At 42.0% G+C, this 72089-nt stretch overlaps 2 protein-coding genes and 1 long non-coding RNA gene across 3 annotated transcripts; 2 read left to right on the top strand and 1 right to left on the bottom strand.

Annotated features, from left to right (window-relative positions):
* The first annotated feature begins 20806 nt into the window (after positions 1 to 20806).
* LOC108145021 (toll-like receptor 7) lies at positions 20807 to 26352 on the top strand. The gene has a single exon (XM_017270194.2). The coding sequence runs from the start codon at positions 21254 to 21256 to the stop codon at positions 25418 to 25420; it is 4167 nt and encodes a 1388-aa protein (XP_017125683.1). The 5' UTR covers positions 20807 to 21253; the 3' UTR covers positions 25421 to 26352.
* A 28629-nt stretch (positions 26353 to 54981) lies between these two features.
* Positions 54982 to 56869, bottom strand: LOC121466849. The gene is made up of 2 exons (XR_005977014.1): positions 55876 to 56869; positions 54982 to 55783 (listed from the first exon to the last, which is right to left on the bottom strand). It is a non-coding gene; the product is annotated as an uncharacterized LOC121466849 (long non-coding RNA).
* Positions 56870 to 60178: 3309 nt separating this feature from the next.
* LOC108144959 (dynein regulatory complex protein 8) lies at positions 60179 to 60939 on the top strand. The gene is made up of 4 exons (XM_017270105.2): positions 60179 to 60205; positions 60262 to 60493; positions 60557 to 60767; positions 60831 to 60939. The coding sequence occupies exons 1-4, from the start codon at positions 60193 to 60195 to the stop codon at positions 60840 to 60842; spliced, it is 468 nt and encodes a 155-aa protein (XP_017125594.1). The 5' UTR covers positions 60179 to 60192; the 3' UTR covers positions 60843 to 60939.
* Positions 60940 to 72089: the final 11150 nt, after the last annotated feature.

Here is a 72089-nt window from a genome sequence, read left to right as displayed (position 1 = left end):
GTCATAGTCGCAGTCCGATCTGAGTCGGAATATTGGACACGCGAAACTACGACCACTTCTTCATCAGCCGCGGCTTTTGGCACAGCGGGCGATCGTCCATAAAAGCAATTCATTATGGCTTATGAATCCAAACATATATTCATGCAGATTCGAGTATATACCCATGGAAGTGGCGCTCGAAGCGTCGTTGTTAACGCGAAGTTTATGGCACTTTTTCGGGGCTACGCTACGTACATGTGTATATCGCCGTATATGAGGGCTCTGTTGAGGTAGCCAGGGAAAGCGAAAAATGTGGCCAAAAGTGTGTCCCAGTCAGCTCAAATGCTAATTAATTGTTCTAATATCGCTCACAAGCTGGCGTCCATTAATCAGACTGACTTTCATTCATGTATGTCGAGCAAGACGTTGACCCAGCGTCTTTTCGGAGAATGAAGCGATCTACTTGGAAGAAAACTCCAAACTATTTAGTAAATATTTAATGTTTAGAAAATTTTAAGGCAAAAAAGTTTGCTTGTTTTCTGTAGGAAGTTTTCTGAAGATTAGCCAATTTTTTTCCGAATGGGCAGAATGGTTTGTTATTATTTTTGGTAATGAAAAATTCTTTATTGCAACAAGGTTTGCACATAAAACATTGACTTCTTTCTAAGCCACTCTCTATATGAATTTTTTTTTAAGTCTACAGGTCCCATTCATCTGAGCTTTCTACAATCGCCAGTTACCAAACTAATTAAGCCACCTAACCCACATTCCGCACGTGTAGGAAATCACAGAATTCGAAAGGCGTTCCCAAAAATACTCTCACAACTCAATTATACATTCACTAGACAGTGTTTTTTGCCAAATTACATGGAAATATAACATGCTCAATTCTGATTCATGTGTTTCCCAGCTCATTTTGTATACTTTTCCGCTCCGGTTTCCGACCGTTTTTTTTTGTGCTTTTTTTTTGGTGTTCTTTAAACATTTTTTCTGCTGCGTAATCTACACAAAAGCCGCATAAAAGTGCATGAAATTAGGCGGAAATTGAACTTGAGAGGAACTCTCATGGTTTAGAATTATGAATGGCGCGACGGGTGTGAGTGCTTTTAAAAACCAATTAATAAATTTTAAATGTATGCACTGCAGGTTGCGCGCTCCGTTGATGTTTTGTTTATTATGCAGCTCGCTGCATGAGGCGCGAAGTATTTCATATATTGTTAGTGGCGAAGGGGTTTTCACCCAGCACGAGTTGTCAGTGGCTCATTTTTCTTGGGCCTGCGACTGGACGCTTTGCATTGTCTTCGTGAAAAATGAAGTGTGAACAACTTATTGGGAAATTTGTACAGGTGGCAGCATCGCCATCAGCATCAGCATCCACAACCACATCACCATCGGCATCACCATCGGCATCGGCAGCAGAACCAGATCCACGGAGGGCTGCCGTCGATTGTTTAATGACTTCATTTGCAGGGTTACAGGCCCAGTCGCGCTGAGAACCCAGCCGCTCGGGTTAATGAGCAAAGCTCGCCGGAGTTTTTGGCCCCCAACTGATATGACCACCATAAACCAAAAACAATAACAGGAAACTGGAAATCTTCCGACACAAGGGGGACCAGATTATTGGTTCTGACTGAGACCAATTCATCGATTTAGACATTACATCAGGCAGTGTCGTAAGACTAATGACTTTGTGCATTTGAAATAACACTTATTTCTAAATATATCTCTTAAGCACCTTTTAAAAATGCGGATATAGCCATTTATTGTCATACAAATTCGATTAGATAAAAATTAATTTTTAAAAATATTACTTTAAACAGTTTATAAAACAAAACTATGACTAATAAGGTCTATTTATTTATATATATTGTCTTTTTTTTTAAACATAACTTTAAATCTATATATGATATATTTCAATTGTACCAATTACAGAATATTTAATGAATTTCATTTTAATCAGCTTTTTTTGTACTACACAGCATATAAAGATCACTTATAATATATTCAGAAATTTTTAAGAGTGCTTTTTGCAAATAGTATAGAATGTAAAATAAGTAAGTAATAAAACCGTTCAAAATTCATAATTGATATTAATTTGTTTGGCTGCTCCTTTGGTGATATCTAGCCATAACATTTATTGGACAGCTCCAAAGGCTCTTGCTTCTGTTGGGGGCCCCCATTCCTGCGGTCCGAAAACTGTCTAGATGGCAAACGCAAACCGATACCAAACTAGACTCAGATCGATGGCTCCAATAAGCCAACCTGCCACATGGCAACTATACTATACTATAACAGCTCAGAAATTCGCGGCCAGACGTGCACTGGCAAATGTGGAGCATATGCAGCTCGCTCGATGGCGATGGCGATGGCGATGGCTGGGCCCGCGATCATGTCACTAAAGTTGATAACGCCGATTACTTCACATACTTGGCATATTGTCGAACTTGCCGGGAATCGCGCATTGCATTGCACCTACCTCGTGAATGCCAGGTTATGTGGCACAATCGAGGGGGTGAGTGGCGGTGAATGTGGACGTGGACTGCAGCTTCCCTGCAGCCGCTCCACATGACACATGAGTAATGGCCACGCAGGCAAATTTATGACAAGTCACATTTCTGATGTGCTCGTTTATCAAAACCCATAGACAGGAACGGGCTGTGCCAGGAACTGGAAATGGTGTGGTATGGGGCCGGGTATTTTGCAATATGGGACCTGGAAGCCGGGAAAAAGGGGTCTTTGGAGGCGGAAAAGCGGGCCAGCGGGCTGACAGGCGCGCGTGACAAGCGAGGAGCAGAGTGGCCAGCGAGTTGCCAGCGAGTTCCCAAGACCTGGCCATGGCATTGAGTTAATTATAAACGACGAGAGTGAGCTTCAATTGATGCCGAGTGGCCAAAGCCAAAGCCACAGCCAATGGAAGAGCAGCTAATCCCGCCTGACTGATCAAAAGGCGGCCGAAGATGGATGGTCAAGGGCTTTTATTAGGTTGTTCCGATTCTCAGGTGGAATGGACTTGAGATCTACAACTCCTGCTGCGGGGTCACACACTGAGAAATAAGAAGGATCATTGTCAACATCAAGTTGAACGATCGGTGAACAGTCTTATAAAAATGAACCTTTTGGTCGAGAGTTTCTTATGAAATGTTGACCTCTTAATTGTTTCTTTATTTATTTTTTCTAGCTTATGTATTTATTTTTAAATAATACTTTGATTAAATTGATCATGATCCATATTCTTGATCAATGATCCTAGATTTTGATAGCTTTTAAATTGCCACAAACAGTTTAAATTAAGATAAATAAACAATTTATATACCAACATTTCAATTTGGTCAGTTCAAATTATTTTAATTGTCTGCTTTGCATCAGAGTTTTCTATGTATATATTTTTTTTAACTTCACTTGTTTAATAGCTACTAAGTAGTTATTCGCTAAAAGATTCGATTTAAGTGAAATGTATATATATTTTTTATTGAGGTGATATCAGGCGAATGAGACAATTAACATTTTATTGGTTTTGAAATGATATGAATCCATGCACTGCACTATAAATGAATACGAAATTGCTGCTTCGCGCACTGCACGACTTTGACTGGGCGATGTAAATCGCTCACATAAACGAATTTGTAGCCGCGAATCAGCAGAGCAATTAATTCTGCGAACCGATGGGAAGCTGCCAGCCGATCGTCGCGCATTATCGCTGCAGTTGGCCCGTTCAAACGACAATTCCAGGCAATAAGCCATCCAAATGGCAGCTCAAGTGAATGCTAAGGAACCAATAATAATAAAAATACACGAGCGCGTGGGCTTCCATCGACCAGCCACAGTCACAGTCACAGCCACAGTCACTCTAAACATCCTTCAGAGGCGAGAGACGAGCGATTAGATCACAATACGAACGCTCGTAAAAACGTAGAAATTCCCTGGGCCTTGTTACGTTTTGCATAAACTGTTTGGAGTCGGTGAAAAATAAGCAGCCAAACGCGAGCTGATATTATGGAGGACAGCTCGTGGTCCGGGACCCAAACTCCAAACTCTAAACTCCAAACTCCATTCGGTTTGATGGCATCGTTCTGGGTAAAGAAAGCTGCTGACTGTTGACTGCTGAGCTCAGTTCGCCCGGTTATATATGGTGGATTGCCGTTCGGCGGACACCTACGTGTGACAAAAAGCCAGTGCCACACTTTTGTTTGGCCGCATGTGGGTCTTACCAAACATTGCTGGCCATTAGCACGCACGGGGCCAAGAGCAAGCCAAGTTTCAGTACCATTCGCCATCCCAATCCGAGTTCAAAAGGAAGAGGACGAGGACGAGGACGAAGACGAAGACGAAGACGAAGACGAGGTCTTTGTGTGTGCCACACAATCATGATCAAGCCTTGACAAATTCTGTTGTCTTGCTTTAGTTTTGTGGCAGGGAATGGTTTATGTGGGGCATTAAGCTGGGCAGGAAACCCGGCGAGATCGCTTAGGAAGACAATGTAAGCTGCACAACTGCACAGACGGGAGGAGAGAGTGGGTCTGCTCTATGGGATTCTTCACCCAGATGAGAAACGCAGATATGCTTGGGTTAAGGCTGAGTTATCAGGAATTCTATATCCTTTGTGCTTCAGTTTCCCAAAAGCCACAAATGTATAAATATAAATCAAGTAAAATTTGATCTTTATACGGCACTGTGTACTTTACTTTTGAAAATCATTTTATATATATAAAATATTAAAAAATTATAACAACTTTAATTAAATTAATCAAACTTTAAATTGTTTACTTTAAGCAATATATTTAAAATTTCAAAGTATATTTTTCATATTAACAAGATCAATTAACTATTCTTAAATACATAGAATTGATTCAATATTTGGCGTTCAAATGCCCTTTAAAATTTAGTTTTTTTAAAATGTGAATAAAACTCATAAATATTTAATATTTATTTTTTCATACTTGTTCATTAATATGATCTCTAGTAATTGCTTGTTTAATGATGTTCCTGTAAATAATATTTTAGAATATAATTTCATGGATATTTCCTATTTGGACAAGATGTATCTATATTATAAATTTAAATATGAAATATATTAACTTAAAAAAATAGTCCATGCTTTAACTGCATAGTAGCAATAAATTTACATAAAACTCAAGTTCAATCGTGAGAAAAAGTCATGTCCTTGCCACCGTTGACGTCAGCTGTTAACCCATCAATATCGAAATCGGTGGGAATGTGACTTCAAGCCGAACAAACCGCACACAGGAGCAAAGGCGGGAGGAGCAGCAGGCTGACTGAGTCACCTGATGGAGGGAGTCCCACGAAAAGCGCCTCAAAGGCCGAATTATCCGTTAACCGCTCGGATCGCAGGATTACAATGAGTGGCAACAGCTGGGGTCGGTCGTTAACGCTTCAATGGAATGGAAGTAAAATTCATTCAAAAGTCACTGCGGACGCGGACTCCTTTGGCCGTGATTTTCATAATTCAAATTGACCGTGTCCCGGCGAAAAGGGATAAGGGCCAGAAGGGACTTCCCCGTGGCCGGGGTCATAATGAAATTCACTTTGTTTTCGCTGGGGCAATGTGGTTTTTTTTTCTGTTTTTTTTCCGTTTTTTTTTTCTTCCTCTGCGATGGTTTGGATTTTTTTCCCTTTTCTTGGCTGCGCTCTCTCCTGAAGTGAAAATGCCATTCAAGCAGAATAATGCAATATAAACTGTTGCAGCTTGAGCGAAGCTACTCAACCGATGAGGGCGCTGTGGGCTGGGAACCCGATGACAATCCACCAAGGAGGACATTCTCACTTGTGTGCCCCATCTCAGCTCGGAGGCGTCTGGTAAAACATGAAACCACAAAAGAGCTGGAGCTGGCCCAAGGAATCGTTCATGTCAATTATTCCAGTTAAGTGAGCAACAAACCAGAGCTTTGGCAATTTTTTAAGTGCACTTCGGCCGCCGTATGGATACAAGAAAAAATTACAATATGAAACCCAATACGCCGGGCGTAATTCAAGTTGTGAGAAACGGCTAGCAGGCAGACCTGCATGAATTGCGGAGATCTCGCAGCGACATAATAAAGCAATAAACTGCTTGCAGGATAACAAACATAGGCAGCAAGATACCCAAACATCGGCTCAGAGCCCCATACACATACTGTATGGACAGATGCTCCGACGATCTCGAATTTCACATGCAATCAATGACAAATTTATGACTCTGCGAGGACGGGCTCTTGAAATGCATTCAGACGCTATGCGCTGTAGTCCTTCCCCTCCTCAATCCCACCTCCATCTTGTTTTTCGCGTGCTCATATTTCTGTCAATTTGCTGCCCCGCCCCCGCCTGCATTCGAATTGAGTTATAGCCCGAATGAGAGCATTATCCTGACAGCTGTCCTGGGCCAACGTTTAAGTATCTATTTCACGCATTTGCCAAAGATCAAGTGCAAGTGCTCTCGGGATCCACTTCAATTGGTTGTACATACCTCTGAGCAGTTGCTTCCGCCGGATTGAGTTGGTCGGGCAGTTAAGTGGAACTCGCTTTAAAATTTGTCGCACAATTAGCTGCTCCATCGGGAGCGATTCGAAACGGAGTAATATTGTACAGTGTGACGACAAATTCTGGGGAGAAAACGGAAGTCCTGTAGAACATGGAAACCCTCGGGAGTCACACCGGAAAAGCCTTAGGATAACTATTTAATTTCTTCACAGAAATTGGTCATGAGTTAGATGCTTATCTGTTACATATCAACTTAAAATTTTGAAATTAAAAATATGATATGTCCACGTAAAAATATATTTTTCATTTTCCCGAGAAACGTTTTTATTAAAAGCTGAAAAATATTTTATCCGCTCCAAGTATGAAGAATATAAACTATTGTTACATGAATTTTAAGCTATTGGTTATCAAAAATTTCTGAAAAGGTTAAGTATTAAATTCACACCACAAAAGTGGCTTAAAAATGGGGCCTTACATTATAGATTTAGACTCTTCGGTAAGAAACAAAACTTTGAATATAGGGTCTATATTATTTAGTATTAAAGAAATACCTAGACTTTATTCCTGTCGTTGTTTTTTCAGTCACACTTGTTAAAACTAAACTTTCAGTTATTTTCAGTTTCCCAGTTTTCAGTTTTAATCGACTTTAAAGTCTGCTCTTTACACATTCAAAGAAATCTTTTAACAACTCCTTTTGCTAAGCTCTCAAGTGAACCTTTTGATGTGGCCACCTTTGCACGCTGAAATGGTTTTTCGAATCGCATAGCACAAGGTCTGTCAATTGCAGGGACTTCCCCCTTCGAAGGAACGCAATCAGCCAGGATCTAAGTGGAAATGCATTTTCACAATATCGTACATGCATATAATGAAAACAAGGCAGCAGGCAAGCAAAGCTGAATTAAAATATGCAACAGCAGCAAAAGCAACAGCAGCAGCAGCAACAGCAGCAGCAGCAAAAATAATAATGCCACCTGAAGGGTGCCGAGTGTAAGGAGTGTGCTAAGAGCTGAAAACAAGTAGCCAAATAGCTTGAGACGCTAACAAAGTTTTTGCAGAGCTTCGGCTACGCTGCTGCCACCGCTGATAAAGCTGCCCGATAAGCGACACGCGACCATAGGAGGGTCCAGCCCGAGGGCCAAGCCCGACCCCTTGGATCCCTGGAACCCCAGAACCCTGAACGCCCGGCCAAGACCAAGACCAGGAACAGGAACTGGTACAGGTACAGTTTGTTTTGGGCCCGCAAATTGGTTTGGCTTCTGCCTTCGAGTTTGGTGGGGTGTTCGGCTTGGGGCAGGTGCCCCACCCACCAAATGGCGCTGGGTTGTCATTGGGAATGCTGCAACAGGGGCCACCTAAACACGAAACATGTTGGTATACATATACAGGAAGAAAAGCTTAAGAAACTTACAATAAATACAATATGTGCTGTCTCTTTAAAATACATTCCAAGATCTACACTTCTTCTAGATGAACAAATCTAAAAGGCAATATTTTCAAAATGTTTTTATACTTCTCAAAATAATTAACCGATACAATAAATATTTGTATATTATTATGTTTATTATTTTAATTTTAGCAAATAAATTTATTTAAAGAAGCTGCTTCTGCCGCAAAACCCTTTTTTTAAGTGTGCCAATGAGACAACGGCGAACACAAAATTCTCTCGCCCCGATAATGTCTGCAGTTCCGTTTTGTGTACCTATGTCAGCGGTTGCTAACCCCACCGCCGACCCCAGCCCAGCGGGTCCTATATTAATTGTCACGCATATGTCTAACCCCTGACAACAACAACAACAACAACAACGACGACGGTGACCCGGACCCAAAACCACAGACGAGGTGGAAGCCACAGCCTGTAGACGCCGCCGCGCATATTTTTGGGTCTATTGAAAAGCCAAAACCACAAGAATGTTACCAAAAGTGTTGCCCGGCTACGTAGGCTGAGCCAAACATAACTGCTGTTGTTTTAAATGCTCTAACAGAAGAAGTATATTAGAGAATTTAAATTATTTGGAAATTTATTATAATGTTTGAACTTAAAATATAAGTATATCCAAACGAAGAGCTAAGAGCTTATTCAACTAAGCTACTGTTTCTAAGAACTAAATGCATACTTATTTTCTCTTAAGCAAATAATTTGTTGTTCTTTGTATTTGTATTCAGCTTCATGGTCTGTATTTTATAAGGCTGAAATATTTTTAATATTAATATATGGGTTATTAATTGACGTCCCAAATGGGTTATTAAATTTAAAAAAATGTAAAATAAAGTCTTCAAAATATTACGTGAAATTAAATGAATTTACATTTAAGAGGCGTTCAAAAAAAGGTCATCTGAAATTCGTGGTGACAGCGAGTAAACTGTACTTTGTCTTGTTTGTGTTACCATTTTCGTGTGTCATTTGTGGGTGGGGACGGCAGTAGGCGGTGGCGGAGGCGGAGGGGCTATGCCAGGCGGACCCGTCCGTTCCGCCGGCCATGTCTTTGGGCCAGGCCGTGCAACTTGGGCTTATTCGTGCCCCGCCATCGCTGACTGTCGTCTGCTGCTCTACTTGACAATTACATTCGGTACATGTGTTGCTCCATTGCCGTCGCTCGCTTCTTTCTTTACTTTCTAAATATTTTCCTTGGGCTTTCCAGCAATGAGGCAGGCAGGGGCTAAACTAAAACACACTCTTGTGCGGAGACAAGACCTTTTTGTTTTTCCTAATGTGTCGTTGTTTTCTTTTTTAATTGAATGACATCGGGCCAGACAGTACGTATTTCTTGGGGGGTGGTGTGTGGTGAGTGGTGTGCGGTGTGTGGGAGGAACAAACAGATAGAAGCGAATCCCCCCCACTCGTTTTGCTGCTCATTTATTAATGCAATTAGCATATGCATTTACGAGATGTTGTCGTTGCAGCCGGAGAAAGAGTTTGTGGTAGCCCAAAAGTGGCACACAAATACGACAAGATTAGATTAGATTAGGCTAACTTTTGTATCTCCAGCTGCATCTATCTGGGCATCTACCCAATTGTGTGGCAATAAGCCAACGTTAAGCAACGTGCAGCTTGGGTAGCTCAAATATTTACCAGCCAACCGACAGCCCAAAGTTTTCTCGATAAGCCAGATGCCGTGCCAAGCTCCACTTTACACTCACGTCGAACCCAAAGAATGTTTAGAGCAAGTTCTGCTGATTAGCCCTCAGCGTTCACCCAATTTCGCAATTGACATCCAAGTGTTTTCCGAGAAAATCCCCAGTTAAAGAAAAGTGCAAGCAAAGGGCTTAGCTAAGCTAAGCCATTTGCATGTCGGCCCGTACAAATCCAGTTAAATAGGCAAATTAGTGGGCCCAATTATCGTGCACTCCTTGGCCAGGCCTAGATACCTCACCACCTCGCCACCAATATGGAACTTACTCTATAGAGGCACACTGTACGGTGAACACGCAAGGAGACCGAGCGACCGCACGGGAAAATTCTCGGGGACATGCGAGCACCGAACTCGGAAACTTTTCCATGGGAAAGTTTTTTTGATAACTGGAAAATGATGATCAGAAAATATTTTTGTTCCCAAATGTGCAGTTACCGGAACAAATTAACAGGTTAAAGATTGTAAACTTTTTATTTTGGCGTCATTATATAATTATCTATATGTCATTAACCCATCATTATTTTTTAATAATTTGCCAAAGAAAACGTGTACTTTTAAAGAAATGGAATTTATATATTGTGGGTTTGAAAGGAGATTTATCAGAGTAAGTTCTTTATTATTAAAGATCAATGGTATACATTAAAGCGATGCTCTAAATAATTTATTAGGTATTATTAAATGATGAATATATGTTCGTAAATCAAAATATACAGGAACCTTGTAAGCCAAAATTTAATGGCTGATGTATAAGGACTATCAGGATGAATCCTCCACTTAAAAATTCGAAGCAAAATAAAGGGCAGCGCATGAACGTCTCCTTTGTGTGTACATAACTCCAGGCTGGACAAAGTGCCAATAACTTTTGGCTTAAATTGACGTCGCAGCCCTTTCTGACCGGCTATCCATAACCGAGTTGGCTGCCAGCCTAGTTCCCACCATAACGGCAAAGTGGCCTGCGAAAATTGGTGCGGGAAAGCGGAAAAGCGGGAAAATTTTGCATGCCCTGCTCGTAAGTTATGTCATGTTAGCAGTTGATTTTAAGCCTAACTTGCGAGGCGGACCCCACTGAAAAGTGGCCGACAGGCGATGTCGTCGCTCCGAGTTGCGTGTCAAATGCACTCCTCGGCCCAGCGAAAATTCTCTTCAAAAAAGATTAAAAAGTGCGCTGGTCAAACAGGCCAACGGCATTATTGATATAAACTGAAAGAACTTTCCCGGAGTCCATCGTAATTCTGTGGCGAACTGGAGCTAATTTCGTTTGCATCGTTTACCCAGAACCTTTCAAAGTCGCATTAATATTTATGGACCTGGGAGGCCCGGCGACTTTCTTTCATAACAGACCTCCTTTTCTCAACGAAAACAGCAGCGGCAGCTGAGATTTGCATTCGGTAGATTGGATTATCAAACACTTTATCCGGGGCCACTTCAAAGGAAGCCAGCCTTCTAGGGTTACCCGTCCGCTATCAACTTCCGATAGGCTCGGACATTTCATGGCTAGTTTGAGCTGGGACAGCAAACAGAAATCAAATGCCTCGCCTGCCTGCGATTTTCCGCATCAGGAATTTTCATGAGATGGAACGCGATGGCATGGGATGGAAATCATCTCAAGGGCCGGCGGCGCACAGGATGCAACTGGAAAAGTGGAAGGCGGCGCCTAGCAGACGACTGACGACAAACTACAAACTTCTCAGCTAACCGGATATGGGTTGGTGGAAATCTAAACAAGTGCAGCAGCAGCAGCTGCATTCTTCCCCCGTTCAAGTGGCCCAGATAGACGCGGCAAATTAAGATATCAGCGACGCTTTATGGGCCCGGGAAAACCCATTCATATCCAGAGAAGCAAAAAAAAATACAAAAAGAAAAACCCGACCGATCAGCTCCCGCACAGTGGCATCATCGGGGGCACCTTTGTCGGTGCACGACCGCAGAGCAGAGACAAGCACATAAAAGGCATCATCTAATCGCCACTTTCTGTCACATTGATGATAAAATTTGGGTCAACTTTTAGTGGTGGTGGCTGGCACCTTTTCTGCTGCAGCCACCAACCACCACCCTCAGCTCCTTCTATCTGCCATCCTTGAGATAGTCGCCTGCACTTACCCAACTTCGTTTTATGTCTAATGGCCTAGGCTACCAGTTTTCTCTGTTTTCTGTGTGTTCCTGCTGGAGTGTGTGTGTTTTTATGGGCCTGCCTTGGTCGTCCCTTGAGTTGCCGGCGATAATAAAAGCAAAGGCATGGCTTAGAAGTACAAAGTCTAAAAGCAAGTCGGGGCATATCCTTTTTTATGCTGCGGTTATTGTAATTTCTCCCAGCTACACTGAGCGCAGAGAAATGTGATGCGAGGCGATATGCAAATTGGACTTGCCAGCCGACAATAAAGAGTTTTCGTTTGGTCGTGCTGGAGGGAGGGGAAATGGAGGTTAATGGAAGGTGAATCATAGTGGAGGTACAAAACTTAATTCGTTTAGAGCCTGCCCTAGATGAAAATGGTTTAGTTTCTTATCATTTGTAGAAAGGTTGTATACTAACCATGCTCATAAAACAAAAGTATAGTGCATAAAATAGTCTTCATAGGGACCAACTGATAATATTGGAAATCAAACTTTGATACTTCAAAACTTTGAAGGAAACAAAGAAGTTAGTGAACAGGATTTCATGTGCAAAATTATTAAATTATAAATAAAATATAATCCGTGGCCTAAAATATAAGAAAGCTATACAAGGAAATAAAATACTTACAAACAAAAAAGTTTGTAAAATCTTATTCTTATTACCAACTAAAACAAGCTAACCAAAGTCCTTAAACGAGCTTCTGGATTTGCAGGTTCCTGGATTTATTTAGCTTTCAAAGGCATAGTCTTAAAAATAACACCTTTAATTTAGGTTATTTTGCATACACAATTCTTTTTCAGTGTGTTTCTCGAGAAGGCGGGCTCGAGTAACAGATAAATGCAACACTTTCTGCTCGACGATGCATAAAAAAGGTCCAACCACACAGACACACACACTCGCCGGCACAATCGAAGGGGTAAACTCTTTCACAAAGTGTTTTTTACGGCAATGGCAATGGCCAATTGCATTTGGCCGCCCTGCAACTGCAACTGCAACTGTGACTGCAGTGGTAACAGTAACAGAAAAAATAAAATACAAACTGCCATGGCGGTAGGCGTTGACGGTTGACGGTTGGCGTTCGTTAAACTCACACGCGAGTGAGTCGCGGCCAAAACAGCTGTAAAATAAAATTTCATATCAATTGACATTTGCCGGGGGGTCGTAAAAGGCTAGAAATTAACTCCAGCAGAATAGGCACTCAACTAACGCATGTGGCTCATTTTTATGGCTTTCCAATGGCTGCCCACAGAGATAGTGTTGTGTTTTAGAAGTACCGCGAAAGGCTATTTTTTTGCCGCCTTGATAATATGTTAATTGGCTCTAAAAATAGCCAAAGCCAAACAGAAATAGACCGACTTCATTTTGGCAATGATACTGCAGACACGAAGTTGATGTATTCAAACACTATTCAAAATATTGAGCCGCGACTGTGTGAAGTGCGCTTGAAGACAAAAGACGGGCGTCGTGATTGGCATAATTTTAAGTGGAGTTCTCTTTCATTTTTCATATATATTTTACTTTGGTTTTGCACTCCGCACTCCGTTGTTTTGAAAGGTGTGAAAATAATTGAAAACATGAGCCGCAGCCTCTCAAGGCTGAATTTAATGAAACACCTACAGGCCAAAAATTATGAGCCATCATCTGTCGCCGACCCCGCCGTAACCGTTGAAATTAATTGCAATTTACGATGACGTTTCAACAAAAACAAGCTGGGAAAAGCTGGCTATCCGGCCAAACAAAACAAAAGCAAAAGTCCGGCAATAAGGTTAATAAAAACCACAGAGACACTAAGACACAGAGACACACAGCCACAGAGCCACCAATTTCGAGTGAGCTGAAAACAAAACTACGCAGGTAAGCACAATAAACGTGCAGCTCTTAATTAAGTCATGGCCTGGGAGCTGCAAGTGGGCTTCATCAAGTGGTCCAAAAACAAAACGTAAAACTGGAAGAGATGAATAATATTTATTGTACAATATATGGATGTGGAGTGGCCAGGATGGGGGCCCGCCTCCAATCTCGGTTTCCCAGCGGTAGCGATGATCGCCCTCAAGTGTAACCAAAATATTGAAACGAAATTGTCAAGAGAGCTGGCCAAGACTGAGTATCGGTCTGGGGTCTAGAGTCTGGAGTCCGGATGCCGGAGATTGATAGTGAAAGCGTGTGGGCCGTGGCCAATGAATAAATCTGGTCAGCTACCGAAAAGAATGCAACTGGGAAAACAAATTCACGAAGTACCTATAACGAAATTATATATATATTACATATTACAGTTATATATTACAGTTTCCCCCACTTAGAAATATAGATATATTGTTATTTAAAAAAATAATTTAAAAAAAAAATCAAATTCCTAAATACAGTTTACCAACACTTAGTAATAAAAAAAAGGATCAAATTTTTAAATGTGAAGGTGAAACTCTAAAATTAAGCAATTAGGCGTTTAAAAAGAAGACATGCTTTTGCACCTAAAACTGTTGAACTTTAATAAAATTTTACTCTTCAAATGGAAGGGAAAAATTTATTGATCGCCCTTTTGTCTTATTACTTATATAACGAAATATTTTTTTGGATACATTGTGAGTTTAAGTTTTTACACTTATTGTTGTTTAACAAAAGCTATTTCATAATAAATGGTAATTACTGAAACGATCCTTAATAAATGTAAAACTTTAACGAATCGCGATGAATGGCAGCGAAATGAGGAAAGCGGGTGATTGCCGAATGCCATTCAATTCGTTGCGGATCCAGTTTACACAAGATCCTGCTGTCACCTCTTTGGGTGCGGTCTTTGAGCCCTTTGAACAACCCGATCACAATGACGTCCCAGCCCCCCATGCTCGATATTAAAAAATCAATCAGCCTCGAAGCCTGAAAAGTCGTTTTTGTTTCGTTTTTGTGGCGTCTACGCCTCGCCAGGCGATACTTCCCACTCGTATACACCAAGTGTGAAATTTGCTGTAAACCACAAGAAACATATTACAAAAAAATAAAAAAAAATGAACAAAAACGGGAAAAAAGCGAAACGAAAATACCACAGAGATTGGTGGAGCCTGTGGGAGGGGGAAAGTGGAGGAGCTCTGTGCTGGAGACTCTTTGAACACAACTTGATTACGGGCTCATTTAGTTTCATTTAAGCCAAAAGACTCAACTTTGTAAAGGCAAAAAATACAACAAAACAAAAAATGGCAGTGTTTTGTGGCTGTGGCCAAATGAGAGCATTTTGTGTGTTGGCCGTGTGGTAAAACAAGTTAAGCAGAACGACGGGCAATAAACGGCGACACAAGCAACTAAATTTGCGGCCAGGCGATCGAATTTCACACGAATCGATTTTTTACGATATTGTCTCAATCAGGGGACTTGAATCCTGACACATAAAAAATGGAAGAACAAATAATGGGGGGCATATCTGACTCATAGGAAATAAGGAAACTTAACCAAATTTCTGAAATGCTAGCAAATCGCTGGCGATAGTGTAAAATGTCAGGCATTTGAGGCTGTTCAACCAACAGATACACAACAAGCGAGTTACAGATACAAGATACATAATTGCTGAAACGGAAAACAGAAAAAAAAACCTGCTGAGAGTGTCAATGACAGCAGAGCGGGAGAGAGAGAGAGTGAGCGAGAGAGTGGGAGAGCCAGATCGGTTGAGAGTGTGTGGGTGAGCAGAGTACCCACACAAGCAAAACCCTGACTCCAGAGGAAAATGAGCGAGCGGGAGCAAAGATACGTACTTAGAGTAGAGCAAAAGGGATGAAAGATTGCGAGAGCGGCAGAGCGATCATTTGCCAGAGTATTAGTGAGAGCAGAGAGTCGTTTTCATCTGTGTTGGTATGTATTTCCCCTCCAGAATCGCTCTCTTGCTCTCTCGCATCTTACTTTCTCTCGCTCTCTTGTATCTCAGCGCGACTTCCTCTCCCAAATCTCGTATCTCTGCGCTACCTGCCAAAGTATCTTGCAGATACAGATAGACCCATTACTTAGCTTGGGATTAGGAGGCCCATTCTAAACTGTTTGCTCAAACAACAAGCGCGCATGTTATTTTTAGACTGCCTGGAAGGCTAACAAAAATATTTTTACTTTTACCATTTTCCTACGGATTTTTGGCAATTAGTCGGGCCTGAAAAAACAGTTTTTCGCCAAGGAAAAAATATGAAATTTCGACGAAAACTGCAGAAGCAACCGTAAGCTGGACAAATAATTCGAAATTATAGACCAATTTATAAACATGAGTTGTCGAAGATCGTCGCTGGCCCCTTCGTGTGCCTAATGAAGGGTTCTGCTCGAAAATCGCTGAGCCCCTATGGAATAAGCTCTCCATCGATCGCCTCTTTTTTATTTCTTTTTTATTTTACGTCCCTCTTAAAGTGGGTATTAGCAAAATGCTGAAAAATTGCGACCCGAAAACGAAACGGAATGAAATGAAATCTTTAGCACAAAACGCCGAAAGAGGCTGACAATTAGAATTGTCTGGCTGGTTTTTTATGTTTAGCCATGATTATGGGTTGTGCGCTGCTCTGTGTCATTTTGGCTGAGCAACATGAATTGGTATTTTTCACTTTTTGAGGCTTTTTCCGCCAACTCAGCGGTTTTTGTGGCCATTCCTTTATGAAATTATAAAAATATTTAAATTACGCATAAGTAGTTAGGAAGTGGGCGATTACACAAAAATATGGTTGGGCATGCAAATCGCTGTGGTCCGTATTTCAATGGGCAATGCTTTTCAGGTAGCCAAACAACACGGCCATAAGTTTTGGGCCAGCATCTTAGAGGCAGAGACACATGGCCGGGCACATAAATCAAATCGACCAATAAATACTTGCGGCCGAGATTCTCCATAGCCACGGAGCCACGGAGCCGGAGCCGTAAACGCGTAATTAACCCCATTCTCCGCGAAGGAGCCGAGAAATATGGCACAAGAGTTAATGCACATTAAAGCTCATATATCAACCCCTACACAAATTGAGGGGAGAAAGGGGTGGACTGCGGCTGCGGATGTGGCTGTGGCTGTGGCCACAATAGGCAGCCGCCTTTGGTAGAGCATCAAATGCTCGCAATCCAATCCACTCGAGTTGAAGCCAGCAGCACAATGCTGCAAAAGTATCTTTAAGATGCACTTGAGCGGTCGTTACTCACAAAATATTCCTCCACCGACGCGTCGCGTATATGTACATACTACATATAAATATGTACGTATTTTATAAAATATCGCATGGCACATAAAAATGCCTGGCATTGTTTCAGCATCGACGTGTGGGCGCATTACTGAGCCCGCATATCAAATGAGTCCTGAGTTCGAGACACAAAAACAACGGCAGCAATAGCAAATCACACTATCGAACAAGAATTTCTAAAGATACAGGAATGCCAAGCAGACAGAATATAACTGATGGGCGATGGGAGATAAAATCTATGTTTGATTAAAATAAATTAGTCACGAGTCCCCCACACCAGATTGCTTCAAAGTAAATAAATGACAGAATAAAATGCAGCTTGGAATTTATAACAATTTCAATAAACAAATAGGCAGAGAAAAATAAATGTTTGGAAATAAATGTTTTGCAAATAGAAAATGCAACTTGTTGTTCAGTTTAGCCATTGTGGAGGCGGCAATAATGTAATGCAAGTGCGCCTGACAGCTGCCTGCAGGATGACTCCTCGTCGAGGAGGAGCTGCATCCATGGCTGTCAGACGCACTTTCCACTCAGCCATATCCATAGTTTACCACACACACACACACACACACACACACACATCCATTGATGGCCTTCTTAGCCAGGGTTCATTCATTAAAGCGCTCGCAATGATATTCATAACTGCAGTGGAAGTTTGCAGTTTGCAGTTGCTACTGCCATGGCAATTTTCTATTGCACCAAAAGATTATGAAAATTTTGGCCTCAAAAAAATCGGGCAAAACGTTTGCGGCATTCGGATTCGGATTTGGATTTGGATTTGGATTCGGTTTCGGATTCGAGGGGATTCGCAACAGCAGCAACAGCGCAGCAAAATGGAAAATAACTGAAATCACAAAACAAACTCAGTGCGCAAACATAAATTATGCATTACAAACGTGCTTCTGACCCATTGCCATTTTCTAATTCAATTAAAATGCTTTTTGTTGCTCTCCCCAGTTGTTGTTGTTTGTTTGGCCGGCATTTGAATACGATTTCCCAAGGAGCGGAGCGGGAAAGTTTCTGAATAGGCCGCTGGGAAAGTTGGAGCAGCGCATCCAGGCAGCCAGACACTAATTTGACATAGTTATGCGAGTCGAAACGAAAGCTGCAATGAGGATTTTGGCCGTGGCCAACGCGGCGTATGAATAATATTTAAGCACTGCTGTTCGCTTTGCGGTTACAGAACTGCAACAAAACAAACATTAGGCCACCTTTATGGAAGCCTTCTGCAAGACACTTTTGGTTAGGCAGGAACACGAACTAGTAAAAGTTACATTATTAAATTTTTAAAAATGTCACTTAATTATATTTTGACCATTTGTAATCGGTTTTCCAAACTTTACTTATGAATTTCCCCTGCACTCATATAGTTACGGCGGGTAGCGTTTGCCTAAAGTCACGAAAAGGGTCGACGACACACATATGACACAGGCTGCCACAAAGTTGCCGGCACACGTCGAGTTAATGAAATTTAAAAATTCATAAAATATTCGCACCACTAGGCAAACAGCAGTAAGAACCTCGTTGGCAGCATCTACAAGCCCGGCAGCAACAACAACTGCAGAGGGGAGTTGGAGAGCTCGGCAAGTGTAACTCAATTAATTAATAACAATATACCAACAGCAACAGCAGCAGCAGCAGCAGCAGCAGGAACAGAAACATTAACAAGAACAACAAACAAAATAATTAAGTAACAAAAGTTTCATATTTGCAGTGGCGCAAAAACAAAACGGGACAAAAACGCAGCAGCAACAGGAGCAACCGGAGCAACAGCAACTAGAACAGCAGCAACATCGGTAGTGCACAAGCCGGGTAAAGTTTCCAGTTCACCATTTCGAGTTTTTTGTGGGGCGGGGCGAAGTTGTTGCTCTTGGCGGAAACTTTTTTAATGTAATTTTAAGTGGCATAAGTCGACAGCCGAAAAAGTCAGCCAGCCAGTCAGCCAGTCAGCCAGCCAGCCAGGTGATAGAGACCTGCGAAATTAGAACGGCGAGCCCAAGTGACACTAAACAATCCCGCATTGGACATTTCCTGCGCGGGTTTACGGCCGAGTTCCGCAAAAACCCATTTGCCATAGTTGCAACTGAAGTTGCCAGTTGGCATAGTAATAGTGGCATTCAAACTGTAATATTGCTACTGCTACTGGTGATGGTGTTGCTGTCGTTGCATGCAACACTCATATGCGATGTTTATGGTCCAGCAGCAGTCATCGCGAATGGGTTGCAGTAGCTGCGAGTAAATAAACCTAAAAATTATGATGAAGCCGGCAATGGCAATAAAGAGCACCAACAAGTTTCCTTGAACTGTTCAAAGTGCCAAATATGTGTGTGGCTTTTTATTGAGTAAGAAACAATTTTTTAGCACTTAAATGTGAGCCAAAGTGAGGGGTTTCCATATTAAAAAGCTGACTTACACGGCGTTTTTACTCCTTTACCCGACCATCCCAAAAAACCAAGTGTGCGAATGCAAAAACTCAGCAAATCGAACTCCCACCAAGAAGCAGCTGAAACGGCAGCAGCACACACAACAAATATTGCTAAAATATATTTAGCATAAGACCATATATTAGCCGTTTTACGACAACAAAACACTCCCGAGGACCGCACTTAGTCGGTCGCTCTGGCGTGCCCAACGAAATAGAAACAGAAATAGTGGCGAAAAGCACTAACAGCAATCGCAGCAGCAGCAAGAGCAGCAACAGCAGCAACATCTATTGCAACTGCAACAACAGCAGCAACATCGGCAGCTGTTAAGAGCCAAGCAGCATGCAACATGCTGAATCTGAGGCAACATACTTGGAGCACACTATGTACATGCAACACACATCGCGAGTGCAACACGAGGCGTAGAAACGAACTGAGTCACCGCATTTCCATCCCAAAGGGGGCTAAATGTTGCCAGCCAGCAGCAGCCTGTTGCCGGTTCTATTTAACCCTCTGTGTGTTCTAGGTGCTCAATATGGCACTGTTTTAAAAGTCAATAGGTTCATTCTAATATTCATTTTATTTTCCTTAAATAAATTAAGCTTGAACATCTTACGAAGCTGGTTTCTTAAATAGTCTCTAATTGAACCTCTTAAAGTAATTTTGATCATGCACAAGTTCACAACATCGTCTGATAATATTTTATATAATAGTACACCAGAGGTACATTTTAAAATTTTATAAGTTTAAATTTGTTTTTAAATTGTTAGAAAAATCAAAATATGAATGTAACAATCAACGGATTAATGGGTTTAAATATTAATTACATTTGTTTAAAAGATATAATTTTGTGTTGTTAAGTGCCTTAATTATTTCCTGTAAATAGTTATCGTTATCTTGAAAACAGAGCATTTAAAGGCGCTGTGTTCGAGGGCTCAGCTAATTTTGAAATAATTCCCACTTATGGCAAATCAAATAGTCGTGGGGTCATAGCAGATAAGTCCCCATTTTCCATTGATAGCTGATAACCCATCTGAACCCGGAATTATTCCATTTCCATTTCCCTAGTGTTAAGCTAATTGTGTGGACGGACGGGAATTGGAGAGAGAGAGCGCAGCGAAGGGTTAATGTTTTCTAGCCCTCATGTGTGTGTGTGTGTGTGTGTGTGTGCAACATTTCCCCTACTTTCGGTGAGAGCGGGAGAGCGAGAGCCGCTCTCGCGTGTGTGTGCCGACACATGCAGGCAGGAAATGCAGCTCGTCGTGTATGTGTGTAGCAGAGAGCGTGGCAGCGCAGCTAGGCAGCGGCAGCGCTGCATGTGTGTGTGCGGGCGCGAGCGCGAGAGTGCATGCTCCATGCACATGCATATGCATGCACCGACACGTTGTTGTCTGTCTGCGGCGCGTGTGTGTGAGCGCTCTGCTCTGAGGCAGCGTCGAGGCAGCGACGGCGACGTCGTTTCACATTTTCAACGAGCCAACGGAGTCGAGATGGCCAACTCCAGCAATCAGTTTCAATCGAAACGCGAGGCGGCAAACATGTTTTGAGAAAACGAGCTCTCGCCGACACGAATCGCCACGAAATCGCACCGAAGTCGAACACTGAGTCGCGCCAAGTGCCAACTACTACCGTTCACGTTTACCGTTACCCAAATTGCAAGTTGTTTAAACAAAACGAAACAAAACCAAACCAAACAAAACAAAACAAAACAAAACACAAATCACAACACACAAAATCAAAAACGAAACAAGTGAATAAATCGCTAAGTGTTTGTCGCAAAGCCAGCTCACACCAGGATTACGGGCACTCGGGCTGCGTGAAAAGCGATCGAAAAATGAAAACCAGAAAGTGACCGCAACCAACCACCCACAACCCACAGCTAAAAAGTGCTGGTTAAAAAAAGAAAATCGAAAAGCAAATTACCTAAAGTTAACTAGTTGAGCACAAATCACCGCCATGCCAGCCACAAATTCCATCGCCTGCCTGTTGCTTCTCCTTTCGCTGGCGATTGCGATTGCGCATGCGCAGCAGTGCAATTGGCAGTACGGCCAGTCCACCATGGACATCCGGTGCAGTGTTCGTGCGTTGGAATCGGCCGCATCCGGATCGGGATCGGGATCCCCACTTGACCTTCAGGTGGCGGAGGCGTCCAGCCGTTTGGAGCTGCAGTGCAGCCAGGAGTTGCTCCACGGCAGCGAGCTGGCACCCGGACTCTTCCGTCAGCTGCAGAAGCTGTCGGAGCTGCGGATCGACTCCTGCAAGCTACAGCGAGTGCCGCCAAACGCCTTCGACGGACTGATGTCGCTCAAGCGGCTCACCCTGGAGTCGCACAATGCGGTGTGGGGACCGGGCAAGACGCTGGACCTGCATGGTCAGTCGTTCCAGGGCCTGAAGGAGCTGGCCGAGCTGCATCTGGGCGACAACAACATCCGACAGCTGCCCGAGGGCGTCTGGTGCTCGATGCCCAGCCTGCAGCTGCTCAATCTCACCCAGAACCGGATACGGTCCGCCGAGTTCCTCGGCTTCTCCGAGAAACTGTGTGCCGGCTCGGCGCTGAGCAATGCCAATGGAGCCGTCAGCGGCGGTTCCGAACTGCAGACCCTCGATGTGTCCTTCAACGAGCTGCGAGCCCTGCCCGATGCGTGGGGGGCGTCGCGCTTGAGGCGCCTCCAGACCCTCAGTCTGCAGCACAACAACATCAGCAGTCTGGCGCCCAACGCGCTGGCCGGTCTGAGTTCGCTGCGCGTGCTGAACATCTCGTACAACCACCTGGAATCGCTGCCCTCGGAGGCCTTCGCCGGCAACAAGGAGCTGCGGGAGCTTCATCTGCAGGGAAACGATCTGTACGACCTGCCCAAGGGTCTGCTGCATCGCTTGGAGCAGCTCTTGGTGCTGGACCTGAGTGGCAATCAGCTGACCAGCCACCACGTGGACAACAGCACCTTTGCCGGTCTCATCCGTCTGATTGTGCTGAACCTTTCGAATAATGCCTTGACCCGTATCGGGGCCAAGACCTTCAAGGAGCTGTACTTCCTGCAGATCCTGGACATGCGCAACAACTCCATTGGCCACATCGAGGAGGGCGCCTTCCTGCCGCTGTACAATCTGCACACCCTCAATCTGGCCGAGAACCGTCTGCACACACTCGACAACCGGATCTTCAACGGACTGTATGTGCTGACGAAACTCACGCTGAACAACAACCTGGTGAGCATCGTGGAGACGCAGGCCTTCCGCAATTGCTCCGATCTGAAGGAGCTGGACCTGAGCTCCAATCAGCTGACCGAGGTGCCCGAGGCCGTGCAGGATCTGAGCATGCTGAAGACCCTGGATCTGGGCGAGAATCAGATTTCGGACTTCAAGAACAACACGTTCCGCAATCTGAACCAGCTGACGGGTCTGCGGCTGATCGACAACCGCATTGGCAACATCACCGTGGGCATGTTTCAGGACCTGCCGCGATTGAGCGTGTTGAATCTGGCCAAGAACCGTATCCAGAGCATCGAGCGGGGAGCCTTTGACAAGAACACCGAGATCGAGGCCATCCGCCTGGACAAGAACTTCCTCACCGACATCAACGGCATCTTTGCCACGCTGGCCTCGCTGCTCTGGCTGAATCTGTCGGAGAACCATTTGGTGTGGTTCGACTACGCCTTCATACCCTCCAACCTCAAGTGGCTGGACATCCATGGAAACTACATCGAGGCCCTAGGCAACTACTACAAGCTGCAGGAGGAGATCCGGGTGACCACACTGGATGCCTCGCACAACCGCATTACGGAGATCGGAGCCATGTCGGTGCCCAACTCCATTGAGCTGCTGTTCATCAACAACAACATCATTGGCCAGATCCAGGCCAACACGTTCGTGGACAAGACACGGCTGGCCCGAGTGGATCTGTACGCCAATGTGCTGTCCAAGATCTCTCTGAATGCCCTGCGCGTGGCGCCCGTTTCGGCGGACAAGCCCGTGCCCGAGTTCTACCTGGGCGGCAATCCCTTCGAGTGCGACTGCTCCATGGAGTGGCTGCAGCGCATCAACAACCTGACCACCCGGCAGCATCCGCACGTGGTCGATCTGGGCAACATCGAGTGCCTGATGCCGCACAGTCGCAGTGCTCCACTGCGTCCGCTGGCCACCCTGTCCGCCTCCGACTTCGTCTGCAAGTACGACAGCCACTGCCCGCCCACCTGCCACTGCTGCGAGTACGAGCAGTGCGAGTGCGAGGTGATCTGCCCCGGGAACTGCAGCTGCTTCCACGACGCCACCTGGGCCACCAACATCGTGGACTGCGGGCGCCAGGACCTGGCCGCCCTGCCCAATCGCATACCGCTGGACGTGAGCGATCTCTACCTGGATGGCAACAACATGCCCGAGCTGGAGGTGGGCCACTTGGTGGGTCGTCGCAACCTGCGTGCCCTCTATCTGAACGCCTCCAATCTGATGACCCTGCAGAACGGCAGTCTGGCCCAGTTGGTCAATCTGCGCGTGCTCCACCTGGAGAACAACAAACTGACCGCTCTGGAGGGCAGCGAGTTCCGATCGCTGGGACTGCTGCGCGAACTCTACCTGCACAACAACATGCTAACCCACATTTCGAATGCCACCTTCGAGCCGCTGGTGTCGCTGGAGGTGCTGCGGCTGGACAACAACCGGCTGAGCTCCCTGCCCCACCTGCAGTACCGCCACAGTCTGCAGGGCCTGACGCTGGGCCGGAATGCCTGGTCGTGTCGCTGCCAGCAGCTGAGGGAACTGGCCCAGTTTGTGTCTGACAATGCCATGGTTGTGCGGGATTCGCACGACATCTACTGCCTGGATGCGGGAATCAAGCGGGAACTGGAGCTGATTGGCAACCTGGCCAACGGGCCGGACTGCTCGGAGCTGCTCGATGCCAGTGCCAGCAACATCAGCTCGTCGCAGGATCTGGCCGGCGGCTACAGGCTGCCCCTGCTGGCCGCCGTGCTGGTGCTGATCTTCCTGGTCGTCGTGCTCATCATCGTCTTCGTCTTCCGCGAGAGCGTTCGCATGTGGCTGTTTGCCCACTACGGCGTGCGGGTATGTGAGCCCCGGTTCGAGGATGCCGGCAAGCTGTACGACGCCATCATCCTGCACTCGGAGAAGGACTACGAGTTCGTGTGCCGCAACATAGCCGCCGAGCTGGAGCACGGACGTCCGCCCTTCCGGCTCTGCATCCAGCAGCGGGATCTGCCGCCGCAGGCCTCGCACCTGCAGCTGGTGGAGGGCGCCCGGGCGTCGCGTAAGATCATCCTGGTGCTGACACGCAACCTGTTGGCCACCGAGTGGAACCGCATCGAGTTCCGCAACGCCTTCCACGAGTCGCTGCGCGGCCTGGCCCAGAAACTGGTCATCATCGAGGAGACGAGCGTGTCCGCCGAGGCAGAGGATGTGGCCGAGCTGTCGCCCTACCTCAAGTCGGTGCCCTCCAATCGCCTGCTCACCTGCGACCGCTACTTCTGGGAGAAGCTGCGCTATGCCATCCCCATCGAGCTGTCGCCGCGCGGCAACAACTACACGCTGGACCACCACGAGCGCTTCAAGCAGCCCGTTTCGCCGGGCATGATCTTCCGCCAGGCGCCACCGCCGCCCGCCTACTACTGCACCGAGGACATGGAGGCCAACTACAGCTCGGCCACCACGGCCACGCCCTCGCCGAGGCCCACCCGCCCAGGCGGTGCCGCCCGCATCGTCGACTCTATGCCCATGCCCATGCGTCCGCCCTCGGAGCACATCTACCACAGCATCGAGTCGGAGTACAGTGCGTACGATCAGCACGAGGCGCTCTCCATGATTCCCACGGGCTTGATGCACCAGCAGCAGTTGCGGCTGCACCAGCAACAGCAGCAGCAACTGCAGCAGCAGCGATTGCTGCAGCCGCAGCAGTTCCGGGCCATGCCGCAGCAGCAGGCGATGGCCATGCCCGTGGCCTCGGCCCCGGTGCACCTGCGCAGTGGCAGCGGCTTGAGCCAGGCCAGCACCAGTACGCAGTCGACGGCTCAGGCCTCAACTTCCGCAGCAGCGGCACAGCAGCAGCAACAGCAGCAACAGCAACAGGCAGCTGGCAGTGAAGCGGCCAATAAGAATGGGCAGGCTTTCCTCGTGTAAACTCTGCAATGGCCATCCCCTTTCAGCCTCGCAGCGCAGGAGCGGCCATCTTGAAGCTGATCGCTTACTGGCGCAAAAGGACTCGGCAAGAGGAAGCACAAACAGGACGCACACTCAACACACACACACGGACACACACAGACATCCAAAACAAAAAGACTTTTTCGTAGGCATTTCTTGAACCACAACACATATAATATTTATACGTATTTTTTTTTGTCTGGAGCATTTCGCCTTTGGATGTTGTGGTTGTTGATGTTCAAGTTTCGTAGATGTGTAGCACTGCCAAAAGAAGCACAAGACACGCCCACACATTCATGTACGAGCATATAGGAATACATTAATATTACAAATATATTGATAATTACCATAAACGTAAACAAACAATTAACTAGAAATGTTGCAGAAACACTTTCAAATTCAATGTGATATACTAATTAACTATAATTAAAGCGGCACATGCGAGTAGGCCCCTAACTGTAATGCGTAGACCTATATATATTATACATAGTAGTTCTAGCCAGGCGTAAAGAACGTAAACCTAAAACTAAACTAAACTAAACTAAACTATTGTTAACTACAACTTAAAGTAATGCTAAACCATACCATACAAAATACACACATTCGTTCGCATCCAGTTGATCGTGTTTGTCGATTCATTCATCCTAAGCTACACGAAACAATAACTAAATGAATATCTTGATAAACGTAAATGTATATAGAACAATCGCAAGGGCAACCACATTTAGAGCACTTAATGTATTTATGTACCGTACTGTATAGAGATGATGGAGCTAAATTAATTGAATTAAATTTACTTAATGACGAAATGTATTATTAAAATAATTATTACAATTACATAAAACCACCAGAAGAATATATCTGAGAAAATAAAATGCAAAAACATTACAAAAATATTGACAAAAATTAAATCACAACTATCTTTTCATATCAACTCTTCCAACTTGGGGGTTGGCCAATTGGTCATTTGTAGAAATGGCAAACGGAGATGGCATTAAATAAAGTACGTTTTCCACAAAGGAACTCTACTGTGAAACACATGCAACTGACACCGTTCCCAAAAGGAAACCAGGACACAAAGGGAAAAAAAAGGAGATTTATTCATTTTCATTTGGCATTTGCTCGGTTTGTGGGCACTGCAAAGGTCACAATGCAAACGTTAACTAAAACCCAAATGCATAACTGAATTGCCAAAACTAACTAAACAAAAGCTATGCACAAAGTTAATTGCTTGTAAATAATTATATATAAATAAATTAATGGAAAACGCACTCAAACAAACACTTTGCATATGCCACAATCGCTCACATACACGCGGACACTCGTTTATGTAAATTATTATTTGCCAAATTATAAAACAAAATTAAAATGCGGTCCAACGCGAAAATTGTATTTCACCCATTTGCTCAACTCGCCATCTGCAATTGCATAATTATTTTTTTTCGCCCATTATTTTCATGCGTCGGCAAACCGCAACTCTATCATCAGCTAATATTCCGAATTAAAATAATAAAATATAACAAAAAGGAAGGAAACAAATTCCATAAAATACATTTCATTTAGACGCATGGCCGAACAACTGAATAAATGGATTAATATTACAAACGATTCAGTTTTTCTAATTAGCTTCGATTGCGAGTGCAGGCCATTAAACTTTGACCGGACTTGAAGCTGGTTTTAAAATGTTTTAAAATGCTTTATTTATGACCAGCGTATTGGCATGTGTCTATTTCTGGTCTAGCCCCGACACTTTTTTGGCAAAGTCATAGTCACAGCCAAAGCCAAAACCAAAGAGCCACAAACTCTTGCCAAAGTAGCGGCCAAAATCGATGGAAGCGCTGGGAGAAAACAAATACTGCAATTGAATAGTTTATGAGTGCAAAACTTTGTGTCATGTAATGCACAACCACACACACTCACCGTCATCGATGGAGAATTAAGTATGTCGAATCGCTGGTGGAAATTGCGAAAATAAAAAAAACAGACACCCAATACCCAGCTGAAAAATCCCAATCCAAGGATACGAAAAGCAAAACAAACTAATTGAAAATCAATAAGTAACGAAGCTAAGCAAAATAAGTGCAGAAAAATGAAGGCAAGTCCCAGCTAGTGGCACATTTAATGGCGAAATGGGAAGCGCCCACACGTAGATACAAATTGATGGGTGGGGCTATTTAGCCAGTTGACCAGCAGATGTAGTTGGCTCTGACCCTTGACCTTCCCCAAAAAATAAATACAAAACTGCCCAAGAAAAAGTATTTAAGCTACCATTAAATTTGTCATCCAATTAATATCCGTAATTGACATGGATTCTATTAATCCAAATGCGTTAAAACCATTAAGAGATTGTCATATTAAAATGGCAGATAATAACTTTTCATAGGACTTAAAGATATGTCAGTGAAAAATATGTTGAGGAATTTAAAGTTCAACTTGGAATGACCATTATAGTCTAAAGTCAAGAAAACGGCTCAATCAACTTCTCTAATTTCCAACATTAATATCTTATAGTTCTGGGAAACTAGTGAAATCGATTTAAAGTTTTCCCCCGGCGCCACCCACTCAATGTCATTAGCCGGCACTCCCGACTTGACCAGCTCTCGTCTAACGAGACGGCCCATTAAAGTCGGTGAAGTGGGTTGACGCGTTTGCAGAAATTGAACAATATTAAAAATGCATTTATGCAAATTTAATTGCACGGGTGTGCACTTGCATAAGCCACCGGGTCGGCGGTGCCCAAAGAAATGGATAAATGCCATTAAGTTGTTGGGTCGCTGAGTCCAAGAAAATTGATTTGTTTAATAATTAAAACATGCAAACTGCATGTGTAAGGCAAATCACTTGCAGGCCATAAAAGGCCTTAAGTCGGCTTGCGATATGGCCAATGCTGCGTACCATTAACCTGTTGTTCAGCCGGCTGTCATAGAGGAATTCGCAATTAATGCTGTTTGACAGGCAGCGAACCGATAACCGTATATATAGTGTGGCTTTACCCACGGATAACGCCGAAATGGGTCCCTCGGGCACATCCGAAAACTATTTACTCTCGCACCAAACAAATGTCTATCCTATGTGCAAAGTCAGTAGGATTTCACAGGGCTGCCGCTGAAGCTGGGCATGGAACTAAATTTTGATTTGCCAATCTCTAACAAAACCAGGCTGGCCTCGGGGTGAGTTAGTCCAAAGCGTAAACACAAATATTTATGCTTTATTAAAAACCAAAATTAATACACTAAAACAACAACGATTATGCGTGGCGTACATGAAATATCGCTGTAACTACACAAACAACACAAACAACACAGCAAACACATCACAGCAACTTAACTTATCCGCCCAAGGGTTGGGTTTTATTTTCAAAGGGGGGTACAATCGTACAACCCTCTCCGGCTTATCGGCATTTTAGCCGGATTGCTAAGCGTCCGGCCCCCTGTCCAATCCCATTCCCATTGGCACGGCAAAAAAAAAGGGTTTTCATTTCTACCAAATATTTTGCATTCCCTTCCGCTGCCCCCGCGTTTTCTGTTGTTTGTTAATAAAAAATGCAAACAAGGGTGGATTGGCCAGGGGGTGTGGCAGGGGCATGGGGCAAGGGGCAGGGGCAAGGGGCAGGACGAGGGCCGCTCGAAACAAAAACTGGTTCAGTGTGGCAGCGGGGCTGCGAGGGCAATGCGATAGGTACGCCAACTATTTGCATACTATACTCGTACTCGCACAGCACTAAGCGCATAAATAGACAACTACAAAACAAGTTGGACGACGCGACTGTCGTTTGGTCGTTTTTGTCGAGATGGCTGTCCGCCGTTTGGTAGGTAGGTGGATATGGGCCCTCGGTCAATCTGGCCGCAGTTGCAGTGGCTCCGTTCTGGCCAGGCCAAATTGGGCCGCAATGCTGCAGAGCTCGGCGAAACTATTGTCTGCAGTCCGGTGTTTATGCATGCGGTTTTTCGAGAACTTGGAATATTTAACTATTTCGTAGGTCCTTGAGAAACCAGACAAGAATCATTTGAAGTGGCATGTTTTTTTAAATAAACTAAGTGGATGAATAAAATAGCTATAACTTAAGAATGGCTGAATGCAACTAAGAGTACTGCAAGCTCAATATATAACTATTATTGTCGAGTTCGTATTTTCCTAACTAAAATTATCTATAAATTTTAAGAAAATGTATTGGCAAGTTAAGATTAATAAACTTAAAAGGCACTACTTTGTTTCAAAAAATTAAATGATGGTCTCTTATGTATCGATTTACACTTCTAGGATGCTCCCACATGAAATCAGGTCACAACTCTCTATGGCATGATCTATGTAGTTACTTGTAAACTGGTTTTTCTGCCCCCTTCAAAATCAGCAAAGTTTTGTTTTCAATCACTTTGCAACTTTTACACGTTGCAGAATGCTTCCCCCCCAAAAAATACTTTTATTATGTTGACACTGATTGCCAAAGAAAGTAGCGTGCAGAAGGTGTGGAGGTAACGCACTTGTATATTCCTGCATTTGCCAGCAAGCATATTTTATCTCAGCCGTGGCAATCTGCGTAAAATTATTTATTCATATTCATAACTTTTTCGCTGCCATTCTTGTGCAATCACATTCGCTGACTGGCTGAGAGAGTGGCTGACGGACGCACTGAAAAACCGACTGCAGCAACAGTAAGAGCAGATATTCCGCCCCAACTTGCACCACATTTGCCCCAACATCGAAGAATAAGCCAGTGCACTGGAAATAATAATGTTATTTTGTGGGTAATGAAATACATCGTGAGTGAAAAGTGAGTAGAGGGTAAGCGGTGTAGATACTTAAAAATAAATATATTTTACGTATAAACAATATACTTTGTATGTTTAAGTTTAACGTTTAAATTAAAATTAAAAAAAAATTTTCAAACAAAAAAAAAAAAAGAATTTAAAAATTTTAAACTTTGATGACAGGTATAAATAAAATGAAGTATTTATGTTTTTGTATGAAAAGCAATTTATTAGTTCATAAAAGCTCTACAGAATTTATTTTTGTATAAGGCATATAATGGCTTAGCTAAAAACATTACTTAGAACCATTTGTTATTGCGAATTTATATGTTTGGTTTTTAATTTGATTAAATAGTATTCGAAAGTATCTAAATTCAGTTTAAATATCACAATATCTATGCCATTTGTTAGATCAGATTACCTTATTCGAAATTAAAATTTAGTTTTTATCTATTTGAAGTTCTATGGTATGGTTTTCAATTTTCTTAACTATTTTAATGATATTTATGAAACTTACTGTTTTTTTAATATTCAAGAAAATCAAAACTTAAGTGCGCTTAATTTCTTTCAGTGTGCCAGCCAGCGAATCGTGTGCCGCTTTCGCATTTCCCACGGCATCAAAATGTTGCCGCTGTGTTTGTTGCTGTTGCTGCTGCCGTTGCTGTTGTTGCTGATGTGTTGTTGCTGCTCCACAGCCTCACCTCGGATTCTACAGAATGGCAAAGGTGGGCTGCGAAAAGAGGGGGCGGGCGAGGAGGGGGAACAGAGTCACAGGCAGTCTCGCGCACTTCCTTCATTTGCATTACAATGATAAACTCCAAAGTGTGTGCCGGAGAATTTCTTAATTTTTTTCGCCTTGTTTTCGTTTGAATTGCTGCTGTTGCTGTTGCTGCTGCTTCTGTTTCTTTTGATTTTAGTTTGCCATGTTATATGTATGTATGGCCCCGCCTGCCTGCCCGGCATGGAGATATTTGCGCAAAAGGCAGAAAAAGCAGCGAGAATCGGGCATAAGTTATTTATGGACGGGTTCTTGGCTTTGTGATTGGCACACAGCTGCTGCGTAGACCAACAACCTTACCCCAAACATCTCTCCGAAATCAAAGATAGAACCGAGTTTCATCATCGGTAGCTGAACCTCATGTGGAACCAATTTAGCCTCAATTCGTTTATAAGCAGAGGGGAAACAAATGAGTTATCAAACCGAACGCCACGCTCATTAGGCATACATTTAGCATAGATCCAGTGTAGAAATTGGTCCCAAAAAAGGGGTGCAGTCCGATTTGGGCTTCGAAATGTGTCATCGACAGCTCTCGAGAACCATCCGAAATGCCTAATGAAGACATCGACATCCATTCAAATTTCGACTCCGTTGTGAATTATTATTTGTGCCTCATTTCGATTGACTTGGCACAATCAACAGCAACGAGCACATTTCCCAGCCCCAGCTAATTGTTATGCAATGCTGCGGGGGCAATCGAGCATTTAGAGTTCTGCCAAAGGAAGCCCCATTAGCAGGGCCCAGCCGAGTCAAGATAGTCATTGAACTTGGTGCGACGTCGTCGACACATTTTTTGGCAGTCCCAGGCAGAAGCTTCTGCTTTCAACCCATTGTATCTGCTGGCCAGCAAAAAGCTTCTGGCTCCATCTGTACGATGGAACCTCCAGTGGTAATACAGGGAAGCCAAAGAAAGAAATTGGATTTGATATATCAGCTGGAAAATAAACTAATCAATAATGTATTATTATATTATTTGAATTTGCATATATATTTTTTTTCTTAATGGATTGGAACATCTGCATATAGTATTAAAAACATTAAACAAGTTTTCCTTTTTCTTGCTCCAAGTAAAAAAAATCTATGAAAAAATGTGAAGCCATCTTAGTTTTCCTATTCGCTGTCGCCTATTTCGAGTGTCCACTGTGTGGGAGCCACTCGAATGTGGCGACCACAATACGATACCCGGCGAGAAGGGAGCAGACGGGCCACTTTTGTTTATCATCTCTCCCCTTTTTGTACAAATCATCAACTTAATTATGCTTATATTAAGGTTTTTATCTGCACGGCTGACTTTTCACATGGTAGGAAGGCAAGTGCCGGTAGCTCGAGTGCAACAACTCGACTATTTGTTGAGGTCGTTCCGTCGCCTTCCACTCCGATCTCTGCCACTGTATCTTCATCTGTATATCTATCTGTATCTGCATCTGTATCTGTATCTGTATCTCAGCAACCGTATCTACGTATCTGGGCATCTCCATCGTGTGTATGAGTGTGCGTTTGTCAAGTGCACTCACTCCTGGCTTATTTGCATATAGTAGGCACTTTGGTAATTGAATTCAGTTAGCCACCGCAAAAAGATGGGACTCACGCGCACGCTTGATTGGGGCAGAAGACCCTTATAATGTGTTGACTGGAACCTGGAACCGTGGGCTGGATCGCTGGATGGCTGGATGGCTGGATCGCTCGTTTTATGATTAAGTTGGGCCTTCTTCGGTCGGGGCCGGGGCCACAATTAAGCAGAACCTTTCTAGCCACTCCAAAACGAAACTACAGTTACAAAAACGGAGAGAAGGAGCCAAGTGCTTGGGACAACAAAACAATATGCAAATGCCGATGAATGAATTCCAATTAGGCAAAAAGACGATGAGAATGCCGCACAAGTATTGGTAAAAACAAAATATCCCCTACCAAGTGTGCGTGTGCTTGAATTTTCAAATACGAGTACACATAGTCATAAATAATTTTTTCCCAATCAAAAAATTTTCTAACGAACCATCGTGCACTTGGGCAAGCAATGACTAAAATTGTAAGCAGCAAACTCAAACCGAACTCAAATAGGTAAACACAAATATGGGGGAATATACTATACCAAGCTTGGAATATTAAATACTCTTAACTTGAAATGAAGAATCATATTTATTAAACTGTAGTCATTGTTCTTAATTTTAAAGGTATAGTAACCAAAATGGCAAGAGTTCATATGGAAGGGGAATTATATGAATAGAAAATTATATTTATTAAATGTTATGCATTGTATTTCTTCATTTTAAATATGACAATAATTAGTAATTTATTTTTTTCATTGCTATATAGCTTTTGAAATATAATATTATAAAACAATTTTAAAGTACCTTTCTATGATTGTTTTATTTTAATTGTAAATCTGATATTTCCGGTATTTGGTGACAAAAGGCCTAAGAATAAATTCAAATTTGGATTCGGATGAAAGAAGGCTTAATAAACTAATTGATATATGGGTAACTGACATTATTTTTGCTTTACCTGACTGAAATTATTTCTATTTGGAACCCTAGTTTATCTTGATCAGGAAAAGGTGTATATCTTCCTGCATCGAGGAGTTCCACTCTCTTTGGCAACCTGTGCAGGTCCACTCCAATATGAAATATGTCATAAATTATGTATGCATCCATAAGATATTCAAACTATTGTACAAGTGCCTCATTGTGCATGGATGTGTGTGCGGGGGAAAGACGAGGTCTCCGAGCACTAATTGACCAAAAAGGACCACCGACCGGGCAACACCGACACGTAGCCCCGTGTCATTAGGATGGCTCTCGGATTTCCCCGGCCAGAGTTCCTCCATGTCCGAAAGGATGACAAACTGCAACGTGACTGCAGGTGGATGCACGTGGCCCTTTGGGTTGCATAACTCTGCTGTGGCCCTTACAATTGTTTGACAATAGTCAGCATGACAATTGTGCCGTGCGCATAATTACACTTGTCAATATAAAATGGGTTAAGATTTCATAAGATCTGCTGCCAGCCCACTGATTAAAGCTGCATGCCCCACTCGATTCGACAGGCACTTCCTACTCGACATGACAAGCTAATTGAAATTTCATTAGCGTTGGTCGTCGTGAGGAACCTGGCTCCAGTAATAATTTGTAATTTATTATTAATAATTCTTAACACTCGAAGGCAGTGTTTCGGTTGCCGTTGCCCCAGCGCTGATAAGAATGCCAGAGAGCTTTAATTTCAGTGGAAAAATTATCAATGATCAGCAGCCCAGCAACACGAACTGTTTTTATTCTGGCGAGAGCTGCCTGTCACAGGGAAATTGAAGTTGTGCTCGCGTTGATATGAGCTACTGAAAAAAGAGGAAAAACTATGCTGATATGGAATGCCCTGGAAGTTAGAACAAATGATGAGTGTCAGCGATAATTTTGAAAAGTATAAAGAAAATATTTTTGAGGGAGAAAGGTTCTTTAATTCAAAGGTACTCGAAGTATTTTCCAAATAATAAATAAATTGTATTTCGTTAATTACGTTTTGAGTTATTTTAAAAATGAAATAACTACAAATGTTATCGTAATTTCTTTTTTAAAACTCAAAAAAATGATTTTGTATCTAATAGAAACAATCTATGATAATAAATAATATATTCCACTTAAATTAAAATGTTTTACCATTAAGTGATGCATAGTATTTAAACCTTTGGTTTAATATTTAATTTGAATTGTATATAATAAATTTTGAAATCAGTAGTCAAATATATACAAAAATACAGTAGTCAGTAATATACTTTTCTGTTCTTGGAACTATACAAATAATTTTGAACTATAATTTTAATTAGAAATAATCATATATTTTTTAAGCCTGATAAATACAAAAATGCCTTAATAATTTTATGAAATCTCTCAACATAATAATTTTAAAAACATAAAGCATATTCCTGACATCTGTTTTTGTTTTCATTTACATACAAACTTTAAGATCTTTACCCTCTGTGCATCTTCTTTTAAAATAAAGAATTATTTTTAATAGTTTAAAGGCCCATCGGAGTCTGAATACACACCTCTTAACATTTATTCCTTTCTTAAATATAATCTCGTGGCAATGCCACAAATAATAATCACATATACTCGTGCCAGCGATATGCAACTCGGAAACTCGCGTTGGGGAAAAGGTAAGTCCAATGAAACCAAGTCAAACTGAAACAAACAAAACCAAATGCAATCCGAGTCCAAAACACCCGCAATCTCACACACGTCGCTGAGCTATTCAATTATGGGTGCGCCCGGGGCTTTTGGAGGAGTTGGAGTTGGAATCAGAGCTGGAGTTGGGGAATCGAGGAGCGATGGCACAGGATCGGGAATGGGGGGACTAGGGGACAGATGGAACAGACCCTGGGTTGTCATTTGGTCTTTATGGCTCGGTATTACGATTATTACTGCCGGGGTTTGTATGCATTATATGGAAATACATTCGAAATTATCAATGTAGGTAATTGCAGCTTATCAGTTATGCTTATGGCTTAGGCGACAACGACAAATAACGCCTGTGATAGATATTGGTGTGTGTATACCCACGCCCTTTATATCAGTACAGCCGACCATAGCTACAAATGTTATTATAATATAAGTGAGCTTGCCTGGCCAGGCATTCTGGGTAATTGCATTTCATTGATTTTTATATCCCTGCCCCACCGGCGTCTGCATCTCTGGCAACTTCATTGCAGTTTCATTTCGAGTAAATAATCAGAAAGTCGTTGGCCGTCCGTTTGGCAAAGTGAAAGAGTGTCAAATATGTCATAATACTTATCTAAATTGCACACAGAAAGCCAGGAACGGAAACGGCACTGCAGCCAAGTCGAAAGTATGGGAAAAGGAGGCTGGTCTGATCCGCCTTAGCTAGAGTTTGGCTCTCAGCTCGACAGCCTTTTAAATATTTATCGTTTAGGATATTTGCCGCCCACTTAAAGCCCACCCAGAGAGCGCCCTCTTACCAAATGGCAATTGGATCCAAGTGCTCTAGTGCTCTACACACACCCGTATCCGTTGTGTTTGTGTCTGGCCAGAAATTGATTTGTAATGCAGCCGATATTATTGCGTTTTATTACGATTGCATTGACACAAAACTCTTAAGCACAGGCAATTGGCAAGGATTTGCATATATTGCCCACATTTGTATTGCTGGCAATAATCAATTGCACAAATTACATAGTGCTGGTAGGAAAATAATACAATTACTAATCGTAGATGGCATTTCTTAATGTACTAATGTGCACACATTGTTGGGAAATAAGTAGATTCTTAGTATTTCAATAGCAAAGCAATTAAGTTGGTTTAGATGTAGAAAGTTAAAGTCGAGCAACTACGATATAGTTGTTATTCAACAACCTGTAAATTTAAAGCAATTTTAAAATGCTGCAAGATAACACTTTTGCTCAAACTTATGCAAAGTATATATATCAGGGAAGAGCCTTGAATTTTTAATGGTAATGAATTATCCAAGGCGTAATAAAACTAATTGATGGAGTCATTTTGCAAAAGCATCAGTGTCGATAAATGTGACAAGGTGTAGTGAGGCAGCAGTACGACATGTGTAGAAGAACATACAACTCACCCTTCAATCGCAGACATTCGTTTGTTTGATTTATAAAGCTGGCTAATTGCTTTTTGTCATTTGCTAATATTGCATTTTGAATTATTTAAATTATGCATTAAAGTGCGCTGGCTGCAGCATAACTCTCTATCAACCCATCACACCGATTTAAATTCAAAACGGTAGCCAAGCACTGGGAAAATTCCCACTCCGCACATTCGCCTCGGGGAGCTATTGATTTTGCATATTAGCAGGAGGTTACAAGTTTTCTCAATTCGGTTTTCTCGGGCGAGTCAAATTGAGTCATATTTGCCCTGCGGACAACCCAAAGCCATGAGACTGCATCGGATGCATCAAAAATGTTGTGGACAAGGCCTCGTATCTGTATTTCTGTATCGTCTTCCCATTCGAGTGACTATCTGCAGTGCAATCAAAGTATTGTGTGTTTGTTTATTGAATTTGGGTCTCTGTTTGTTTATCTAATTTTGGTGTGTAAAATGGAGCTGTCCGTAGTGCGGACAACCAATTGTGGGCCTGAGTGGCGAGCGATCGAATGCCGAATGCCTGACTGTCTGCATAATTGTGTGCTTAACGCGTGCGTTTCTCTCCGTGCGACAACGCAAACAACTGCACTGAGGGAAAACAACGGTTGGAGTGCAGATTGTAGCCAAGTCTTCTCCTCATTTTTATACCGACAGTGGGCACGAATCATATTATCAGTCAGCCGGCAACCAGCGATGTCCAAGAACAACAATAACAGATATTCGAGTAACCCAATGCGATATGTTTGAATAGACGACGTGTGAAATACTCTCGAAGGCACAGATAAAGCAGGGGAGGGATCGTTATTTACTTTAAATGCTATAAATTCCTTAACCCCTATTTATTCAGACTCTTATCGCACACAATATGTGAAAAACAAATATCTAATTTATAGATTAGTATACAAAAAAAAGAAGATATTAGAATATAAAAGTAATTTACGTATGTCAGACAAATCGTTCTCATTTCGCACTTTCAATTCAATTAATGGTCTTACACTGCTTTCAAAAAATGTACTTAAATCTTTATAAGTATATAATTTTTTGTTTTGTTCAAGCTGATATAAGAAGGTTTTTACAATATGAAATACAAATAAGTACTGCTTGGATGCCCATCAAAATGATGCACATCCAGTTATGCATAGGGTATGATTAAAGCCCATTGCAGTTGCAGTGAAACTGATTTCATTATTTCTCGAATGTTTCTCCCCCACTTTTAAGGTTCTTAGCACTCTGAAAACAGAGACTGAAACTTAAAACGCACCAGGCACAGCCAAAGTGTCGTGTATCATATCGGTTATGCCGTAATGAGTTATGTACGCGATCTTATCCGCAGCACCGTAGTGCCTAGGAGGAAACCCAGTTATGGTCTGGGCAGTAGTCAGTCAGTCAGCCAAAATGGTGCCACCTATGGCTGCAATCGATGGAGAATCGAGTGGCAGACAGACGTGCGCCCGTAATCAATGCGTCGACACATCGAAAAAAAAAACGAAATCAAAATCGAAAACCGAACACCGAACACCGAATATGGAGTGGCGACTGTCGAGTCCCAAAACCAAACAGTTTGTTTAAGTTCACTGCTGTTTATTTATACACAATATGTTGTTGTTATTGCTGGAGCATAAATGCACACAATGCATATCGGCGGAAATGCGTTTAAACCAAAATTGTAATGCTCTTGAATCGGCCGCGGTGAATATGATCGGCTTTGGCTGTGGTTGCAGGAAGTTTGGAAAAATTTAAATCCCATCTTGATTGGGTTTATAGTGGATGTAAATTAAAATTAACGAACGGCCGGAAATAATACGTAGTAAATTTAAGGGTTTATGGCGTTTATATTAAAAACTGCAGCTAACAGGGTTATATGAGTTTTTCGTAAATAACTAAATCCATGTGGTACCGTTTAGTTGTGACCTGATAAGATTAATATATTTATGTTTTACTATGGGACTAGTATTAACTGATGAACGTAGATAAAGTCTTGAGTTGTAAAGGTATTGAATATAGGCCTAATAATTCATCATTACAAACGCTGCTCCTTGAGTTTTAATATAATTATTAAGGAGCCAATGAACCACTTGACCTCTTCACTGTAATAAAGCCCAATATTATTAATAATATTTTTTCGTATTTCTCCACATGACTCACTACCTTCCTGCAACTCGTCCGCCTTTGTTTGCCATTGCAATTATTGACACACTTTCGAAATGCTGCTCAGGAGATTCAAACAAATAATAGCGAAAAAAGTTTCGGATTCAGTTGATGCTATGGGGGCGGTGAGGGGGCGTGGCGGGTCAATATGTCACAACTGGTGCACTATCCCGATTCCGACTATTTGTTTATGGAACGTGCATAAGGGGCGACACGAGTGCAAAAATATCGCAAACAACGCCTGTTCGCCTGCAATTTTCATTTTCATTGAAACATAAATATTTAAAAATCATATTTACGCGGTGCCAACGATTTGTGCCAGTTATTTATTCGGTGCCTTTTTTGTTTTTTTGGTTTTTTTTTTTCCGGCACTTTTTTTTTCCGTCCGCACCGATAACAGATGGTTTTGGGATTGGCCCGGAACTGGCATAACTAGGGTGAGAAAAAAGCCGTGCAAACAAACAGTCGGAAAGGTGGAAGGCCGGGCAACAGCTTGTCAATTATACATATAGACTGACAGTTGGTCCGACTTCGCTCTGTGTGTATCGTATCTCCTTCTATTTGGATTTATTGTCATCGTATAATGGTGGAAAGTTGAAGGGAAAAGTCGCCGCCGCCGCCGTCGTTGCCGCCGTAAGTTGGTATTTTGAATTGACACTTGTTGCGTGCTGCATGCCAGCGGTGGAAAAACTATTGGTCGCCCTGGCTTTTTAATGGCAATTCCCTGAAAGAAGCCACGCCACCGCAAATTGCGGAAACTTTGGCGGCAACTCGAGATTTTATTGTTCCAAAACAACAGACATCAAAGAGGCCTTGTGTGCTGGTGCGCTGGTGCGCTGTGCAGATTTGTGGAATTGCAAAGACAACAGAGATCAAAGTCGCAGTTCGGGATGAGTCACACCTCAAAGACGACAAACAAGCCACAAAGTGACAAAAATGAAGCGAAAACAGCGGTGTCAGCACAACTTTAAAGTGGAAAATGCGCTCTGCTCTTGGCTAATGGCACAACAAACACTAACAAACCGTAAGTAAATATGTTGAATTGTGCATAATAATGGTAATTAGTTGGGAATGCCGGGAAAAACGAAGAGTTGGCCCCATAGTTTCCCCAAAAAAAAGGGGCGGCACCTGGCACCGAAAACGGAAATAAACAATAAATGCAAATTTGTGTGACAGAAATTATTTAATAGCTCAATTTTTACGAGCCCGTCGAGACTGGAAGACGGGAAGACAGGAAGAGCGCCACCTGTCGGGAACCCCGCGAGGCAGGGAGGTCAGTCGAGGTAAAAACGAACGTGCTGCGGTTGCAAGTTGCTAGTTCCACGTTTCAACCAGGTGGAATGCAGGTGGGCCCATTGATTTGGAATCCGTTTGAGGGAAAATGAAAAATTAAAAATGTATAAGCCGAACTATATGCGCCTCTACCAACTCGTAAAGCTGCAGTTTCCGCTGGGGATGGAGCTGCCAAGCTATAGCTCAATGCTTCCCCAACTCATTTCCGCCTGTCAATTCGGGTCTGTGTTTGCGGCTTTCGTTGGAGGGTCTGAAAAACCGGACCTGACATTCATTTTCATAAACGCTCCGTTCAGGAGGTCTCCAGAAATTCACTTTAAAATTAATATCGCCAAGATTTGTGTTCACAATTAAGTATAGCATCTGAAATGCGGGCGGGGAGCTTAAGACTTTTTTGAATACCGGAAGCATTCCATTTACTGGCAATTGGTTTTGGCTTGGAATTGGAATTGGGAAATGCTTTTCCATGTGGTAGTCTTAGATCGGAAACCTAATCTTAAAGATATCTCTTAGCATCCATATTCTGTTTGCGTTCCAGCTAAGTTATCTGTGAACAGCGACAAATTAAGCGTGTCTTATCGGCAAATTGCAGTTGTCAGTTGGGGGCAACATGCAGCAATCAAGCAGCACATTGTTTGCATTCTTGCATTTATTTTTCCGCCGACATCTTCTAATTGGTTTTCCACCACCCCAGCAGTTGGCTGGAAAATCTTATCGTTGTGGCACTGATTACAAGGGATTGAAGAGTCGGCAAATATGAGCAAATTCTTCAAGTGCCTTTATTGGCACTTTGAGGCTTGGATTTGCTATTGATTTAGCTAATTTATCTTTTAATTGTGCGTGGAGACCAAGAGATAAGATAAGTCTTGAAAAACAGAACTGAAACAGACGTTTTCAGTTTTGAAAAGTATATATTCCAATTTCTATAAAGCTTAAAACATTTATTTTTGACTTATGAACGCTTGGTGTCCTTGTAGATTTAACTTTCTTATTAAAGGTAATTTATAACTTCTTATTAAAATACAAAAAAAAAAAAAAATAACATTTTAATTTAAAACATTTTTACATTTTAATTGCAAACATTAGAAAAAAACTATATAACTACTCAAAGATCAACTAAAATTTTTTTTGCCTTAAATCAAAGGAACGTGTTAAGTTAATTTTTAAACACAAACTTTAAATTGTGCTTTACTGAATAGTAAACATTGTACCCAATCTCCAGACGAGCTATTAAGCAAACAATTTTTATGTTTGCCATGGATGGCAAAACATCCGTTGCGGGGGCCAATAAAACATCACATAATTTGGCAGCTGCCGAATTACACACTTTCGAGTGCCAGCTCAGCACAATTTCAAAGGATATCAATACGGGCACGAACCAAACAATGCATTGTTTATCCGGGGCTTTTGGTTCGATTCGATTGCATTTCGATTTACCAGACTTTATTATGCCAGTTAGTCAGCCAGCCAGTCAGCCAGCTAGCCATCGAGTATCTCCTGGCTGAGATCGCTCTAATTGCTCGGCTGACCGCGAAGGCGTTTCACTTGAGGCCTTTTATTCGGTTCATAATTATTATGACAATGTTTCGGGGCCACCGCCACCGCCACAGCCACTGCAACTGCAACTGCCTGGTATGCAAACAAAACACCCTGGCCAGCTGGCCAAGAAAAGCCAGAAAAGCTACAGCCATGCATTAGTAATCAAAACGAAATATATAATGTAGCTGTGTGTGTGGTTTTAGTGGGCGTTGTTCAGAGACGGACCCACCTCAATTGCCGCCGCATGCAATCTGCATCTAAATTGATCGTAATAATTATTGTATCTGGCCATTGCCTCGTAGCTGCCGCTGCTGCGTTAAAAGTAGCTCAAGTGGTTGCCTGTACACCAGCACAATGGACTGGCTTGTTTGCTTTTGAATTCTGAAGTCCGGCGAGCTGCGCATTTCGAAAAGTGAAATTTTTCATTAACGCACAGAAACCAAACACTGCAGACCCGGTGGCACGTACATGTATCTCCTAGATAAATTCAATAATGAAAAGCAAGAAAAAAGAAAACATATCGACTTGGTTTTCATTTCAATTGAATCTGTGATTGTTGCCTTTTAACGTTTGCCTTTCATCTGTTTTTATCTCGCCGATTATTGGGCAAGTTCCATTACATTTGTTTGGACATTTCTGTGGAGGCTTCTGTATGTTTCGTGGCTCACTATTGATGTGGTGCTTCTGCTGCTGCTGCTGCTGCTTCCAGCGAGTCTGAGGCAATTTCTTGGGAGATTCTGAAGTGCTTTTTCCTTTTCAAATGGCCCTCTGCCCAGTGACCCAATTATTCTTTGCTATGAGCCAGTGATTTATGCGAATAATTCGGCAGAATATCGTAAATTTTCATATCAGTGTGCTGGCGGAGGGATCTATAAACTATCTGGTTTTATACGGACTGCCGCTCAAGTGGATCAGACAGCTCTGGGAATTGGGTTATCCAAGCGTTTGCCTCTAATTAGTAAGGCATTTCCTCCACTTGCGATTCCGTAAATCAATGGAAGGAAGACTGAGATAGATAGGAAACATTTCCATCCATTTTAGTGCCCGATAAGTGCAACATGTGGCCAGGAAATGCCCAATAACACGCGTACGTGGCAACAAACAGCGTCCCAGATACATTTCAATCATCGTCCGCTGTCATCTCCGCTGCCGTATATCCATATCGCAATCGCAAACACAATCTCGATCTCGATCTAAATCGGCCGCTGTCGAGTGTCTAATCAGGCATTAATCGGCGGCATGCACGGACGTATAGGCGGGCGGGCTATCAAATGTAACCACATCATCCATCGACGTCGGATAGTCACTTCTAATAATGTGCAACGCGGCGCATAATTGCACGTACTGCATTTTCCTTTGAAGTGCAACAGCAGCAGCAGCAGCAGCAGCAGCAGCAACAGCAGCAGCAGCAGCACAAGTTTAAGATACATTTCAGCCCTGACAAATGCGAGAGAGCTGGACAAACTAGTTGGCCGCCGATGAAGTGGGGCTTAAGTTAATTTGCACTGTCCAGCGACGAGGGCCTCCTTTTTTATTCCAGGTGCTGCTCCCAATGCGATCGCATCACCGTTCGATACGTGTGGAAATTGCTTTATAATTACCACGACAATCCCAAGTGCCGACCCGCTTGTTACCGCCAACGAAACGAAAAGGAAATTCGCCTGTCGTCCGAGGATTGTATTGTGTGTCAGTAGTTGTTGGGCTGAGTGAAAAGCCAGATGCGGCAGCAATGGCATCTTCGAATACAACGACATCGGAGGAATCACTGCAATTTGCAATTGTACAGGTGGAAATTTATTTTGATGGCAAGTGCGATCCGACTGCGGGCAACCAGCTTGGCCAGCATATCCCAACACAGCCCTCGAATTTACTGGTTCTGGCTTTTTCTGGCTCCTCTTAGCTCTTAACAGTTGCCACTGGCGTTTTGGCATCGCTGGGTGACATTGCAGGCGGACGGGCAACGGGCAATGGGCAAACGGGCGGATTTGGCTCAGAGCCAGAGCTTAAAAAGTTTAAAGTTCGCCGGTGCGGTCAGGGACATCGACATGGTCACGAACATGGAGCCGCTGGGGCAGCTGGCCAGGAGCGGGATGGCCCTCTTAAGCCCCCAGCTCAGCACCCAACTCCAGCTACGAACTCTGTCTACGCGCTGTCAATGTGCTTGGGTTTGATTAATTACAAAAGCGCCGCGCGGCAACAACATGCAACAAGAGCAACTGCAACATCAGCTCAAACTCGACCAACAGCGGCTGACACACAGAGCGAGGGTCGCGTGTAAAGTTGGTCTGCAACGGGGGCACTTCTCCATTCAGGATAATCGTAAGTATCAAGCTATTTTGCTCTTGAAGCTGATCGAAGTTCGGAAACTAATAAAATGATTGGAACGACTATAAATTGTGAATGATTATCCATTGGATTGTAAATATCTAGTGGATTACCTATAGGCCAAAAAATATTATACCCCTTGCTTTAATAATAAGAATCTGGGCGGGAAATTAATTGCAGGTGAATTGTGAATAGAGTTTAACTTACACTTTGTTGACATATGTAATATGTAATGTTTATAAAAAAAAACTCTCAAATCCAAAGTTTGTGTTTACATTGCGGAGTATTTCCTAAATTCCTTTAAAAAGATTATTTGGTCTATTAAATAACATAATGTTGATATCTGAAACCGCTATAACCCCAAGGATGGGATTTTTAGTTTAAGTCGAAGTTACATTATTTTTTGTCCAACTTTATTTTTGACTTATACATTTCTAACTAAATGTAATTTAAAAAGTTTAATTTCACCATTTAGCTGAGTGCCTCATCAGATAAATCCTCACTCAATTCAATATTTTTTGCTTATTTTAATGATTCCAAATAAATGTTCTAAAGGGATATGTGGTTCGTGTTTTAAACCGTCTTACATTTATTGCACTACTTACCTGACAGCATATTGAAATAGCCCCAGCCACACACGCTTTCTTAGACACATTTCAGAGCTGTGGTATCCCGACCCGCTTATGTAGCTGCCAAAATCGGTCTCACTACTTGCTAAACGACCCGGGAACATTGCATGTCAGCGGCTCCTGTTCCAGCCAGTGCTCCTGCTAACCTCCTCAATTCACCTCTCCTGTCCTGTCCTCTCCTCCCCACCAACTTCCAACTACCAATGTCGTTTACGCCATTTTACACCGCTTGACAAATAAACTAAGCCAGCAGCAGCAGCAGCAGCAGCTGAATCTAAAGCTGATGCTGAAGTCGAGGCTGCTGCGACGTTGACTCCAAGGTAAGCTGCATTGACATAATTAAATTAATTTACGTGGCAACAACTTGCGATGTCTAATTGGCAGCGGCAACATATGGCAGTTACATGGATCTACTCTCTAGTCGCATTGATGGGAACGGCAATCTGCAATCTGCGGTCTGCAATCGGCCATCGGCAATCTGCAATCCACATATCATGGGAGCACAATTAAAATGTCACTCTGTGTCGCCGCAGATTAGTTATGCAATTGTGTTCCATTGCATTTTTTTTTTAGCGCTGCATTGCCTATTATTGTGACATTTGCAGTGGGTCAACAGGCATAAATCATACGCACTGTTGTCAGTCACTTGTTTGGTTTTCTGCCTTTGGTGCCCAGCGGTCGTTCTGTGTGTGTGGTGTGACTTAATTAATTCCAGTGCACAGACAGCCGTGCAAAAGCCTTTCCACGATTTCCGTCCTAAGCCGGAGAAAACTGTCGATGGTGCTGCTCTCGGTTGCGTTTAACGTTTGCGGCTAGAAAACTTTTCCCTTTTTCCCACTTTTCCCACTTTTTCATCACATTCCCTCTCGACGACTCTGACATGCGGCCACAGCCGTCACCGATGCCGCTGTCACACGAATTCCGGTTGCGGATGACTCACCCGACGGGGCAGCAAATTTAATTTGCCACGCAAACAGGTGAAGTGTCCACAGGAATCTCATTTGGACCAACTTTAACTCCTAGAATGGCATATTAAAAAGTCTGTGGACACATTAAATGAAAACATCTTAATTAGTATATTTGATGATAAATTCAATTCAGTTATAGTTTAAGGTGACTGCAACAAACACATTTTCAAACCCAATTTTTAAATAAATTTACCGCAAAAGTCCAAACTAACCAAAAAAAAAAAAAAACACTGCATATATTCAGTTATAAATGAAACAGTTTCAGCAGACCAAAAATGAATCCTTGAATTTATTAAATAAACTCAAATAAACAATTCTAGATATTTCGCTATATGTGGTATATATATATATATCAGTATCTATTGAATGCAAGCATTTGCTTTTACTTTAAAGCTTTAAGCAAACAAACAAATAGAGAGAATATAAATATTTTCTGTTTGGGAAGATTATTTCATGTTCTCAGTAAAGTGTGTATGGTATTGTCTTGCAATTTTCATTGCAAAAAAGCCATGTTTTTCTCCGTTCTGCTTCAGTATCTTTATTTCTTTTTATTCAAACCAAATCTATTGTTTTACCAAAGATATACATATTTATTGAACTTTTACCCCAGAAACCAACCAGCAACCAGCAGCAAGCGAAGCCAAATTTAATTCTAATGAGATCATCATACCAAAGAGCTCCAAACATTTTGCCCAAATTCCTATGTAGAGCATAAATTTGTCGTCACAACAACTGCAGACGACCCAAACGTACGGCTGTCAGTCAATGGTGGCATTAACATTCTCGAGATTTGCAATTGCTCACTCAGAGCAGAGTGGCTATTTTGGCCAGAGGAAGCGACTGAAGCGATGTGGATGTGTGTTACTCAGAGCAGCGGAGAAAGTACCGCCGCTGGGAGTGATTAATGCCAGGGGGGAGACGTATAAAATCGGATAAAATCTGGAGCTAGGAGGCGGGCCTTCAATCACCTGCGCCAATGCGGCGATGACCCAGTTGGACACTCACTCGTTTGACACTTGACCAGCTCGAATTCGTTTCAATCGCTAGCGCGGCACAGAAATTAACATAAATCACGTCGGGGCGAGACCTTGACACTTCAAAAGCGCTCTGCTCTGGAGAACTAATTGAAAATGCCAGCAGCCACAAAAAAGATTGAGCAACTGATTTTGGTTTTTATTGCAAATCAAACTCAACACGCACAGTCAATCTAAGCCGACAGTCGACAGGGCAAAATGCATGCATCTCTCGTATCTGCGAGATACATAAATATGTATATATTTCAAGTGGCTCGGCGACAGCTGGTTATTATAGATTCCACTGCCGATTATCGACTGGCCCCGAAAAGAAACTGCAAGCTAATAAATCTGCAGGCGGGACTTTTGACGTCTGGCAAGCTGGCAACTGGCGAACTGGCAAACTTGCAACTGCCAAACTGGCAACTGGCAAACTGGCAAGATGAAGCCGATGATGTCGATGATGTCGATCATGTGGGTGGCTTTTGACAGGCATTTTTGACACTTGCGGCCGCCCTGTCAGCGCAACTCGAATCGCGAGTGTTTATGACATAACTGTGAATCGCTCTTCGCCAGCTGCACTTTAATTGCCCCTGCTGCTGCTGCTGCTGCTGCAACTTTCTTGGCGATACTTAAGTACTCCCAGCTATCCCATGATCGACAATCGTTTGGCCAAATGACCGACGCACGTTTAGCACATCAGCATCGGGGAGTAAAAGATGGAGCAGCTGGAGCAGCAGGAGTTGAAAGCTGGCTCTGCAGGACTGAAACTGAGCCTAGATGGCCAGCACACGCATGCTGCTAACGCCTGGTCAGGGTAGAAAAACCCCACCCGCACCACCACTTCTCTCCCGAAAGCAATTAACAAACGTTCAAAGGCCTGCCAGAACGATAATAACAGTCATATTAGAAATAGTTATGGCCATAACTGTAGCTGACACTGTAGGCCATAGGGAAAATTAAGCCACTCAGATTAAATCAAAATGTAATTGAATATAGGTCTAAGCGGACAACGAGCAGTTTAATACTCTACCGAAGAGTGACTTTGATATAAATCGAGTTGAGAGAGTTCAAATGCTGGCAACACAATCAATATCGATGGTCTTAAAACCATTTTTAAAAAATTTTCGAACATCAAAACTTCTTTCTTTTCCTCGTTAGTCTTTTAATTTTAAGGAATTCATCATGGTAAAATTGTAATTGTTCTGGTTTTAATATTTTCAGTTCTATATATAAGGATTTTTATTAAATATTAAAATATTCTTGTACTTTTTCTTATTTTGTTTGCATTTTGCCTAATTTTATCAATGGTTAATACTAATATCAAAGCACTTACTACTATTCCACAGAGCCTTAAACCTGTTAAATGTTGTAATAAAAGCTTATTTAAGCTCAAAGGTCCATCCAGACTATTTTTTACAAATTCCAGGTAAATGGCCCGTTGGTGAACAGCATCAAGGCAAACTACTAGAAATTGGCACATGGATGGCCTCGATGGAAATGACCACTGGCACTGGCAGTCAGAGAAGAATCTTGGTTTTCCAGCTATCCACCAGCGGCCAAAAGACTGATGGACAGTTGGTCTTGAATACCGTGCACAGTTTGAAATTCATTTATCATTTTATTGTGGGAAAAAGAGCACATGCACTCGAACTGGAGTGGTCCAGTGGCTTGGTGGTTATGTAAATGGTAGCTGGAAAAAATAAAATCTCCGATTGCACGCCGCTGGATATTATCCCAAGCGATTTTTTACCATTTCCTAGGAGTCGCACTTAATTTGGCTTATTAATTTACCAGCTGGAAGGCTCCAAATTCCATTGGTTAATGTGAAGAGCAATCTTGAATTTTTTTTTTTCATTTGCTTCTGGTAAACAAATTAAGCTGCTGCCTTGACCTGAAAAGATGCCAAAATAGGCGGGACAATTGAAGATCGTCCTTTATTTCACTTTCGGCTAAATCATAACTTGGCGGAGTGCAAACTTCTGGCTGACAGTTGCTCCACATGAGGCCACCCACATGAAAGCGAATGCCTGACCCTTTTAATCTTTTTGCCTGCCTGGGATCTCGGTTCAAGGCCTGCGTTCCTGCACTGGAAAAAATTTTGTTTGTTTTTGGGATTTTTTTTTTTTATTTATATAATTGATTCCCAGAGACCAGCAATAGTAAAAAATAACATTGTTAGCTTTAAAAAGTATTTTAGTGTTGCTCAAAAACTTTAAGCAAGCATTGTTTTTTATTTACCATTTATATTTCGTATTTCAAAAACACTTTTCACATTTTCATGGGCAATTTAGGTTCATGGCATTTCAAGATGAACATGATCTGGTTTCTCTGTGTAGACAGACAGTTCCAATTCGAATAACTCACAAGTTTAGCTCGCAGATCGCGCACGTCTACAACTTCTTTATTGAAAGCATCGCCAGTTGTATTTCTGCGCTTTTGTTCGGTTATCGTTCTTTAGCTTTTGGCTTTGCTCCTCCTTTTTCGCCTTTTTTTCGGGGGGGCGCTCTTAAGTAATTTATTGTGTATCGGAAATTTTGAATTTGCATGCAAAAGCCATAATTCTTAATTTACTCATTCCTCAGCTTTTATTATGAATGCCTGGCTTTGGCTCCGACTCTGACTTTGACTTTGGATGCGGTTCCTTCTGCGGCTGCTGCGTGTGACCACAAGGCGGACCCCCAATTAACTGTCTCCGGAGTAGGAGTTTCAGCTGGAGAGCGACGAGCCATGTGCACTGAAACAAAATTATGACAGTGGTTAATATAAATAAATATTATATAAAAACTAAATGTTAATACTCTATCTTCCAGTTCGAAATAAAGCTTTGTATTTAAAATAAAATTAAACTGAAAGGAAATAAAAGACACAAGTCAGTAAAAGATAATTGGGTTGAGGGATTACAAATATAACAAATATTTTAACAATATAAAGGCAAAGACAAATCAAAACTTCTATGAATTTTAAAAGTTTTTTTGTAATTTGTAAAGCTATCAGAAAATTTAAATGTCATAGCTGATATAATTAACAAACAGCCTTAACACAAAAAAGATACATTAACAAATGTAGTAGCCAGTTATAAATTGAGAGTTTTTTTTTGTCGTGTTGAGGGTGCATTTGCAGCTTTTAGCTACGCATCGGCTTTATGACCGCCGTCTTTTGCTGCTGGCTCGTTTCGAACACTTTCCGTTTCTTAGTCGGCAATAAAATCAAATTCACACTAATTGCTATGATCAGACACAGTTATAAATTTTTGAGTGGTTATTTGTGCCGCGGCCTCCTCTCCCGCTCGATTTTATAAGCGCAGCTGCAGCGTTCGCGGGTATTTAAATGATGATCGCCGGCTGCAGCTGGGAAAGGGTTACGTTTGCTGTAAAGGCGAGCACAAAGCGCACTATAAAAAACAGCCATGAGTGCTTTTTGGCAGCCCATTTAACCCGACGCAATTACGGGCAATTTAAACAAATTTAAGACATTCTACAGATAATTTCAGTCCAGCTAGCTTTACTACACACATATAAATGAGTACTCATGACTAAGAAATCTATGTGAGCCGGCTGTCAACACACACTAGATCCAATTTGCATCGGAATGACTATTAATTGCACACTGAACTTTGGCAAGAAGCAGTGACAACAAATCATCTGATCACCTACAATAAATCAGTTTAATTAAACTACGTATTTAACATTTAAATGAAACACTATTAACACACATCACGGCAAGTGAATAAATAAGGCAATTTGCAAGCCAGCAACAATAAAACTGGGCACAAATGTCAAATAAAATATCGAACACTTATTGATGGCCATGCCAGATAACTGGTGCGGCGAATTTTGTTTGACATTAGAAACTGTCACTTTTATGAAAGCCAAAGTGAATTTATGCCGCGGCCAAAACTCCGCTTAATCGGTTGGATTTGAATAAAAATCTGTTTCAAATGGCGGCTATTTGTAGCTCGATGCCAATAACATGATAAATGCTTGTACGTAATTTGTTACCTCATCGCCGTCGCCCCACAAGGGGCTGTCCAAAAATTGTATGCTAATTTAAACAAAACTAGATGTCGATATTGTTTAATTGACCAAAAGCCAAGCGCACGGCAGCATCCACGGCGAAGAAGACGACGGCGATTTTAATTAGCATATTATGAGAATCAACACAAATGCTTAGGTCGCTGGAAACAGGAGATCTGACTGGGCAGATAAGGCTGCAAATTTATGATGGGACAGCCAAAGCGATACGAAATGGCAATACCAACACACAATTAAATAGAAAAAGAGTGATGGCCAAGGAATCAAGTACAAAGAATTCGGAATGCTCTACAAAACTGAATAGAACTTTTAAAAGAACCTCAATTCCTTAAAAAATTAAATTTACTGAAAAATTTAAATTAAATTCAAGTCAATCAAATAAATATAAATTTCGATATTAATGTCTCACTCAAATAAAATTATTTGAAGAAATTATTGATTTAATTTAAAAAAATGTAATCCTTTTAATTAAGTGCAATCAACCTCAGAAGACTTAAAAACATTTGAAACTCTTTGTTATTTGGCATATATTCTAAATTGACTGTATGATCTTAAGCGTATCTTTCTCTGCTTAAGATATTTTCCACCGTAGGGTGTATATCCTTTAGATTCTATGCAAATCGCGTGGAATTCTATCTCAGCCTCGATCGCACTCCACATAAAAGGCTGATGAAAAATTTTAGCGAGGGCGGTGAGATTACCTCTTTGGTTTCGACTGTGGAGTATCAATAAATTACGTGAAGCAAGTCAATGAAATGCCATAAAAATGCGTGGCCCGGTGTCGTGTGTTGTCTGATTTGATCTCCGTTGTTTTTGGAATCGCGACCGAGGCACAGCAAATTGTTTTATCAAAATTATGAGGAAATGCTAATAAGGCAAATAAATTTGCCATCAAAATTAATAAACAACAGTTTGGAGTTGGGCAAAATGAATTTCAAATGCCTTCGCCGGTCGCACACTGATTAAATTTCACACTGAAATGGGCGAGAGTAAACACGACTTGTCCAAACAACTTCGTGTTAATTGGCGCCTTTGACTGGCACCGCCTTTTGCAGTTATCTATTCTACGCAAAAAAAAAAAAAAATTGTAAAATACAACAAAAGTTAAATACAATTAAATAGGAGACTGCCAGATTTTGCATTTCGTATTCAGCCCTAATTAAGACATCAAAATGGGGCTTTCTACCAAGACCCAATCCCGCAGTCATCGCCAAGTTGAGAAATCCGTCAAAACATCACGTTTTCTGTGTCCACGACTGCGCATAGACAATGCCCCCAGTTAACAGTAGTTTTCGGTTAATTAATTTCGAAATAAAAGTCGAAAGAGAAAAATCAAATTTTAAACACTACAAATCATGGTTTAATGTGCCCACAAAAGACCGACAGAGACAAGCGAAGTGGCAGCCACAGAAAAGCGGTTGTAATTAAGTTGTCAGGTTCCCAACATGAGTTTGAATAACTAAACTTGATTTTAGCTCCCCTGGAATACAGTTAGCATTAATGAGAATCATTGGTTAATGCTGTCGATCACATTAGGCCATATGTTTTTCTCATGATATCTGTTTATTTTTTTTTTTTTTGGTCTGGGTTCCATTACGGGGGGTAACCCCATTCATTTGATTCTACTTTTATTCCGAAATTGTTTGATTGGTGTACATTTCATATCAAGGCTTTTAGCAAATTTGTTTAAATCTCGTTGCGGCTCTCGGGCGAGACCCATCAACTGGCTCTCCAATCTGCCAATTAGCCAGCATCAGGCTCGGCAAACAAAGCTCCATGGGGCACTTAAGAGTCAACTTGCCGATCAGCTGGCATCATAATTAGCCAAATCTCGCGGTCGTAATGGATAGCGCCAAGTCGTCAACAAGCCTCGCATTTTTTTATTAGCCTTAGCCGCACAGGCACTTGTATTTGTCTTTGTATTTGTATTTGTATTTTTACCGGTACCGGATGGATAGCAGTCTTTGGAGTTCTGTGGCCATGCTCTTGCCATTTGTTTTTATTGCTTATCAGCAATTGATGCCTCCGCCCAACGTCCTCCATTCCGCCATTCCTCCATCAAAGCGTAACATTGTCGTCGTGGTCGCCGCTGTCATCAGCAACATGCTTGCTCCACGGCGCTTTGTGTTCGCATCGCAGCTGTGGAACGCGCGATGCGTCAGTTCGTTAGCTGTGAGCCCAAACAACAACAACAAGTTGGAGTCAGGGGCAGGGACACAGAACTACACAAAACAAAAATAAACAGCAATTTTAAATTTCTAAGAATTAAAAAAAAATTAAAATTTTATGGTTAAAAAGTCATGGATTATATTTCATAGGAATGAAACTATTGTTGTACCAATTCTTAACTATTGAGCATGTAGAATTTATCAATAAGTTGAGTATTTAATCAATACCACGAAAGTATCAAAGATAAACCTAAGTGGTTTAAAAATATGTCCATTTTTAGACTCTCCGGTATAAAATTGAAACTTAAAAGTATAGGGCTATATTAATTGGTGTTGTATTATTACTTATAATATTGATATGTATAAGCCTTGTACATGTATAAACTTAATTATGTGAGTCATTCGGAAACACTGGCAACATTCGAAAGATTTTATTTTTATATTTTAGATTTTATTGTTTATGACGCCAAGCTATCGTTAAGCTAAACATAATAAGTAGTTTCTCTGTTGATTTAAATTTTAGTTGGAAAAAAATCAGTTTGCTCATTTACACCATTTTGACCGAAATTATAATGCCATCTAGCTCATGCAGACAGATAAAATAGCTTTAGAAGTATTTTATTTTAAAGGATCTATGTTGAACCCAAATAATTTCTTTTATATATTTCGATTTTTAAAAACGTTTCTATGGCTTTCAGATTTTTTTTATCATCAAAAGCTGGATATGTTTCTTTCAGTGCACTAACACGGTGCTCAGCGCCAGAGCCCCAGCCATGTATGATTATGCCCGGAAGCACTAATTACCTTATTTACACTTTTATAACTTGGCAGCGGTGCGCATGCGCGGATCGCGGATCGGAGGAGAGATCGCTGGCAGAGATCACTCCGAACAGTTGTTTATGGCTTGAGGAAGCTTCTCCTCCTTGGGTCTCCTCTTAGCAGCCATCTAGCGGATGTGGCCCGTTGTATTAGACAAAAAAAAAAGAGTGAAAACTGGCTGGGTAATAACTTGGCAATTAAAGTACAACCGAAAAAGCGAAAATCGCATTCGCCATCGCCATCGCAACAGCAATCGCAAGTCCTGCAGTTGTGGAGCAAACAATCAATTGGCCTGCCACAGAGTCAGCCAAGTGGCTTGGTGGCCGCCTCCAGGCACAAGCCACTCACTCGATACCTCGACCCACTGATAAAGCCGTCTTTTTTGGGTGCAGCAAGTTGGCTGCAAGTCGCAGCTACCGATTGGCCGTGATTAAGCCATGAATCAGCTGGGTTAGCAGCGGTTTACCGGTTGGGCTAAGTTTGGGTTTGAGTTTGGCCAGCTAACTACGACTCTTTTAAGCCATTATTTCTCTATTTTTTTTCGGTGGGCGTGAGCCTTGCAGCTAGAGGCGGCTTTTGGGCCCAGAGATTGTCATGACAAGGAAAAATCAATTTTCCAGCAGGTTTTCCCCCGTATATGAGTGTGTTTCAATGAAATTCTCATTTGCCTCTGCCAATTGCAAAGCCCGGGCATAAAATGTTCATAAATTTGCAGCGAAAGCTGACAATGAAAATGATCATGTCCAATAAGGCACAGGTTTTGCAGAATCATAAAATGCGAAACCTATAAATTTTAGCAAAATTATAAGTACTCGAAACCTGGCCAGGCTTGTTTTTTTTTTAATTATAGTCTAAAATAGAAAAAGGATTTTTCATTGAAAATTTTTTAAATCGCAACATATTTTAACATACTTTCAAATATCGTTTTTTCTGGTTAATGGCAATATATGGCTAAATGAGTGAGTGCAATAAACTTTGCCAATCAAAAATGTTGTTAAACATTTAATTTGAAAAAATCAATTCACCAAAAGCTTTTGTTCATAAAAAAAGTAAGCACCTGTAAAAAATTTATATATTTACTTACTAACCTAAAATCGAATGCCCAAAAATCCAATATTACTTTCTACCCTTGAGCCCATTAAATGGAAGCCCAAATCAATCAACGTTTCGATGACCACTGTGAAATCCCAGCTGGCCTAAAAGACAGGTGCGCAATCGCAATCGCAGTCTTTGGTTTTCAGTGGCATTCCAGTGCGTCCGAAAAGCTGGATACAACTTGTTTGTCTGCGGTCTTTTCGGAGATTTTCAATTATTAGCAACGCCTAACGAACGCCAATTTTCCGTGCCGCTTTCGGTTTCGGTTTCTGTTTGCATAAAGCCATTTTTACCGCAGGGCACGGAAGTGCATGCGGTTTGCCTTTCGTGTGCAATTTGGGCCACAGCAGGCCGATCGAAAATCCGTTCTAAACTACATAAGAATACCTACGTTTATTGTTTGCTCTTTCGACAGGGTCAACAAGTTAATCACATTGTGTGGCATGGGTATAATAGAATTCTTATATTTTTTCCAGGCTGCTGTTCGCTTTTGGCCCGACTTTACGATCGCTGGGCACTGCGCACGCGTTTGGGCCTTAATAAGACAACGGAGTTCGAGAGCTGTCGGCACGGAAATTGACGTTTAGAACGATCGGGCGACCAACTCGGCCAGCTGTCTGGCCTTTTTCGGCCAAGCAGTAAGTACGTTTTAGCCTTTGGCGTTCAAATTGGCAAATTAAGTCATACGCCCGCCCGTCCACTGCACTCCGTTGCAATTTATCTTTTTGTGTTTCTTTTTTTTTGTTGTTTTTGGCTGCAACGTTGTTTTGCAATAATTATTGATTTATTGTCTTGTTCGCTGTCCCATTGGGCTGGCCGGGGCGAACTCAAAGCGCCGCCAAAAACCATTATCACATGCATGCGAAAACACGGAACAGTTCTCGTTCCCAGGTTCCCAGGCATGGGTTCGGGGTCTAGGTTGGCTCCAAATCATTAGCAAACGTGGCTAATGATGGACTGGCCTGCGACCTGGACTTGGTAATTGGAAAGGCACGCACATTAGGGCGTAGTCGATTTTTACGGCTAGAAAGTGAGGCAATTAACTGGTGTGGCGGGGCAGATATCGCTGGAAAATCACTGGAGCTGGAGCTGGTCGACCTTTCCCTTTGGCTACCAGGCGTGTTAGCCGTATTAATATTTCACGCCTTCCAATCGAGGCCTAAAGTAGTGCAGAATCTGGAGTTGAAAGGTGAATGAATGTCTGGCCGAAGGGGAGAAAACGGAACTAATGCTGGCCAATGGGAAAATGTAAGTTATGTGCTGTTTACCTACAAATTCCTCAATGCTTTCTAATCGACCAGCTTTTTTATTAATTTATTTATAAGCTCTCAGTTCTAGAGCAAAAACAGCACCCTAATGTACGCGATTTTATTACTCGACAGCCTAATGGCTTCATTCGATTATGCACACATAGCACTGTCATTATCCATGGTATATTCTCGATAATTTCCATTTTGCATATCCCTTGCCAAAGCCAGTTAAACTAGTTTTTCACCTGGACAGGGGTACATTTTTCATCTTGCCCACCGAAAAAAATAAATGAAATTGAAAAATATTTGTAACGCCTTATTATATAAAATGTGCTACACATTTGCTAGGCCATTCGATGGAAACAATTTCCATTTCCCGACTCCCATCCACTTTGCTCCACCCCACTCCACTCCACTCCATTCGATTCGATTCGATCCAACTCTCCTTGTTGCAGTTCACGTTTGTGGCATGAATAAACCCACTTATCTAATTGCGATTCCGGGAACTGGTTTTCCTTGATACATTTTTCTCAACTCATTAGAACTCAATCATAACTCGGGACTTGGACTTGCACTCGGATTCGGACCGACTCGTTTGCTTTTAGCCAGCCTTTGGCTTTGGCTTTGGCTTTGACTTCGGCCCCTCCATGCAATAGGCAAATGTAATCGTTGCTACATATTTCTCAGCCGACGCGCGCAATTGTTGCCGTGAGCAATTTTTTATAGCCAGCCAACGAGACAGCAACAACTAGTCAGGCAACGGCAACCAGAAAAATGAAAAAGAAAAAATCAACAACAAAAAAGAGCAAAACACGCCGGACGTGTTCCATAAACAACACTTTGATTACGACGACGCGGGCGCACAAACGCAAATCGATGTTTTCATATGGAAATTGAATCAAAGTCAAGTCCCGAGCTCAGAGTTTCCAGAATATGGAGCACGGCAGCAACTAGCAACATGTGTACTCGGTTCGGGCCTACAATTGAAGCTTTGCACAGGAAATAATTTCATTATAATATATTTATTAATAAAAAAGGAAAAATAAAAGAAAGTTTGACTAAAAACTCCGAGGATGAAAGTCCTTTTTTTTATGAATAATATTTTTTTGATAAAATGTACCTATAAAAATAGTGTTTTTAACTTGGCTCTGACAATCGAAGTTAATTTGCTTGCTGAACTTGAGTTCATGGTTGTATATTTATATCTATAGCACAACGTTTTTAATAAGATTTCATTTTTAACTGAACCAGACTATTACTACGTTTATACGCTCGGTTCAATTGCAAATAAAAAGTTATCAATACAACAGTTTTTAAAAAGTTTAATCTCAATAATAGCTTTTGCATTTTGTTAAGTTTGTTCAGTTCCGAATTGATACTATTGATACCTTTTTCTTAGCAAATGAACTTTTGGGTATTATATCATTTAAATATTTGAACCAGCCAATGCTAATGAAGCAAATGAAATTTAATTTTTAAAAATCTGTCAATAATGTAAAAACTAGAAAATGAAAGGCAACAAGAAATAACACTTTGTTCAATGGTTTTTTTGAAAAAAACAAATACATTATTTAGATGTGATTCCATATAAAACTTTGTTCAACAAATATTAAAAGAAAAAATTAGTTCATTTTTCCTGTGTAACCATGGATCCGTTGGAGCTTGGAGCTTGGAGCTCGGAGCTCTGAGCCAGCCCAATTGGCCTTGATGTGAGCCGAGAGTCGAGCGTCGAGAGCCGAGAGTGGGACCATGGCGTCAGCGCTTTTGTGGCCGGCTTTTGCCAGTAGCCGAGCATTTGGGCGAGCAGGGACAGAAAGGGGGATTTGGGGGGGCAGATCAAGCCGCTGGGTTGGTCTTTTGTGGTTTTAGCTATGATTATTAATCAATTCTTTCATATCACTTCGCCTGAATTGAATTCTTTTTACGAATCGTTTAAAAGTATGTGAATACAAAGGTAGCTGCTGCTGCTGTCTGCCAGCCTTTTTACTCTAATTAATTCAACAAAAGTTTCTGGGCCGCCTTTTGTCCGGAGTTTTCCGCTTACTGTCCGTGCTGCTGGTGCTGTGAAAGGTAGCATTCATTATTCGGATGTTTATGTTTATTAAATTCCATTTAATTACTCCAGTCTACATACGCAGGCATTGTAACGAGCATTAAATGCAAAAAAAAAAAAAAATAGGAAATCATAATAACAATTGTTTATTAATGGAAAATGGCATTGTCGATTGGCATCTGAAAAGGGCAATCGATTGGAGTGGATGTGACCTTAATATGTATGATTGCCTATAGCCAAAGTGAAGGGTTTTAGGATTGGTTAGCCAATATCTTTCAGCTAAAATCAAAGTAAATTAGCGCAGACTTAATTGCTTACAAGCTGTCTTATTTCTATGCAAATAGATTTCCTCCCCTGAGATGTAGTGTAATTTCCTCGGCAGGAAACACTTCCCATGTTCCACCGCCAAAGTCCCCGAACTGTCAGCCACAGGTGTCGAAATTGACAGATGAGCAAAGCGCAGGACAGTAACCGGAACTGGCGGACACCGATTGCAAAGGGGCGTGGCTCGCTGGTTCCATAAAAGAATCACCCTAGTCCGGCCAGACCGATCCAATCCGATCCGATACTGAAACCCAATCCAACGCTGCGGAGTCTGCGCGACTTCAATTTAAATTTTAATCGCATGCCTAATAGACAAACCTGGGGTAAATGTCAGAATAAAGAGACTAAGAGCCGACTTAAATCATGCCAACATTTACAAAGTACTTTACAGCAGCCCCAGCTCCAATCCCCACTCGTATGAGCGTCTGCGAGTCACGGACACGTCGTCAGATATAGCCAGGTATATGGTATGGCTTGGTATGGTTTGGCATGGTATGGTATGGTATGCTGCAGATGGGCTAAGACAAACTTCCGATCACGTTGTAAGTCAGCAGCAAAATTGCACACAGAAAGAAAAGTTTTTACCTTTGATATGACGATCAGTTTGGTAGGTTCTTAAATATGTAATTTAATTTTGAAAGTTTTTAATGTAAGTAGCAAGTGGGTAGATTTTAACATCTTTATGGGATATATAATAATAAAAACAAAACTTAGACGCTGTTAACGCTGTGTTACATCAAAAATGTACATTAATAAATAAGTTTTAAATGTTTCAATATGTCAGCGGTTGTAGGAAATGTAAACAATTGATATTTCTTATCATTTTGGAACCTCAGTAACACGTGAATGGAGTTTTGTTCTTAAAGACTTTTAAATTCGGTCTTAAAATGTTGCCTTTCCAACTATTTTGAAATGTTATGCAAAACTTCTACTACTTCAAGTAAAATTTAAAAAATATTTTTTCCAGTGCAGCAGATAGGGACCGAGCCCTGGCAAAAGGGCTTCCAAAGAGGCAGAGAGAGAGAAAAAGTTAATGGAGGCAAATGCATCAAAATGGTTAATTGGATCTGGAACAGCAAATGACGAACACTTTTAGTGTTTATGGCAGTAGCCTGGGCCCAAGTGCAGATCCAGGCCCAAGTCGAGGTCCAGAGACTTTTGCCAAGGAGATGGCGGCAGATAGGCAAGTGTGTACGTGGATTCGATGGTGCTGATGGGAGCTGCGGGAAATCTGAGGGGCAACGGCAATGGCAAAGGCAAAGGCGAAGGCAAAGGTATGGGCTGGGCTGGACTGGACTGGACTGGGCATCTAGGAGATGCGGCAAACAGCTCAAGTGGCAAGCGTGTTGTACACGACACGCATTAGCGTGAATGGAGCAGTTCTGGTACTTGCCTTTGCCATTTTTTAATCGAATCGAATGCGTTGAGAGCCGGGCCTCAAACTGAAACTGCGGCTTAGATGGCCAGACAAATGTGCGGCAAAATTAATGGCGAGCTCTGCAGTAATTTCCATTAAAGTGGGCACAGCTCCGAAAATGCACTTGTTGCTGCTGGCCAAGCACCCAGTAAGGCAAACGTAGGAAAACTTCCGTGTTCCTTACCAGACAGCCGGTGGATCGGCGAAATGGTAATGGGCCAATATGATGGCCTCCATGAGCTGCCTAATGGGCCGCTCTGTGCAGGTTTTTACTGTGGCATTATGGGCCCGCCTCGCCATGTGTGGATTTGGATCTGGTCGATCCAAATCTAAAACGACTAGTTCAAGTTATTTTCTGTAAAAAAAAATAAACTAAAGAAAGCCATATCAAATAGGTACTTAAAACGCTCAAGAAAAAGTTATACATTCTTTCTTCTATTTAAATCACCCCTAGCAACGGGTTTTGTTTTATTGAGATATTGATTTAATACTTACTATCCATAACTTCTCTCAGTTGGAGAGAAAAACCCAAGCCTTCAACATGGATATGGATTGTAAGGAGCAAGCAATTTATTACTGGAATGTATTAAGCAATAAACAATTTCTTTAGTAAACAACGACTTAGAGAAACGCATTTCGGATGCCTTCTGTGTGTTCGATCATCATGGCGAAAAGTTCATAGATGTGCGAGAAGTGGGCACTGTTCTGAGACTTCTGGGCTGTGTGCCCACCGAGGAGGAGGTGAACGAAGTCATCTCGGCCACAGAATCGGAGGAGACCACTGGCGAAGTGCACTTGACCAAATTTTTGCCTCACGTCTCGCAATTGCTTATGGAGCGAAAGTGAGTAAAATCTCATCTTTTATTTACATTTTCACTTTAACCAAAATAAAATGCATTTGTCAGAATGGAGCCAGCTCCGCCGGAGAAAATTCTGCAGGCTTTTAAGATTTTGGATCCGGAAAACAAGGGTTATCTGACCAAGGAGAGCTTTGGAAAACTAATGATGGAGGAGGGAGAGCCGTTTACACAGGAGGAAATGGATGAAATGTGGCCAGTGGCCATAGATCCAATCAGCGGACACATACCCTATGAGTTCTACTTGAATCAACTTATGGTAAAAAACCTTTTACACTTTTAACCAGCTTAAATCTTATATGGTGTTTAATTTACTTTTCAGGTGTATTTGTAAAGGTAAAAGTGGAGTCCTGAAATTATTCCCTGGTGTTTCTTTGTTCTTATTAAGTTACAAAATATCAAAAATATGTATGTAGCAGCTTATTAAAGTCCCTAAAATACCCTCGTCAATGGAACCCTGTTATGGGTGTAAAAGTGCAAGTGCAGTTCAAAAAAGTCCCCTAAAAATATCCTCGTTAACGGCGTGTTTTTCGCACTCTCTACATTTGCTATTCTGACTATTTTACTAAGCAAATCTCTTTCGCAGCGACTGCCGTGGCCACTTTCCACTTTCCACTCCCTTTCTCGGCCACTTACATTAAGCATCTCCAACACAAACGAGGCGGATCTAACCAAGCGAACTGGCCAAATGCGTTCCAAAGTAGCCGGCTGAGTCCCCGGCACACAGGACACTGGCTTTTGGCTTCGCCTTTGGTTTTGGTTTTAGCCAGCAACTGGAGTTCTACTTGGGGCGGAACGCGGCAAAGTGGGTTGCGCATCATTAGCACAACTAATGGATGTTCACTTTTCTTACCTGGCAGAGAGTCGTGTGCTCCTCCGTGGCTCCATGCCTCCCTGCCTCCCTGCCTCCCTGCCTCCCTGCCTCCTTGCCTCCTTGCCACTGCACTCGGACTCCAAATTGCAGTTGGTTATGTGGCGGGAGAGGCCAGAAATTTAAATAAATTAAAATACCTCTCGAAGTGCATTTGCTGGGAGGATCAGAGGAGGCAGTCGTCGTGTTCGGAGTCATGTTCTCGCTTCCGTATTTATTAAATTCTAAATACGCGCTGATGGATGCACTTAACTGCATCTTATGGATTAAAATATTTCATGTTATTCCCCTCCCTTCATTCAGCCATTCCGACATTCAGTAATTCTGCCATTCTGCCATCTGCACGTTCTGGCGCTTTGGCCAATTTGAGTGATTGCATTGCGCGCATTTAAATGGATGCTGGGATGGCCCAAACAAGTTATACGTGCGGCTTCCACAGTGACTTCCATTGCGGCCAGCCTAATGGACTTTTAATCTATACAACTTGTAAAAATTTCGTTTTTGAATTGCGCCGACCATGAGCAGCGAACCTGATTGTCAGAGAGCCATAAATGATGCTAACTGCATACTGCTAACTGCTAACTGCTGAGTGCAGATATTAGATTCGTTTTCATGTCATCCGATGACCCCATCACACTCAGACAATAAATTTTGTTTTCGGCTGCAGTCATATAACCAGATTTAAGGAGTCCCGGAATTAGATTTAAAAACAAGGCTAAGAATGGCGGAAAATCTGACAGTAGTCAGTCAGTCTGGAAGCGGGGGTCATAAAAACCGAAAAAAAAACGCAAAAGTGCCGAGCAAATTGTCAAAGTTCGACGGAGCCTTCTCGCATGAATCAATTCGGCCTGCCTTTATGAGCCCAAAATTCTGGATCTGGAAGCGAATATCTGGCGACTGATGATGATTTACGCTCGACGAAGCGTAATTAAGATTTATCCTGCACACTCGCTTGCAAAATATATACATATATATACATATGTACATGCGAAACCACAACAATATGCACATATAGTTGCGTATTTGAGTTTATGAGTACCAGCGGCTTAATTGTTAGTTATGCGCTTTTGTTTGTGCGACATTAAAACTAATTAAGTAGAAAGAGTTTCTATAAGATTTATATGCATCAACGATTGCCTGTTGTTACAAGTGTGCATGAAGTGGGAGTGTGTGGTGCAAATTAAAGCAATTAGTTGCATTTTATGACAATGGCCAGAAAGTACAGGGCCCATCCCCCAAAGGCAATTTGCGAAGGAATAAAATATGTATTTACGACCCCCAGGGGGCTTCCTAATGAGTGGGTGGTAGTGGGTGGTGGCAGGGATCAAGTATTTGTGCACCTTGATTGATACCAGCCAGAGGTTGTTTTCACAATTGAGATATTATGAATTAATTATGACGCAAATGTATTGCCTCCCTAATTGCTTGCTAAGGCTTTGTTTTCTTATATTGATTAGCTAAAAAAAATCTTTCTCATTTCACTTTCATTCTACAAATTTCTTATATTTTACAATTGATTATGAAGGTGACTTACATTTGACAGAGAAAACTAGCAAAAGGTTAAGGAGGGTTAATCAGTTAAAAAAATTTTTTTTTTTTGATTTAAATGTTTAGCAACCTTTTTTATGTATTTTGACACTAGGAGTTTAAGAAGAGTTTATGAATGGGTAACATTTGTATATATAAAAATCGTTTAACCTTTTTTATTTATTGCAATGTTCTAGTTTAATTTTTTATATATTTTTTTATACCAAATTCCTGACCAAATCAAAAAATATTACTTTTTTGAGAACCATTAAGATTTAGTTATTGCTTTTCCTTACATCGGTTTAATAGTTTTCGTTTCTTGCTTGCATATTTCTGCATTTAATTGAGCCAAACTTATTCTTCTCGCTTCTTCTGATTTTCACGGGCCTCACTTCCTCTGCAGTTTTCATTTTCCAGCTGCACCGGCTGTAACTTTCAATCAACTTTCTGTTTGCCTACGCCGCAGTGGCAGCCACTTGTTTTGAGGCCTGCCTTGAATTAATGGCAAGCCTCGCTTTCGTTACTGTTGCCCCAGAGAACTTGCAACTGAACTTGGAATCGGAATCGGAATCAGAATCTGGGTTTAGTGCACTCGCATTCCCCCACAGTCTGCGCAGGTAGGCTCTTGTAATTTTGATTTCGAGTGCTCGCTCCTGTCCGCCGTTAATTGAATTTGAGCAATAAAATATAATTTGGATTTTTGCATGTTTCCCGGGCGCGTAGCACGCCGAAAAGCGAAAACCCAAATGGAAAGTCCAAGTCGGAGGAACAGAACGCTGGGTAAGGACTGAAATTGCAAAAGGTGAACAACATGCAATTGATGGCCGAGGCAAGGAAAGAAAATGAAAGAGGAAAAAAAGCGTGGCCAGTGGCATGCAGTCTTTATTGTTGCAGCAGCCGTCGACATCGTCATCATCCGACGTCGTCGCTGCCATGTACAACACCCAAAGGTATCAGCAGACAAAATGCTAAAAATGTATTTACCACAAAGGCAACGCGGCTCAGTCCAGTTTGCCTCATTGCTGCTGCTTCTGATGTTGCTGTTGTCGTTGATGTTGCTGTTGTCGTTGCTGTTGCTGTTGCCGTTGCCGCTGCTGTTGCTGTTGCTGCTGGTGCTGCGGCTGCGGCTGCCCTTAATGGATCTGCAGCACTTTGAGTGATTTATTTCACACGTTGATGAAATGGACAGCAATGGGCCGCATTTTGACGTTTATTGCAGCAGTGGCAAGGGCAGCAGCAGCAACAGCAGCAACAACAGCAACAACCGCAAGAACAGCAACAACAACCAACAGCGACCAATGCCCACGGCATGTGTTCTGCGCATGCGCGCAGCCCTTTAACAACGGCAACTGAAGCGCAGACGGCGGCCACATTGGAGCCAGGTTATTAAAGGAAGCTATTGAGGCTCTCTTTCAATGCACTTTCAGTTGCCCTGAAGAAACTATTGAAAGTCGTTTCAAATAATAAGTACTGCCTTTGGTTTTATATATATTTAATTATTTCAATTGGAATTTGCACACAATATAACGTAAATACTTAACAATTGAGTTATATTTTTAACGTCTCCAGTGTATTACTTTCCTATGAGTGAGTTTATAAAAAATTGTTCTACTTAACTTTTTAAATTTAACTTGTTTTATAGTCATAGTTTCTTTTCTGACGCTTTAATCTACTGATCATTAAAGCTCTCAACCATTTTTGAAATATTAAGTCGTATAATTTCTATTGACTTTAATTATCTTAAGTAATATTATGAAAATACTTAATAACTTAAACATATATTTTTCAACGTGTCAAGTGTATAACTTTTTTATGATTTAGATTTTGAAATATTTTAGACTTTAGAGCCTAAAAAGTTTGGGTTTTTTCTATGGCTTCTAAGATATTTTATTCAGTTTTATACCAAGTAAAATTGAACTCTTGAAAAAAGTATTTACTTTACCTTTTCTGCAGAGCATTTGGCAGTCGCCCATAATTTCAGTTCTTATATCGTTTTGCTTTTTTAATATTTTCCCTTTTTCCTGTATTTTTTTTGTTTATTTTTTTTTTTGCTTTTGCAATTGCATTGGGAGCCTTGCACGTCTTTTGGTAATAGCCCCGCAGACCGTGCGCGCTTTAATGAGGCGCGCTCCTCATTTGGACGCCACGCATTTCGTAGTTTTGTACCCGTTTACCAAGCAACGGATGTTGGGCTCTCTGCTATTAAAACATTTAATTGCAACTTAATAAGTTGAAGGCCTGCCAGGTGGAGCACTTCTCACGAACGCAACGTTGCCAAATGCCAGCAGTGACCCCATGTCGCATTGAAAGTAAAGGGGGCAACGGGGTCACAATTTTCGCAGTGCGACCCACTCACGGAAAAGCCATCGAGTCGAGCATTGACAAATCCACCCTCAAGAAAAGTCAATTTAACACATTCACTACGCCTCTTAAAATGTTGATATTTTAATTAGTAACGCTCTAAAGGATTTTCCACAGCCAAGTCAAGGTTTCACCCACTCCCAAATCGAAAATCGAGCCCAACTTGGGACTTGGCCGGGTCCAAAGCCTGGATCTTCAGCTAACCCAAAGACGACGAGGCCAGGCAGCTGGAGAAAAATAAAGTGCCAAAGGGCACACATGGCACCGAGTGGCTTGGCTTTTGTGGCTTTTGTTTTTAGCCATAAACAGGCTGTTGGAATGAGTTACCACCTTCACTGGTGGAGATTGAAGGGGTTACTTTGGGAATCTAAAAACACACTCGGATGTTGTATTCAAATTTCATTGAAATATGATATATATTCTTTACCGATGCAAATTTGAGAGGACATTACAAAAGTCTCCATATTAAAATATACATAATTGCTTAAAATTAAATTATTTTATTAAAACTTTTCTTGTGTTTATTTATATTTGAATTTTTAATTTTCTTACTCAACCTACAAGTGTGTGACTGTCAAATAATTTAGGTAAATATTTAATAATCCCATTTTTTACATATATTAATTTGAAAACTAATTCCCCTTTCGCTTGTCCCTCAAAAGACGCCCATGGCTTTTGAGCAGCACTCACCCATATGCCAACCCACAGAGCTTTGTTTTCCCTCATCGGTTTTTATTTTGGTTTTATGACAGCGCGCCCAACTGTGGCAATAAGTTCAAATGCCAGCCCAGAGAGACCCGGCGACTAAATGCACGGCTTAATGTGCAACTGAGGCTGACTGGCAGGCCGAGGTTGTTGGAGTAAAAGCCAGGCCAAGACTCTGGCTGAGACTGAGGCTCAAGCCCAGGCGGACAAAGGTTCCTTCGCTGGCAGTGCCGAAATAAAAAGTGGGTGTAGCTGCACCAAATGCCATTGCCAACTTTTGGTCCAAAAGCAACGCCAACGCACCTCGTGAGCATCCTCGTCCGCGTCCTCGCCCCTCAAACTCCACATCCTCTCCAGTGCTGATTTCTACTAATTTGATTAAACAGATTGAGTTTAATAAGGTTCGTGGCAACAAAGAAAAAAAAAATGATGGAAAAAAGAGAAATGCACCAGCACTTGACGGGGCCGGCAACAAATGCTGCCTAATTCAAGTGCCGCATTTATTTTGTAAACATTTCACATCGCACTCTGTATTCTGCACTAGGTATTCCCTGTACCCCCACAAGCAGCACGACTTGTTGTGATGCAAAATATGCCGGTTGAGCAGTGATAGCACTTGAGAATTGCCCACACAAAAGGCCATACTATAGCATACCCCAATCCTTGATTCCGATTCCGATCCCGATCCCATGCCCGGACCTGGAAACAACCCAATCAATGGCCCCAGTGCTCGTCCGTGCAATGTGCGTTTTGTGCGCACTTATGCGATCATTTGTTAAGTGTCATCGCGCCGGCATATGGGCAGGAAAACAACTCGAGAACAGCCGCAACATCAACAAACTGCGCTGGAGGTGAAATTTGTCCCCGGCATCGCAATATTGTGATGCCCTTAGTTTATATGGAAAGCAAACTCAAATCGGGGGTATATGTTGTCCAAGCAGATTAAGGGATATGTTGCTTTAATATGCCCAGAACATAAACTAAGGATTTTAAAAGCACAAAATGGTTAACTTATGTCAATATGCTTTGATCACAATACAAAATGTATTTTTTTGGTGTTAATAGAAAATAATTTTAAAAAATTTAGATGTATTGAAATTCATTGTTGGATTTGGTTTTATAAAATATATGTATTGTATAATTTTTGGCGGAACCATATGGTCCATTGGGGAGAAATACTTTACATATCCTGCATATAATTTTTAGGACACTTCTATATTTATAAAGAAATAAACTGAACTACTTGTTTATTACTAGAATAAAAATAAAAAAACGCGGTTAATAATGCACACCTTATAGCTTCATAAACGTCGGAAAACGTATTATGGTTATTAAAAGCCTCTTGTAAATCATAAAAACTGCATAGCTAAGACTTGATAAGGAGAATGTTTTTTTATAATGTTATTAAGACATTATTCTTTTAATAGACCCCAAATAAATTGAGCCCTAATTGTTGTCCGGTGGCTGTTCACCAGTTCTCCATCAGGGCTTATATAGCCGTTGCAAAAAAGGGTATGTTGCAACAAAGTGCAGCTCGTAAACAAGCGAAATGTTGTTGCTGCTGCCGGTTGTTGTTGTTGTTGCTGTTGTCTTCGGTGTTGCTGTTGTCCATGGTCATGGTAAATTTATGCACAATTTTTCGCGCTTTCAAAAAATATTTGCATCATTAATCGTTGCAAACTCTCCGGCATGGCGGCATTGGCATCGCATTGTGGCGGTTCCTCCACATCCACATCCACACCGATCCTCTGTTCCGTTCCGTTCCTGTTGTTTAGTTTGAGGCGTTGTCTGCGCCTAAAACTTGCCAACATCAACGGCAACATCAACAGCAACAGCAACACCAACGGCAACGGCAACATCAACATCAAGCTGCATTGGCATGCGGGCCGTCGTTACAACGTTGTCGAAATGTTTTGTCAAGTTCTCGCCGCTCAACAACAATGTGGCATTTGCCCTCTGTGGGCCGGAGCTGCAGGGAAAATACAACAAAAAAAAAAAAGAAATACTCGTAATACAAAAAAAAAAAAAAAGAATCGGAAAAGAGGGAACCTATTTGCTTCTTAACCACAATGGAAAGTTGCCTCGATGCTCACAGCGAGTCCGCAATAAACTTGAAAACTTGAAAATCATAACAGCGCCGAGCGCTTTTCGCAACCGCAAAAGTCGTAAGTCAAGTACCGCCACACCAACCAGAACCCATCGACCATAAAGCATTGCGGACACCCAAAACCAAGAGCCCAGAATCCAACACCCAACACCACACACCCAACACCCAACATTCAACATTCAACATCCAGCATAGGGCCACCCACTGTTTGCTTGTTCCACAGCTGTTTCCCCCCGGCACACACATAAACTCAAATAGAACAACTTTGGCCAGCGAACAAGAAGTTCGGGATGTGCAGTATGGGCAGCAAAAACACAGAGAAACCCAATGAAATTATCAAATGTTTAATAGACTCAACGGGCAGACACCCGAAAACTCCCACCGCCCCGAACAAATAATGATGGATGAAGTTGCCGATGCCTTGGACTTCTACTCCAAACTTAAGGCGGAGTTAGCTAGTGCATTTTTCTTGGAAAAGTTTCCAACCGGAGTTACGCACCTTCGTTATGTGGGAAATGAGCAACAAGTGCCTCGGGAGCCATCTGATGCCCCTAATAAAATACGGGCGAACTTCCACAACTCGAAGTAGTTTGTTGTCACAAAAGCAGTTCGAACTCGAACTACGATACTTGAGGATTTATTATGCCAGTTTTATTAAGCTTTGTTGTCAACAAGGGCAGGCTTAAATTATGTGTGGGTCTTTGAAAAGCACTTCCAATTTTAAACATAAATTTATTTAAGTAATTGTAGAGTTCTTAATCCAAAGGAATCAGTAGTCAAAAGATTTATGGATTTTGGATTCGACATGAACTTTTTCTTAAAAATATAATAAGGCATTGCTTAAATGTAAAACTCATTTTATAAACATTTGGAATATTTACTAACAATACTATTTACTAAAACCTTATTTGCATATTTTTGGCTTTGATTTTTATCCATTGGGGTTTTAAGTTATTTTAAAAACCTTTTACTAAAACCAAATGTGTTCACTGGAACACAGATTAGAGTTTTAAACTAGGGAAAATTGATTCAGGAAGATCATTGAGAAGTAATTTAGCAGATATTTACAGCGCATATCGGCTCACACCTTCACCACCACCTCCACCACTCACACAAATCCCATTTGGCTGCTTTTGGAATCGTATGATTACGGCCTATTATTAAACCATCGATGAAAAATCCGTCGCGTCGGCAGAACATTTCCTGTGCGGAGAGACGCACAATGAACTCATAAATTGACGCACCCTCCGAAAGCGACAACATAATCGGCCACGCCGAAGGCGATACGGTTCGATAGTGGGTCCTCCGGTACTCGGGGCACACGGCATTCGATCCAGCGACAAGACGACAAAGGCGATCCCAGGCGCACTTGTAAATGGCATGTTGCAACAAGCCTAAATATGCGCCACACACCAGCACAGACACAGGCACAGGCGCACTAACGGGCCAGCAGCAACTCTTCCCAGCGGCAACATGAGCATCGGCAACAGCAACAGCAACAGCAATGTATACTCCTACGCAACAGCGACATTGCTGCCTGCCTCTATTTAGCTGCGCCGAAGCCTTGACAATGATCGTCATTAATTGAGAGGCAGAGACCCGATAGTTTGCCAGGGCTTTCAGCTGCACTGGGCGAAAAACTAATTACTATTCAATTGCATATAAACACATATGTTGCGGAAGCCGTTACCCCAAAGACTTACAAATGATCTTAAAGCTTGCTAAATTGACCTTTAAGTTTCTGAAGATTTTTTTGATGTAAAATATATATTTAACAAAATTTATTAATTACTTCTTATATGTGTACTTCTCCAAGATTTTTTTATCTATTACGTTAATACAATACTATAATATATATTATAATTAATTTCTCATCTACATTTCCCTATATTATATACTATTAATCTTATTTCAATGCTATTTTAATTTTTTCCTAAAAATAATTTTCAGTGTCGTATTGGGTTTCCTTACGGCAAGGCGAATTATTAAAAGGTGGGCTTGGTGAGGCACTGGCTCTGGCCTTACTTCCACCATAGCTTTTCAGAGTTTTGGCTTTCTAAATGCGTCAATGCCATCATGTGTGTGTGTATGTCTGTGTGGAGTGTGTGCCTGCGAAAATGCTGACCTTTAACCCAGAAAGTAAACGAAAATCTAAGCAAATATCTACGCACCTATCTGGGCAGATATATCTTTGGAGACACATTTGCACAAGCGCTGAAACCTAAGCTCAGCAAAGGTCCAACATAAAAAGTACGATGTGGGTAGAGTTTTCGCTGGGTTATCGCACAGTTTAAGACATTTCAATGGAGAGAGTAACTTTAGTAGTGACATGTAGATTATTGGATAAATATTGCTCCAAAGATGTAGGCATTTGCAATGGATTTAAGTGTCATTAATCAATTAAATCGATTAAATGTTGGACATTCCTTTCGTCAAAAATGTGGATAATCCCGTTTGAAGTTCTTATTTAGCGTTCATCTTAAAAAAAATCATCTAGGGCAGCAAAGTCCATCGTTTGCGGGCTGAAATTCCATCGATTTACATCAATCTGCTTACTGATCCAGAGCATATGTGCAAAGCCTTCGCATTTTAGTCCGCTTTTGACCTCAATGCGAGTGGTTAGCGAAAACTAAATGATGACAGCTACCGATAGCCTCCGCCCCCTCCCCTGCCCACACAAAATTACAGGGCCAAAAGGCATAACAACAAAGTCGGCAAAGGAATACGGGGGAAGAGTATGAAATTACAGCCGAAATGGCCGCGAAATTCTTTGCATGCCGCATAATTTGTTGGTAGCCGGCTTTTGTGCCACACGAAAAAGAAATCACAATCTCATTATGGCATACACCTTGTGGCAAGAGCAGGCAAACTTAAAGGCAAAGGCGAAGGCAACGGGTCCATACATAATTATAAAGAGCCCTTAAGTACTTGTTAACAAGTTCGATATCTGGGCGATTTACATGATGTTCTCTGGTTCTGCGATGTTCTCTGGCCCGAAAAGAAAGTGCAAAGGCAGGCAGAGCCCCCAAACGGAACATTGCGATTCGAGCAGCGAGATAAACTCCTTTGGGTATTGCCAAAATCACGGGCCAAACAAATTGAATGGTTATGCTTTATGGCTTATGGCTTATGGCTTATGGAAACCGGCAGCTGATTCACTCGCTGCGATTTGTGGGCCATAAAACCGAATGCAGCCCTAATTAAAGACTCGCCGCAACCCAAAAGTCGGGAGGAGAGATTGAGACTGAGACTGAGACTGAGGTCTTTAGAAGACCCAGTCTGAGGCAGAAATGTTGTGGTGATAAGCCAAGACAGAGTCGGCCATTAGCAGCGATTGGGCTCCGTTGTCGCAGTGTGCCTAACCATTAGCAATTAATTAAAAAATTAGAATATATTACCAGAGCGATAGCAGAATTCCGATTGGGCAGCGATGTGGCCTTATCGAACGTCGCATCTCCATTGACATCCAAACGAATTAAATAAATTGAAAATGGCCTGAAATATGTGTGCCCCAGACGAATTTGAATGGAAATTTGTTCCTCTCTATGGCCCGCTTCATCTTCTTCGTCTGAGAAGATTCCAGACTCTTCACAAAGCGGGCAACTCAGGCAAAACTTGCATATTTACGAGCTATTTATGCATATTAAAAAATTCCCCAAGCTTCGTAGTGTGGGGAAAAATCAAATCAAAACTAGATAACAGTAGCTAGCATGCACTCCATCCCTTTGCGTCCCCCTACCTGCATTCAGATGTGCATGTTTTTTATTTTTTAATAAAAGTCAAAGAACTCTAAAGGAACTCGCCTCGGATTTAGTCAGCGTTCTGGGTCTTACTGCACCTTCGCCTTTTGCTGCGATGCATTTGCTGATAAAGATTTGTCTGTTTTGATTTTTATGATGCTCCGTTGCCTTTGAGAGCATCAAACTGAAAATGCCCCCACTCCATCGGACATCGGCTATTTGTGCTGCACTCCAAGTGAGCTCATAAAAAATCACATTTAATTTATCGAA

Source organism: Drosophila elegans, unplaced genomic scaffold (assembly GCF_018152505.1).
Source record: "Drosophila elegans isolate 14027-0461.03 unplaced genomic scaffold, ASM1815250v1 contig_183, whole genome shotgun sequence".
NCBI classification, from domain to species: Eukaryota; Metazoa; Arthropoda; class Insecta; order Diptera; family Drosophilidae; genus Drosophila; species Drosophila elegans.
This window is presented reverse-complemented; position numbering and strand designations above follow the sequence as displayed.

Bases quoted from the DNA above. Each gene is read 5' to 3' on its own strand.
- LOC108145021 (XM_017270194.2), top strand. From the start codon at position 21,254: ATGCCAGCCACAAATTCCATCGCCTGCCTGTTGCTTCTCCTTTCGCTG.
- LOC108144959 (XM_017270105.2), top strand. The intron at 60,494-60,556 runs GTGAGTAAAATC...TGCATTTGTCAG, and splicing joins CAATTGCTTATGGAGCGAAA to AATGGAGCCAGCTCCGCCGG.